General features: G+C 40.1%; 5 protein-coding genes across 9 annotated transcripts in view; 1 reads left to right on the top strand and 4 right to left on the bottom strand.

Moving 5' to 3' along the window:
- Positions 1-5449, bottom strand: part of dnajc3a (DnaJ (Hsp40) homolog, subfamily C, member 3a) — a 9099-nt gene extending 3650 nt beyond the window's left edge. The window contains exons 1-9 of the mRNA XM_079253909.1: positions 5297-5449; positions 4743-4853; positions 4541-4665; positions 4278-4352; positions 1670-1822; positions 1406-1587; positions 809-928; positions 407-512; positions 206-326 (exon numbers count right to left, since the gene is read on the bottom strand). Coding sequence (XP_079110035.1) covers positions 206-326; positions 407-512; positions 809-928; positions 1406-1587; positions 1670-1822; positions 4278-4352; positions 4541-4665; positions 4743-4853; positions 5297-5378 — 1075 coding nt within the window. The 5' untranslated portion in view covers positions 5379-5449. The remainder of the gene's footprint in view (positions 1-205; positions 327-406; positions 513-808; positions 929-1405; positions 1588-1669; positions 1823-4277; positions 4353-4540; positions 4666-4742; positions 4854-5296) is intronic.
- Positions 5450-7651: 2202 nt separating this feature from the next.
- On the bottom strand, positions 7652-8802 carry LOC306766839 (claudin-10-like; the record flags this gene model as incomplete). Its single annotated transcript, XM_079254689.1, has 5 exons — positions 7652-7841; positions 7955-8062; positions 8153-8234; positions 8312-8473; positions 8571-8802. The coding sequence occupies 5 exons, from the start codon at positions 8800-8802 to the stop codon at positions 7652-7654; spliced, it is 774 nt and encodes a 257-aa protein (XP_079110815.1).
- A 2672-nt stretch (positions 8803-11474) lies between these two features.
- On the bottom strand, positions 11475-13121 carry LOC306766706 (claudin-10-like; the record flags this gene model as incomplete). The annotated part of the gene is made up of 5 exons (XM_079254524.1): positions 11475-11667; positions 11748-11855; positions 11979-12066; positions 12153-12314; positions 12890-13121. The coding sequence occupies 5 exons, from the start codon at positions 13119-13121 to the stop codon at positions 11475-11477; spliced, it is 783 nt and encodes a 260-aa protein (XP_079110650.1).
- A 1280-nt stretch (positions 13122-14401) lies between these two features.
- LOC306766436 (claudin-10-like) lies at positions 14402-16116 on the bottom strand (the record flags this gene model as incomplete). Its single annotated transcript, XM_079254203.1, has 5 exons — positions 14402-14558; positions 14693-14797; positions 14877-14958; positions 15046-15207; positions 15897-16116. The coding sequence occupies 5 exons, from the start codon at positions 16114-16116 to the stop codon at positions 14402-14404; spliced, it is 726 nt and encodes a 241-aa protein (XP_079110329.1).
- A 5161-nt stretch (positions 16117-21277) lies between these two features.
- LOC306766769 (ATP-binding cassette sub-family C member 4-like) lies at positions 21278-66249 on the top strand. 5 transcript variants are annotated; one of them, XM_079254598.1, is made up of 31 exons: positions 21278-21452; positions 22210-22320; positions 26693-26813; positions 26907-27131; positions 27207-27296; positions 27660-27823; positions 27914-28039; positions 28261-28510; positions 29693-29800; positions 29993-30082; positions 30351-30542; positions 30667-30761; positions 30845-30931; positions 31027-31123; positions 35706-35928; positions 36112-36239; positions 36427-36464; positions 36757-36851; positions 37251-37397; positions 43946-44025; positions 50962-51112; positions 51711-51830; positions 52345-52455; positions 52551-52651; positions 54569-54760; positions 56450-56605; positions 60362-60451; positions 60911-61083; positions 62323-62428; positions 63754-63888; positions 65288-66249. In XM_079254598.1, the coding sequence occupies exons 1-31, from the start codon at positions 21379-21381 to the stop codon at positions 65363-65365; spliced, it is 3954 nt and encodes a 1317-aa protein (XP_079110724.1). In that variant the 5' UTR covers positions 21278-21378; the 3' UTR covers positions 65366-66249. The 5 variants fall into 5 exon arrangements, with proteins under 5 accessions (XP_079110724.1, XP_079110725.1, XP_079110726.1 ...); XM_079254602.1 differs by having other exon boundaries at positions 21364-21452; positions 27660-28039; XM_079254599.1 differs by lacking the exon at positions 27207-27296 and having other exon boundaries at positions 27660-28039.
- The last annotated feature ends 5602 nt before the right edge of the window (positions 66250-71851 follow it).

The following is a 71851-nucleotide window of genomic DNA, read 5'->3' as shown; positions in this document are numbered from 1 at the left end:
GTGGTATTTTAAAGCCCCATCAACAACATGTACATTACAGAAGCTGTCTGACTTATGACCTTATGCGTGATGTGCAAATAAAATTCTAGTGTCAACAAGCAAACCAAGCTGAACATTTGCATGCCCCAGCAGTTTGTTTTGTTCATGAATGAACAGCAACATTCGACCACTGACTCAGACATACATGCAACCGCATGCAGCTTACCTTCTTCATACTGTTCATCTTGGACATAGGCTTCAGCTCTGCTCTTCAGTGCATTAACATTTTCAGGCACCGACTGAAGGACTTCGCTACACACCGAGATGGCTCTGCTCGCCTGCTGGTCCTGTTTGTAAAACAGAGAACAGGATGATCGGCTTTTCCTTGTAATAAATAAGCATCTGTTGTCATATTTAAGGGTCTTACGTGCGCTAGTGCATGGCAGATTCGCTCTTTGGCGAGAAGTGAGAACTGGGGCACATTAGGTTCAGTCTTCATCACTGCGTCATACTTGCTGACTGCTTCTCCATACCTAAAAAAAAAAAAAAAAAAAAAGGCAAGTTGGAAGTAGGAAGGTGTATCGGTGACTAGAATGCATCTGGGATCACAACACCCACAACCATGAACACACTGTGATTCTCCCTGTTTAGTCTTATGACATATATTATGCATGTCAGACATAACATCACTCCTAGTCATATCATGATGAGACTTTGCAAGAACTTTTGTAAAAACAGAAAGGAAATCTCATGTGATATTGTTTTACTTACTGGATTATACAATTTACTGAAACCTCATACATCACAGGTCAAAATATCCCCATCTCACCTCTGCTCTTGAATGAGTTCTTCTGCAGCCTGGATCTGTTTGCTGAGTTTCTTGACTTGCTTGTAGTGGCTGTAACACTGCTTGTGGTCGGGATCCAGCTTCAGGCATTCACGCACCTCACTGCAAATCAAACGAGAGGAGAATAGAGGTGAAAACAGACTTTGTTTCATTTGATGAATATGGTGTCGTGTGTGACAACAACAGCACATTAAAGAACAAAACGACTGGGTGAAAAATCTGGTCAAGTACAAACTGTTTAGACTGTATAGTTATATTTGCATTGTTGTAAATACACTGTATGACTGGTTAAGCATTAGTGACCACTCCTCTTATTCCATTCTGTTTTATTTATTTCGCATTTCCTAAATGGTTTTGTCATCGTCTTTCTTGCTACATTTTACTCAGCAGAGCTTAGTGTTCACAATGGTTTTAACGTCACGGTCTGAATACAGATTACAAGCATGTGTCAGCTACCTAAGACTGGACATTGTTTCAATAGGAGTGGTTTTAAGGCAAAAAAAAAATTACTAAAAAGTAAAGGCAGAAATAATCATGCTCCCAATTAGTTTCACAGCAATGTCTGGTACTGTATCTTACTTGAGGGACATCTCGTGGTCTCCAAGATTATAGTAGATGGTGCTGAGCTTATAAAAAGCCTGTGTGTTGTCATTTTTTAACTTGGATGCAGCTTTTAAGTCACTGATGGCCTTGCCCATTTCTCCCATTTGAATATAACACTCCGCTCGCATCTCACGGGAGTTTGCATCCCAAATGCAGGTCTGTGATAGATGAAAACACAAGTCTTACAACAAGGACAATCTTATGGTTGCAAGGAAATGACTGTCAGGGTATGCCTTTTACCTCAATGATAGTGTCAAGCTGAGCAACAGCTGTCATATAATCCTTGCTGCTGAAGCTGCTGCGTGACTGAGCTACTAGCCGCTGAATTTCATCTGACTTTGCCAGCTGACTTTGGGCTTCTTTCTCTTCTTTGTCACTTGGGTTGGACTTCAGCTGGAAAATATTAAACGTATTACACCCAGGTACTTTAAACCACATTTAAAGAACTGCACCTTTAAAGCCAGATAAAAAAAAAAAAAGTATGAAAGCAGGACAGATCTACAAAGGAAGGGGACATGCAGGATCAGAGACCCAGAGAGAAATTCTCCTATTCTCACCACTGCTTTTCTGTATGAGATTCTGGAGCTAAGTTCTGCATCCTGACAGCAGTACTCCCTAAACCCATTACATTGTGATCATCCCCATCGTAAAGTTCATCATACTTATAAAGAGCAAACTCGACTAATGACACATCCTTTACAAAAAAACAGACCTGCTTGCCTTTTAAGCATTTCCTGCTAGCTCAGCTTAGGGAAGAGCATAAATGTGATGCATTAGGATGGGCTACGGTTGTAGATTGCTGAAACAGCAGCACACTGTGCACCTCTGGCCAGACTCCTTGACACTTTATCAGTAAAATGTTGTTCACTTAAAACTGCAGCAGCCAAAATGGACCTCTGGAAGGAGAATGGCTCATTGTCGCCTTGTCGCCTGGTGTTTAGTTGATTTAAATGACAAGGGCGTCTATGCCTTAAATCAGTCCTGGAAAGCGAGTTTAACTTGTGTTTAAAAACTCTAATCAGATACTTTAACAGCCTGTAGCACCTTAGCGCTCCTCCAGATTAGCCATCTGGGAGTTTCATGTTATGGCCTGCCAAACAGGAATTCAACACTAATCACTGAGCTTTGTCTAAACAGAATCAAGCCAAAGTCTCGCTGGTTTTCTGTGTGCTCCATCAATTACAATGCAAAGGCAGGGAACCCTTGACTAAAACTATGACGGTTCAGAAACAAAGCCACACTGTCATACAATTTGACATCCATCCAAACTTCAGAATTTGAAATAATACAGATTATTTTTATTGACCATAGTGATCACATGAATCTCACAGCATCAACCCACAGATGAGAACAGATCCAACTGATCAACTTTACTTGCGTGCACAACAGCAACTCGATCTAAGTCCTGCCACGCAAGGCTGACTCCCACAGTTAAGTCTTTTGGAAGTCAAGTACTTCCAAGGGAAAGTTGTCCTACACAGAAACTGAAATCCAACTCGACCTGTACACACTACTTGTAGTAGCCTACAGATATGACACATTAGGCGAAAGAGTTGTGACAGGATGCAGCTTAAGTTGTAAAGGCATTTAGTCTTTTCTTTGAATTAGTGTGTGCATAATTAAAATAAGGCAACATTCACAAAGCAGACTAATCACATTTGTTTCTCAGATATAATCTTTGGGACAGTGTTCATATAGTTAGTTGTATGTAAGCAAATTTGGATTCTTATGTCTTAAGCTTACCAACCCACCTGCATGGATTTCTAAAATAACAGCCTTATCTAAGCAGCTACTCATCAGTATCTATGCAGGTATGCTGGTGATCAAGGTTGTTTCCTAATCCTGCTGCAGACTTCCAGCATATTCTTCTCTATGGTTATGATCAGGCCAAAGATTTTTCAGCTCTAATGCAAATTACATATAAAAAAGTGTTGTGAGCTGCTATTCTCACTGATTTCTAAACATGCATCTCAGTGATAATGTTGAGGCTGTTTTAAATAGTGTTTATATTTTACAACCTACCAATAAGTGACCATGAAAATGCCCTACTTTATCTCCATGAACAGGTAGACGATGATGGGTGTGTATTAGATGTCTGGTCTGGACACTCACAACTAATGAATTACAACATGAGCAGTCTGCATGAAAATGAGCATTACGTGGCACAAAGTTGATCATTGGCCATTAGTTATTTTTAGTTGTGGCATTATGATTATTGATAAATGACACAATAAACATTGACTGTACTGACAGTCTCATGCAGTACATGAGACTGTCAGAGACTGTCAGATGCATGTTCCTAACAAGACATTTACTCCTCCCTGCTTGTTAAAAAGTCACGACCACTTGGACCAACATTTAGGAAAACGAATACATCCACTCTGAAGCTTGATTTCAAAGAAGACGGTAGAAATCGAACTGGATTCTACAGCCAACCCCAAATCTGACATGGGTCTGATTTACAAGACCTAACAATTATTTCATCTTGCTGTCCAGACTAACAGTATCGACAAGGAATGCAATGTTAGAGCTGTGAAACTTTCTCTCTTTTTCTAAAAATTTAAAATCTACTCTTTGCAAAGGAAAATACAGGCCCACCTCTCACGTCAGATCTCTCACTACATGCTTCTATATCGATTTATTCACATCCTCCCACAGAAAACCTTTCTAAACAATTCATATGTTTCATGAAATTTTTGGTTTTAGTCATATTCGACAATTTCTATTTGTTACATCTCATCAAATTTCCAGTCCAACCAGACCACAGATCAACACTGACATCTCCTGGTGAGCTTTTGTTTCTCATAGTTTGCTTCTGAATCTTTCTGGATACTCTTATTATACTCACCACCGTCTTGAAGTCACTCTCTGCTTCATCCAGCTTTCCCCACTTCAGAAGGAGGTGTCCCCTCTGAAGCCGTGCCTGTTGAGAAACAGTGAGAATTTAGCTTTCATATACCTATAATCAATGAACGTAGACATATCAAAACAGATGACAAAAGTTTAAAAAATAAAAAAAAAATCTCATCGCAGCCAAGATAAATTGGAAACCATGTGAAGCAAACCCACTATGTAAGTGTGTGCTGTAAGATAAATAAAACCAAAACTCACAGATGTGAAGTCTGGCTTGAGGTCAACAACTCTGCTTAAATCTGGCAGTGCAGATTTTGATTTCCCCATTGCTAGAAACACCGTAGCTCTCCTGTAGTATGCCATGTAGTTCTTTGGATCTCCATCTAACAAAAAGCAGTAAAAGATATGACTACAGGTATATATCTTGCTGTTAAATAAAGATAAACTTTCTGTGACTCACCAACAGCGGCGTGGAAATGAGACAGAGCATCAGCTAACTGGCCAGCAGCGAGCAGTTTCTTTCCCATTTCCATGTGACTGTCCACACTCCCATCTTTCCCACATTTTACTCCTATAAAACACACACACGTGCAAACGTATATGTGACATATCCTTGCACAAATCTGTGCAACTTATTGCAAACAACTACAGCACACCACTCATATTAACATTTACAGTACTGTTAATGGGCAATGTGACATGTAGAATTTAAATATGTTTTCTCAGTTAACTACAAGCTAGCTTATAGATGCTAAGTCCCCAAAGAGGCACTTTGTGTCTTCAATACTTCTACTCTACAACAATATAGTTAGCTAGCTTAACGTCAACGTCAGCAAACACAGCTAGCAGTTTAGCAAGCTAACGCTGTCACTTCTATGACATGTCAGAATGACCAAAAAAAAAAAAAAAAAAAGTCGTCTGACTGACCAAAGTTCAGGCTAATGACGACATGAAGCAGCCAGTTGGTGGTTAGGAGAAACTCGGATAGTAAAATGCAGCGTGTTAGCTTCCTACCTTCATATCGCATGTCAATCAAAACAAGAACATATGGTACGTAAGTCAGTAACTTGTGAGATATATGGTCAATGGAAACCATGGCTGAATTTGGTTGTCACAAGTCGTTCCTCCTTCAGATGACAGCTGACGTTGTTTTAACTACTGCTTAGCCTAACTCTCTGCAGTCCCATGTGTTGGCCGACGTAGTGCAACGCTTCCCTTCGCTCAGCCACAGCGGCGGAGCGCTGACCGGTCGTGGGTGACGTTGATTGGCTGGGTTGATTGGAAAACCCCGCCCATTTCTGTTGGCTCAACACAGAGCAGCCACGGCAGCACAAGACGGAGACTGTGTGCGCGTGAGTGAGTGCGCGCACTTACAGTTTGATAAGGACATACAGCAGCCGGTCATCTTACCTTTGAAGGCTTAATGGCGCATGAACAGTGAAACTACTAAATATTACTATTCCAGAAATTTGGAACAGAGCCCTTGAACAATTGTTTAAAAACATCCTTTAAAGCTTCTTATTTGGTCAATAACTGTTTGGTAAATTCCACTGAATAAACTGTAAATGGCAAAAGAGTTCTAAATTTATACAAAAACTCACTCTGGTCTGGCCAGTATGGTGACAATCATAAGAGACTGTTTTTATACTTTAATATCCCTGAATATAAAAACAAACAAAAGTGTTTCAACAAATCAGTTTTTTTAAGTTTGTCAGCTGCCACTCTAGCACTTAACTTGCATTTGAAATTAAGGATGACGCTGATGTCTAGAATGGTGTCTGTAGCTCAGTTCCAGGCTTCCCTTGTCTAAGTGTCCTTGGGCAAGACCCTGAACTCTGAGTTGCTTATTGGGGTATGTGTGTGAATGTGTTGTGTAGTGTAAAGTGCTTTGAGTGGTTGACATGACTGAATGTGCTATATAAGTACAAGTCCATTCAATGAAAGTAGTCAAAGCACAAGTGTAAGTCTACAAGGATTTTACAGCTCAGAGTCATAGAGTCGTAGACATAATAACAAAGCAGCTGTGTATGAATGTAGCATGAAATTAAATGAAATGAAAAATACTTCATTAATCCCCAAAGGGAAATTCAATATTTGTAGTATATAATAATTAATCTGAGGAGATCTTGTTCCGGAGGCTGATGGCTGCTGGCAGGAATGATCTTCTGTATCTTTCAGTCTTGCATCGGACCTGAAGAAGCCTCTCGCTGAACACACTTTGTTGTTTCATCACTGTGTTGTGGAGGGGGTGTGAAGAATCCTCCATCATCTTCATCACCTTGTGCAGCATTCTTCTTTGGACAATCAGCTCCAGCGGCTCCAGAGTGACTACAAGCACAGAACCAGCTTTCTTGATCAGTTTGTTGATTCTCTTCAAGTCTCTGGTTCTGATGCTACTACCCCAGCAGATGGCTGCAAAGCTGATTTCACTCTCCATTAAATTAACAGAATCTGTTATCTCAAAAAGTTTATGAAAGGCAATAGGCCTAATCAGAATGGTTTTACCAAAGGAAGATGAATTTAGGCAGTATAGGTAAATGGTAAATATGATCAGAAAATCTGGTGCTGAGTGATAAAGTTGAGGAGAAAAAGTGGAGTGCTTCTCATTTTCAGACAGTTTTTATTTGGTTACAATTAGTCTGTAATGTAACAGCAGTTGGAAGACCATATAGCTTATTATCTGTGTATGAAATTCAGTGGTGAATGAAAGGATGGACAGACTTAATTAAATTCAAATGTTTTTCCAAGATTTGATACTAAGTTTTCACATTTTCTTTTAACATGTTTATATGCAACATATTAATTAAATATTTACATTAACAAACATGCATACATTTGAAATAAAAAAAAAATGTTTACCCCTCTAAAGACATGTTGGGAAGCATTACATCAAAATACATTTTTTATTAATCAATTAAAAAATTTACATTCATTGCAAATTTCAAACATCTTACAATACATTCTATCAATAAACTTATCAAGTCCATGAAGCAATGTGGTATTAGTAATTCTGCTTCAAGGCATGCACAGCTTTATGCATACACAGTGTTGAACATCGAAACAAAATATAATACCGTAAAATTTATCATTATATCACCTTACCAGTCCATGTATGGTTATGTTTATCTGTTCTGCAAAGCAATATGAGAGAAATTTGTGAGCGTGCCTCATTTCACATGTTGTTAAAAGTAAAGGCATTTCATAATTGAATCATAATAGGATTTAACCACCACTAAACTTCTAAGCAGCTGGACACACGCTGTGTCAAGTAAAAAATCTGCAGTGAAGCAAATACTTACACTAAACGACATTACTCTAAAGGGGGAAATAAGCCTTCCAGAAGATATGTATTCCTCCACTGAAGATAAGTCATACATAAGCATTAGTGGCTGTTGTCTTAGTGGTGCCAGAGATCACAGATATGCTGCTGAGTTCACTGTCAGTGGTGGTCCTTGATTTTCTGCTCCTGCTGATCTCTGTGCGAGCCACAGACATTTCACTCTTGTTTCTCGGAACAAATGTGTAGCTAGGGAACTGGTAGGGAGGGTATCTTTCTGGGCTGCAAAGGTTTGATTCAAGAAATGTACAATTAGTCAATTTTGTTATTGTGTTTTAACAGATGATACAAGAGGACAAACACTGGAAAAAAAAGGTTAAGGAGCAGCATTTTACCTTGAACTGCATGCTTCCCTCCCAGTTAAGATACTGTAAATAAGGCCTCCAGAAACAAGTAAGGTTGAGCCACCCCATCCAATGAAGACACCAACACCTATTTCAAACCTGACAGTAAATATGAGAACAATTCAAACATAGTTCCTCCTTCACAGAACGACAAAACTTGATGCGTTAAATATACAGTTTGTACATTACTTCTGTTCTACATAGTTGGGATCGTGAAAGTTTGCTATAATTCTGTTTCCATAATAAGAGAAAGAAACCATGGCGCATATCCCTGAAATGACACATACATTTGAGGATTAATTGCTGAGTGCAAAAAAAATGGGTAATTTTCACAATTCTCAGTTTTACCTCCAATAAGGTAGTTCATTCCTCCAGCAAAGGTTATTTTGGCTTTAGTAATCTGTGACCCTCCGATCTTAGTGCACTTCATTCCCACTAAGACCAGAATGGATCCAAAGAAAGCCAGGATAATACAGATGATGATAAGAGCACGACACATGTGAATATCCCCTGTTCAAGAGCAGGAAAATCAAATTCGTGAAACACACTTAAAGAGTCAGATTCTGTATTCATTTGGTTTGATCAAGCTCTTACATAGTTAACTTACAGTTCAGAGCAAGCATTGATGGGATTCCCTTGCAGTCAGATACTCCTGTTGAGTCAGATACACAGTCCTTCCACAAGTTGGAGAAGTAGTTGGAGGTTGTTAGGACTATGCTGCTAACCTCAGACCAGGTCCAAATCTCAGTTGGTATGGTGGAGCAGACGAGGATCCATCCACTCACACAGACCACAAAGCAGCCAATCTCCATGTACATCACCACAGTCCTGTAACCCATCCTGCTGCTGAGGTTTAGATGGATAAAGCAATAAGAAATCCAAACTCTACAAACTGTGAGACAACGTTTTGCCTTGTGCAGACCTGCTGTTGCCTGCTGAACTGCAGGACTCAGATGGAAAAACTGACTCACAGACACATGCACATCTCGCTTTGTGTACATCATCACATGTTTTGCCTTCAACTGCATTTTTATGTTTTGTAAAGTTCACTTCAGTTAATGTGTTTGTTGTTGATACCCAGAAGACTCCCAGAGAAGATTCAGTTTTGAGGATTGTTTTGTTCTTATTACTGAGTGTGCCATAGTCAAGGATTACGGGGAATGTCATCAGTTTAAAGAAAGCATTCACAAAAGGACATATTTATGGTGTAAAAATAAATCTGTACACGTTGCAACATGGAATGGACAGTCTTGAATATCACAAACAATATGAATTCACTTCTACCACTGAAGTACCAGAACAGAACAGGCTCACTGAAAGGCAGAAAGTTTATTCTATCAAATATCAACTTAATCATCATTATCACAGGTGACATTTTTAGTCTGTAACACATGGTTTGGTTAAATCACACAAAAAAAAACACACACACACACAAATTGACAGGATCATGAACAAAAAGTAAACATAAGTTTGGCCTGATAGTTTAAAAAAAAAAAAAAAAAAAGAAAAAAGAAAAAGAAAAACACAAATTGACAGGACCATAAACAAAAGTAATCATTTGTTGTCTAAATTTTTAATCAGATTTAGGGACAGTATATTGTATGTTTCTGGTGTTCAAAGCTAACACGTGTACAATAAAAGGTTGTGCAAAAGACAAATAAAAAGAGTGCAATGACTTTCAAATTATACTAATCCAGGTAGCTGACAGCTGGTCTCTTTTATCATTGTTTACTATTGAATTACGGTTAGAAAAAGTGCAAACAATTCCTTGAACTTGTCTTACTGAAATTTTTTGGATAGCTGCACTGATCTGAAATACACATGCATTGTGTATGGTTAAGCATTTATAATAACTACACACTGATGCCAAGTCAGATCATCCCGTTTTTGTTTAGCCTGGTGGACATATGCACTTTCAATTAAGAAAATAAATTGAAAGGGGTTTTTTTTTCATCCAAATCTAAAGACAATTCAAAATAGTTTTTTTTGTGGATGGATTTGTCTTTTTATGGGGCAGTTTTAACTTCCATTTGCGGATACCTTAACAAAGTTTGATATCTGGTTTTAAGAGGTTCTTCTGGACAATGCGTTGAGTTCTACACAGTCATACATACACTCAAAAGAGTGCAATGAGATTGTCATGGTATAGACCATGCCTCCTAGTGAGTAGGTTAACCAGAATGGTGAGTGTCCAAATACCTTTATAGAGCAGGCAAAATGGCATGTGCCATGTGTAGAGACCTTGAAGGGTTTTTTCCTGTTCATGTAAATGTGACTGATCTTTAATAAATAATCTATTTTTTATATGTACACTCTCAAAAATCGAGGTACAAGATAAGGACGTTTCTGTACCTATAGGTACATTTTAAAGAAATGTTCTCTCAAAAGTACAATACTGGTCTTTAAGAGACCAGAAGCACACCTTCAGAGTACGAAAAAGGGTTCAAAGTGACGTAAAGTACAAATTTGTACCATTTCGACCATAAGGGTACCTGCAGCATTGAAAAATGTAATGTTAATGGCTGTAATGTTACAAACTAGAGCAGAGTTGAGTGATGACAGTAGTACTACTTAACAGTCATTTACTACACCAGACAATGAAGGTCAGATGCTGCAAACTAAGTGTATGTCTGGTCAGTATTTTGAGTTTTTGAAGATTATTTCTAGATTAAAGATAAGATAATATTGCTAAGTGGAATGGACCAGGCCTAATGCTGTGGAAAACATAAAAAACATAACATGATAAGGTGAGGTTGAACTTGATGAGGTACAAAAATAGACCAGAACTGAAGGGTACAGAAATGTCTCTCAAAAGAGTACACCCCCAGCGACAAGCATTTGTACCTTTTTAGGTACAAGCTGGTATCTCTATTTTTGAGTGTGTATATATTGAGCCATGTTGGAATGTTAATAGCCTTGGCTAAATTTCACTGGCAGGTTGACGTACATAGTATAGTTTGTATCTAGGCATTGTATTAATTGTAAAGTGAATGTCAATAAATATTAGTTTGTCTTGTAGGAGGGGCCTCCAGTATAACGCTGGAGGAGAAGCTTCAGGTGCGAGAGAGCATTTTTGTTGTGATTGAGCAGCCATTGAATATTGCTTGTCCAACTGCTAGCTGGGGCATGGCTGACTCGTGTTTTATTTTTGTAACTAATAAAGACAAGACAAAGTTGAAGAGCTGAGCTTCTGCAATTTTCTCCCACCACTATAACCAACCTTCACAGAGATTATATGATAAAATTTCTTTAAATCTTTTCAGGTGTATGCAGAGAAATATCCCTAAGATGCTCAACTGGTTGCTCTCAGATTTTTTTTTTTTACAGAGAGATGAACTCTGGCCTGCCCTCTGAAACATTTAGCTACTGGTGTGATACTCTTGTTATATTCATGTACATTCCTGACTTTTTGCTGGTAAACCTAATTAGTTGTGAGATTGCTGTACTAAAGTCAGAAAATATACATGCCTTTTCTTTGAAACTTTATCCTGGGAAACAAGAGGTTTGCATGCTACACAAATGCATCTCTTTCTGAAAGTCGTGTTGGTGTTGTCTGAGAGAGCCTTGAGATCTTGCTGCTGGATCTTCCCGAGCCTCCATAAGTTCTGTACATCCTGGAGGGGTTGTAGTAGCCGCTGTACAGCGTTTTTCCTCTGGAAGCTGGCTCCATGTATGTGCCTCCTCCATAGATTTGTACTACTTTCCTGAAAGATCACAGCAGTAACCACATCAGTGTGAATTCAGCATGTACAAGAGAAAGGTTGATGATGAGAGATGTAGATACCTTTCAGGGCAGATTATTCTGAAGACTGTTACAGCATACAGTACAGCCCCAAAATAGATTAAAAAGCATCCCACCAACCCGAGAAATATGGGAGGTCCCAAATCGTATCTGGAATAAGAGCAAAGAAAAAAGAAGATGTTTATTTTAAATTGTCCAAAAGGTACAGCCGTGAGATTAACAGCAAATGTTTTTTACAAAATGAATTAAAAGTCCAAATTAAAGTCACTGTACCGTAATGTTCCTGGTGCTAAATTGACAGCAAATGCTGTTCTGGCAATCCTATTGATGTATAAGCAGTAGGCAGCCAGATTTGACACCCCTGTGAGCAGAGGTTTTGTTGAAACCATGAAATAAATGAGGGCAAAACATTTCTTTCATTTACAGAGAAACACGCTCAGAACTCACCACCACAAACATGAAACACTGCTCCGGCAAAAACCACTTTGTCTTTGGTTTTATCAGCACCACCAATATACGTACACTCCATCCCAACAAAGCAGCATACCACTGCGAAGAATCCGAGAGTAAGCCCAGACATGAGCAGCCCCCTTACGGCCTGGACGTAGTCTGGGACAAACAGATTTCAGAGTTTAGGAATGAAAAAGACCTGAATTAATTTGACAGAGAAGTTTTTGTTGACAAGTCAATTTTTTCATGGTGGTGTAAAGTATAATATAAAATTGACAAAAGCATACAAATGATATCATTTAGAAGTAATGGCAGTGTTAAAGCATCACCATTTTGATCACTTTGTACATAATCAAATTTTTTTATTTTTCACTTAATGAATAAACACCTTTTGAATATATTTTGAGGTATGTCTAATCTTTTCTAAACAACAGTCTCTGTGGCCTCAAATGACACTAACAAAATATCAGTATATATAAGGGAGACTACTATAAGCAGAGAAGACTCATAAAGTCTGCTAAATTTAGGTACAATCCTCTTACATATACAAATAGATATTCAGTTTTCCAACTTTTTGCAACCATAAATTGCTGGTTATATAAACTCTGGGCAAAAAAACTTTGTTTTTTTGTTACACTAGAGCTCAGTGTCTCTTCCACCGGTGAACTTTTCTCTGATTGTAACATAACTAAATTACAAAACTATCTGCATCCAAACAATGGTTTACAACTTACAGCTGACACTCCAGAGAACTGGATAATCTCTGCAGTTGGTGACGGCCGCGGAGTCAGTGTAACAGTCCTTCCACAGGTTGGACCAGTACCAGGCCACCTTGATGATGAAAGATCCACCTTGTCCTCCTATTTGTGAAATCCTCCAGTAGTCCATTGCCATGGTGCAAAGCACAAACAGCCAACCCAGCGATGAGATTAAAAAGCCAAATATTTGAATCAAACGTTTTCTCATAACTGAAATCAATGAGTCTGCTAACACAGTCTGAAGACAAAAAATTCTAAGAGCTCACACTTCAATGGGAAAGTAATCAGGAGGTTTGACTCCACAAGGGGTCCTGGCTCACGTTAGAGGGTGTAGATGGTGACATCGTGCTTGTGCTCATGTGTTGATGAGGGTTTTGTAATATTGTGTAAGATGTTTATAGTAAACTAAAGCATGTCTCCTTGTTTTGATATTTCACACCCCCTCAGCTACCCTTTTCAGGTACCAACATCCCCACACTACATTATTGATCAATAAATTGTGCATGCAGCATGAGACTCCATGTTTAGATCGATATAAAAATATTTGTAGCTTTGAAAAACTGAGGTCCCGTACTGGACTTTCAGAACAGACAGTGCCAGTTTGTTTTAGAATGGTCATCTTAGATATCTCAACTGAATTGTCTGTACTAACAACCTCTCTAATGTTGTTCTTCTTCACCTGATAAATCATAACCTTTGCAGAGATAATGTCCACTTACTGTAGAAGGATTTGATAGAAGTTTGGAGTTTAAAAAAGACAAAAAATTTGCAGTTCCAGCTAAATCTTTTCAAAGTTATTTTCATGTTTTTAAACAAAGCCCCAGTAATGTAAAAAAAAATAAAAAAAAGACTTCTGAAAATGATCTTATTAGCCATCTGCTTATTGGCATGTAAAACCTTTACTTTGTACAAAACAGGCAAAACACAAAACTACTGTGCTTCAGTTTTATTCACCTGAATATGACCATTTACACAAAAAAGTAAGGCTGTGTTTTGTTGACTTCATATTTCACAGTCTTTTACCTTCTCAAAGTTTGCAGATTACAAAAAAGTTAATGGATATGTCATCCTAAGGAAGATAAAATGGGTCCCTGACACATTAACAACAAGAAGAGGTTACAAACTGTTAAAGATACAACCAACAAAATCAATGTTTTACATCATATAACACATTCTATCGAAATACACAGCAACATAATATAGAAAAAAGTGTCAGAACCAAATGTTTTTCTATTTTATTTAATTAACTGAATGAACAATCCACAGTGAAATCAGAGCATACATCTCTGAGGTTCAGACTGTAAACTGCTTTAAATTCATACCCCTGTGGGAAGTATAAATATTTTAAACCTTATACATGGTAAGCCACAAATCAGTGCCTTAAATCCCGCTGTTTAAAAAAAATCTACAAATATGCAGTATCTTTTTAGCATAGCATAAAACTTTTAAGACCCACCAGTGGCTTAAATGGATTTGCAATCACACTCCTTACACATATGCATTCTTATCAAAGTGCTGGGTCCTGGTGGAGCTGCTGAATTCTGCAGGTGGCCTCTGGTTTACAGACTTAGCCTGCCCTCTAGTGTTGGAGGAGATATGAGAATGTAAGGCAGCACCATTGTAGATATATTTTCCTTGACTGTGGCTGTAAAGAGAAAGCACACAGCTTTATTTTCCACAAGTAAAACACCTGTGAGACTCACAAACATGAATCAGTCGACTTGCCTGTGAAATGAGATGAGGCATAATAAAAATGGAGAATGTGTTGTGTATACCAACCTATTGGAAAAGGAATCGGCTATTGAGAAGCAGAGCATGCATCCTCCCAGAATACAGAGGACAGAACCTGCCCAGCCAATAAAGAGAGCAGCTCCAAGCTCATACCTGGAAACATGCAGTAGGTTGGACTAATATGTCTAAAATGGTCAGTATGGAATATTCCACATTAAACAATTGCCCTTACTTTTGTGCCACAAACATTGGATCAAAAAACTCAGATGTTATCCGATGTGCATAGAGAGAGCATGCAGAAAGCGAGCAAAGACCTGACGAAAACAAGAAAATGTCATTTTCATAAATAAATAAATAAATGAATAAAAATAAATGCAAACAAGCATGCCACCTTTACCTACCACTAAGAATGAAGTCTACACCAGCAAAGCAAGCGATCTTTGCTTTGTTTTTGTCACTTCCTCCAATTTTGGTACATTTCATTCCCACAAGTGCAAACACAGAACCAAAGAAACCCAAGCAGACTGCTGCAATCATTAGTCCTCTGCAAGCTTGAATATAACCTGAAACATAAAAAAAGAGGTAGACTTGTTTACAATCAAGAGAGATTTCTGCCTCTGTTAGGTGGCTTTGCATGCTTCCCCACATCTGCACACAGCAAGGTCAATAAGTTATTGACCTTCCAACCAATTGACATGTAAAGCAAGCAATGCAATTTGTCACAAGCAACCACAATTGCTTTCAAGCATTTTGTTTCACTGTGGGAGCTGTGTGGGAATAAAATGTGCCACTCAGATGAGATTTTGAGGCAAATATTACCTTGAAAGTTAACCCCTGAAACTAGTCATCCATAGTCAAAACTGCCTGAGGCTCCCAGTAAATCTCCTTTCTCGTTTTCAAGCTCCAAGAACAAGGGCTAAACATTGACGTATTGGAAAGTAAATGAGTCTTGCCTTTGGAGCATTAGACTTCAGGATTTCTGGTAGTTTTGGGTTGTCATGAACTCAAACTTGAATTTTTCAGCAAAACACGGAAAAATTCAAGAGTGACAGTTTAATAAATATGGAGCACAAAACCATTAAAGATGAGTCAGTGGTAGATTGGAAAAAAAAAAAACATCTGTACCCTCTTCAAATAGTTTATCATTATGGACTGAAAATTATACACACACATGCAAATTAAGAGAACGTAATTAAAAATGATTATTAAAAGACAAATACGGATCGTTTGATGAGAATGAAAAAGGGCTGACCATCCAGGGCCAACATTGAGGGGAAGTCTTTGCAGTTGGAGACTCCTGTTGAATCAGTGACACAGGTTTTCCACAAATTGGACCAATAGGTAGCTGTCGTAATGACTGTTCCATCAAGGGACGACACCTTCCAGTAATCCGTTGGCAATGTAGAAGACACCAACACCCACCCCGACGTAGTTAAAGCAAAGGCCAAAATCTCCTGAAACATGCCGCTCATGCTGTACAGACAACTCCTCCACACCACAAAGGCTGGTAATTAAACTGGTAAGAGCTGAAATTGGTTAACGGTGCGCTAGCTGGTGTGACTTGTTAAAAATGCTGCTTGGCTCTGCACAAGTAGGTTCAATGGATAAGCTGTGATTGATAGTTAATGTGTTGTGGACAGTTATATTCTGCAGGGTGGAGTTTGGCCCTAAACATCAACAAGTGACCAATGGTCTATAATGGCATTTTCTACCCCCCCACCCCCACCCACAGTGTACACGTCACACGTCACTGTGATTTATAGCTGACCTAATGAGGTGTGGAAGTTCTGAATTTGGAAGATGATGTCATGAAAGAGCTTAAATGATCAAGCCCTGCATCGATCTAGATGAGAATCTATTTCTGCTTAATGAAAATTTTATGTAAACGTTATGTTTAATACGGTAGGAAATTCAATTGTACTTAGTCTTTAATAGGATTCTATGATAATCCAGCTGAAGTATAAGTAAAATGTGGTGCTAATACTGAAGTGTTTTATTAGAGGGAACAATTCATCTCACCCTCTTTGTGGGCCTGTGGGACAACAACAAAGAAAAAATACTTTAAAAAAAACAAAAAAAAAAAAAAAAACTTTTACAACAGCAAATTTAAAATGTATGCATTTTTGCAGCAAATTTTCTCACTTTCCTCAGTTTTTTTCTCTCAGCATACCTTAACGGCATTATGCTTTATAAAATATGGCTCATATGCAGCAGATTGGACTGAGTGATGAAGTGTTTTTAACTGGCTTGGAAAATAAAATGACGTAGGATAAACACCAGTTTTGTTTGCCACCTTCCAGTGACACCGATATTTAATACACCACAGAAGTCATTTAGTTTCCTTGTGAGCTAAAAATAGCAGGATTTAGATGATTTATTAACAGCTTGGACCTGTGATGCCTGAATCCGAAGAAATGTACTCTCGGTTGAAGGATATGTGAATATTGAAAGACATGATAAGAATATTAGTGAAAGGTAAACAAAAGGTTTTAAAAACAATATTTTACATTAAATGATTGCTTCATCCTACTTTTGTGATGTGAATCAGATCTCCTTCTGGTGGCTGAATGTAATACATAAACTCTCTGCCACCATCAGGTGGGGCTAAGGGTCAAAATTCAGCAGTTACTCCAGCTGTCACAGAACACACTGTACTTTTTATTGATTTTGAAATGGAAATATATAAACAAAGCTATAAGGGTTAACGATAAAAGTTAAATTTAATGTCATTCTCTTGTGAAAAGGGAAATAGGGCGCTCACAGAGAGCAGTTTGTCCTTACAGTATAAAAACTATCATTTTTCTGTGTTTAGCTTCCAATTCTGCTATTTTCCTGATTTGGCTTGGCAATATTTTTGCTGTCAACCAGTCAAAAAAGGGAAGAAAACAAGCTGTGTTATTGAGAAAAAACTGTTTGTTGCAAAAGTTTGTGTTCTATAGTTTTATTATCTTACTAATCTATAACTGGGTCATTGTGCTGGTCTAGAAAGGCCAAGAGGAACAGTCAGCTGATTGTAAGCTGATTAATTGCTCAACAAATCCAGATGCACCCCTCAAAACCTTTAGCTTTTTCTGACTGACACCTGGAAAACACCTTCAAACTAAAATCTGTGAGAAAAAAAGGAACTATAAGTGCTACACAGAATGAAAGGAGACTCACATATGATGTGTGGACTTTATACAGATACCGCTTGCAATTAATTCTTAAAAAATCACTAAATTCTTCTATTTTTTCAAAAAAAGTTTCTGTTTATTCCTCATTTTTTTTCCAAATCAATAATATAATATTTATGGATTTCCATAGCCAGGAAATAAAAAAACAAATGAATGTTTTGGAAAGAATGTTTTAGTTTTATGCCCCCCCCCCCCCCCCCCCCCCACCAGGTTTTTAATTAGCTTCACATAATTGTGATGTTGACTAAAAAGGCAGAATTGGCAAGGTTAGAGACAATTCAGGAGTTTGGAGTAGTATTTAGTGAAAAAAGCTCCCACTGTGTGGGGTAAATTTAACATTTTGGGTGCCGTGATAGTGACAGCAAGAAATACTGCACTTACTTCACTGAAGGAGAGAAAAAATTCTGTATGCAATGTCCTTACAAGTCATGTCACAAGCACATGACAAGATTCTCTGATCTTCGAAGAGATGTAACCACAAGTTAAAAATAGTGAAAGAATCTGAGGAAATACACCACCAATTCTTTGGATATACTTTATATGTATATATATATATATATATATATATGAGATTCAACAAGCTATTGAGCTGAAATGTGATGTGAACACTTCAAGTCCAAAGTCTAGACACACAACCCTACTGGAGTTACTTGGAAAGTGTGTCCAAAATTCTGGGTGTAATTTATATCAAATAAGTATGATAACATTTTAGAGAAAAGCAATACAGTTCCTTTTGTATAACATGAATTCAAACGACAAGGTTGGAAGTTTCAAACTCTACCATAATTTGGTGTAGAGACTCAACTTATATAACTCATTGCACTCCCTTTGCATTCGACTGTTACAGTTTTTATGACAAATTTTGAGTAAATGCAGTCCAACTAAGAAGTTTTGTAACCAAGCTGACACAACTGTTTATGTATTGAAGCATGTTATATGGTGAATTTACACTTTTATGAATATTTACAGTTAGCAGTTTATTCATTGTCAACTCTGTAGAAATATGTCAAAACATTTTTCACATTATTTAATGGTGAAGGTGATAGAGACAAACACACCATCTAGAAAACTGACATTACGGAGATTTTACATAGTAGTGATGATACAATGACGCTCTGATCTTACTTTCCAGCTGAAAGACAGTATGATGTGGTCTGCAGTGCAGAGCTCCAATGGCATTCCCAGCACAGTTGTTCCACAAACCCTGGAGCACCCAGGTCGCTGTGATGACTGATGATGCCCGGCTGGTGGCCCTCCATTCATTTGAGACTGTGGCACCAATAGTGGCCCCCAAGCCAACCAGCCCGCTGAGAAAAGCCAGAATCTGTAAGCTTGACATTTGATGGTTTAAGATATGGCTTCAGTCTTTTGACAAATATAAAAAATAGGAAGAAATAAAAATGTCCTGAGGCAACCAAATTAACACTCTGGACATGTGTTTCACTGAGATGATTAACAGACAGGACATCTTCCCAGCGTATCCAGGGGAGAGGACTGAACATAGATGTCTCAAAGTGAAATGGTAAAAGAAGCGTAAGCTAAGAGTTAGCCATTAATTTCGGAAAGGGATAGTGAGGAAACCTTCCATTTTCGCATTCACATTCTGGTTTAAAAATAATGCCAAGTATCACATTAACATCAAGAATATTAAATGAATAATCTTAATCTTAAAAACAGGTGACAAACAGGTGACAAAGTCCAGTTACTTGTTCATCTATTTCAGCAAAGAGAATTTAGAAACGGATCTAATCATTGGCAGCTCATGTGTAAACATGTGTGTTATGTTTTAATGTTTCCTGTTTTCACTGGTGTGAAGTGTCATGTGCAGAAAAGAAGACCAAATGGACATACAATGCTTCAGTGTATCGGTCTGCTGTTTAACATTAGGTGCTTTAAATATCACAGGTGAATAATGGAAAAAATTCAATCCCATGCCGGAAATAAGTTACTCTTTCAGCAAGTTATGTTCATACATGACTCAGGTAATTCTGCCTTTCACAAGTTTCCTGAAGAAGAACCAAAGCTTGGTCTTTCTCTTTCCATATCTTTCCTTTCTGGGGCCTATAAATGTATAGATCCCAATAATTAATCAGCTCAGAAAGATCAATCTGAGTGAAAATCAGAAATCAGTAAGGGGAAGTCATATTGCAATACACAATCAGGCTCCTGATCTTTTGGCTGGGGTCTTAATTAGCCCCACCTGTGTCATTTCTCTGAAGAAAAAAGTGGAAAATCTTACACCTTCTTATGCAGGCTTCAATTCAGCTCATTAGAAACCTACGGGTGACGATATGGGGGCTCTGTACATCTTTTATATTCAGTCTATGGTAGTAACACTGGTCGTCAATGCAAGTCTGGAAACACTTTTCAAATCTACAGTGACCTGTCAATCATCTGTGGGGTGTCCTATCAGATTTCAGAGGTAGCCAATGCCACCCTGGCAACCCTTCTAACTCCACCCCTGGATGAACGGTAGCCTCTACACCAAGGATCTTCAATCCTGGTCCTTGAGGGCCGGCTTCCTACAGGCAGGCCAAGTGTTCCTGTTTCAACACACCTGATTCAAATCAGTGTGTATTTAGCAGACATGTCAGGTGTATTCCAACAGGGACACGACACCTGGAAAAACTGTAGGACACCAGCCCTCGAAGACCAGGATTGAATATCCCTGCTCTACAGCCTCATCACATCTCTTCATGACAGGAGAGGTGGTTACACAGTCCCGGCTTGCAAATAGTAACAGACATGATTCATTTCTTGCAGTGCAAAAACTTTGACTTTTTAAGTGGTTCTGGTGGATTATGTCCACAGTCAAGTTATGGTGCACTGCCAGGACAATTACATACTTCATACAACTCAAAGACTCTATTATGAGATAGAGACAGACAGCTGAAACAATGCAATGCCAAGTAAAAGTTTGATAAAACTAGATAAATTGAGCTCCTGCTGCATAACAAATACTAAAGCATGGATATGAGTATACCTCTTTTTTTTTAATAGGTTTGCATGATTTATAATGTAATAATACATTGTTTTAACTCTACAGACAAGCAAGAAGTCATACAAGACCGGGCTCTTTTGATGGAAATAGTCTGGAAATCACAAAATGCATTGACTAAAAATAGGACTTTTTTGTGCAGCACAAGATCGAGTATAATTAACACCGTAACAAAAACAGCTAATTAAATCATTGATTTTTTTTCACTCAAAGTTGTGAAAGCTGACAGTTTCACACTTATCGGTGCACCTACGTAATAAATATATAATTTTAACTTTTTAAACTAACATGTAATAAAGTATTGCCTTTGTGGGGTGATAGGCAACGGCGACAGCCAATCACTGTGTAGTGGGCGGGGTCACACATCGCCGCGCTCACATGGCATTCAAACCAGCTGGCTACCTCAAACTGTAATCCTGTCCTAAATGTCGGTACGTGCTTTATTGACAGAGACGAGTTCATACCAGCTGTGCTGTCAGAGTATTTCCACTTCTGAGTGTTTATCGTCATACCTCTGCCACAGCCTGCAGAGAAAGCCGGCAGGTCGCTTTAGTGTAGGGGGCATGGAACCTCTGCAGAAGGAGGCGAAGGATAATCCGTCGGCTTCAGCTAATCTTCTCTCCAAGATTTTCTTCTGGTAAGAAAACTGGCCTCATACTGACAGCTTTGTGTGACATTAACTGAATGGGGCTCTGCAGTGTGACAATTTTGTAGCCACTAAAGAAAGCAAGTCCCAGGATGTGATAGTAGGTGGCTGCTGAGCATCCCCACTGTTGGCACATCAAAGGAAAGAGCTCTAGTTTAATTCACGAGTCTTTAGTTTAAAAGTATGCAAAGTGAAATAAGCAGCAAGATGTAAACTCAGACTCTTACTTCACTTAAACAACTGAGAGAAACAGGGGATAATGGAAATAAAAGTCCTCTCTGGTACAACCTGGTTTGCTTAAAAATGTTTAGTAACTAAGCCCATACTGTTTAAATGTGAAACGAGGTCAGTGTGAGACATGTTTTGACAAACTATTAACAATAAAACAGACTGAAAGTAGATCTGCTGAAAAAGTCAGTGTTGTTGCTGTTACTCACTTACATCTATCTATCTATCTATCTATCTATCTATACTTACATGCAAATACTATAAATAAATATATAAAAATAAATAAATCACTATATATTATATATATATATATATATATATATATATATATATATATATATATATATATATATATATATAATATATATATATATATATATATATTATATATATATATATATATATATATATATATATATATATATATATATATATACTTATATATTATATAAGGGACATGTTACTTACTATTGAAATTTTCTTTTATTTTGATTTTTTTTATTATCAATTTTCTCCTCAGTTGGCTGAACCCTTTGTTTAGAATTGGGTACAAGAGAAGGCTTGAAGAAGATGACATGTACAGAGTTCTCCCAGAGGATGCATCTGATAGACTTGGAGAAGAACTACAGGAGTGAGTTGTATTTTCATTATGACAAAGCAGTTTTCTTTGAGAGTGACATATTTACAGTAATTTTACAGCAGCTAAAACTATTCGAAATATTGACTGAATAGTCTCAGATTCAAATTCAGGCAAATCATTTCTTAGCATTTTAGAGAAATGGAAAATTTCATACAAAACAAAGCAGCATAAACTAAGCTCATGGTCACAAACCCAATTTATCCATGATCATGTCACAGTTTAATCACCTCATTTTATCTGGAAAATCAGCATATATGGGTTTTACAAGCATTTTGGATTGATCTTCTCTGGTAGTTTTCCTTTATAGTTAATATATTTTTGAGTAAAAAAAACAACCTTAGTAATTAGTTTCATTATAAGCTCTCTCACTACTTTTTAGGTCTAAAAACTGTGCAAACCCTCAAATTACACTGCTTACCTTTGCAAGCTATACCCTTACTGTACACGTGTGTGTGCATGGACATGTGCATAACCAGCACAATAATTGAATTAAGGAAAGGTTTTTTAAATTAATATCGCAGATCACAAAATCATCTTGGATGTTGTGTCTCTGCCAACTTGATCCATTTAATACCCTTTCCACTTACTGAGCAGAATTCAACAGCTTGAGTTATACTCTCACAATAAACAGAAGCCTGGGACAAAATCCAAATGTGTAGTAGCCAAATAGAGACTTAGGTCCCTTCTATTGCCTGGCTCCTATGACTCTGCATAAGATAGGCTGTCCCCTGCGTGGGAGTGTGGGATCAGTTACCACTGAGCTTGGAGGTGAGCCCACCTATATATAGATAGAACTTCTCAAACGCTCAGATGAAGGCTGAATACGCTCTCACCCTAATCACATTACCTCTTAGAAGAGCGACAACTTTCAGGAGATCTTTGACTTTAAAGCTTGGCATGCAGGTAAATGTGTTCAGCTAGAATCCTGAAGACCGGCGCAAATAAACTTGCCTTGCTTTCCTTGTTGGTAGCCTATTTATTTTTATAGTTACACTTGTAGTCCAATTGGTGTCAGGAACACCATGAGTATCTCTACTTTCACCTGAAAGTAATTAATCAAAACTGCCTATATGTCCTGTAACCCAGAATAGGCTTCTTATTGTTAACTTGCCATTAGGACGTAAGGTTGTAATCATAGACTGTATATAAAGAGAGGGATGGAGCCTCCGTGACGTCACCAGTAGGTTTCTGAAGATCTGAATTGAAGCTCGGTGGGCGGTTCCTACCATCGCCATCTTGGCAGCGTCATGTGTGTCGTCTTGCCCGGAAAATACATATATGGGCAAAGAGGTGGAGCTGAGAGAGGGGCTGTGAGCATCATGGTGGATGATTGACATTGAGCGAACTCCGAGCTTTCTGTAGCTAAAAGCTAACCGAGCTAACTCAGAGCTAACAGGAGCTAACTAGCTAACAGAGGTAAGCAAGCTAAAGCTAAGTCACGTTGTTAACCATCTTAAAACCGCGGTTGTTCTACATTCTTCTGACTTGAAGCCGGAGATTGGTACCTGTCAATCAAAAGGACACGCCCCTAAATATGCCGAACTTTGAGTATAAATTACTTTAAAACGGGCGAGTTAGAAAAAAATTCACTCCCCCCACAGTTGTCATGAAGGTAAACCTGACCTATAAACTGAAAATAGATTTTTGAACCAGGCTATAAATATGTTTATTTCGGCCGTGAAGTTGGCCTTTTTAACATGGGAGTCTATGGGGATTTGCTCTGTTTTGCAGCCAGCCCCTAGCGGATGAAGGGGGAACTGCAGTTTTATGCACTTCCGTATAGGCTTCACTTTTAACTGCCGGAGGTTGCCGCTTGGCTGTAATAGACCACTACAGTCACATTCCACATCCACAACCACATACTTTTTTGCAACGGTCTACCATTTTATATGCTATACAGTACCAGTCAAAAGTTTGGACACACGGTCTCATTAAATCCAATGGGAATGACTGTCTAAACCAGGGGTCAGCAACCCGCGGCTCTGGAGCCGCATGCGGCTCTTTAGCGCTGCACTAGTGGCTCCCTGGAGCTTTTTCAAAAATGTTTAAAATATGGAAAAAGATGGGGGAGGGATATATATTTTTGATTTGATATGGTTCTGTAGGAGGACAAACATGACACAAACATTCTTAACGTTTCCAGCGCTGTAAAAATGTGTAGAATAAATATTAAATTTTAACATTTCTGTCAAGGAAGATTTGCATCATCGCCTGCGACACGCGTAGCCGATCAGCAGTGCGGGATGCCAGGCAGGTGTTTGTTGTAAACAAAACCGGCGGCTGTGTGATGGGACATGGATCCCAAAGGGAAAAAGAGAAAAATAACTGAGGAGAACAGAGGATTCAACGTTTCTTGGACTGCATTTGTATTCATTGCCAATGCGAAAGGATTACCTGAATGTTCGCTCTGTAGCGAGAAGTTGTCAAATAACAAAAAGAGTAATGTGGAAAGACATTTCCAGGGAAAGCATGTGCGATTGCATTACTTCTGGAGAAATTAGAGAAGCGCAAAAATAGATTTAAGTGGATTGCATCCCCAAACTCCACTACTGCTGCAAGTTTTGTTGTAACCTGGGAGATAATAAAGCGTGGAAAACCGTTCACAGATGGTGATACATGAAGGAGTCAGTCATCAGCATATCAACACGTATTTCCAGACTTCAAAAACAAAACTGAGATAATACAGAAAATCAAAGACATGCCCCTCTCCACTAAGACAGTGAAGGAAAGGACCATTAAAATGACAGGCAACATTACCGATCAGCAAATCAAGGACATTAATTCAGCACAAGTTACATCTTACATGTTGAGAAGCTGACCAGTGATGTCCGACAACAGAAGTCACATTAAACGGGTAAGAACATAATCCTTCATAGACACAGACTGAGTAACAAAGTGGATGATTTTTCTCAGTATATATCTGGAATGACACTTGGTAATGGTGCTCAGGTCGGAGGATAGCTGCGTTGGTTGCGTGTCTAAAGAGAAGAGGATGCTGCTGCGTTTTACCCTTGCACTGACTTGCTTGACAGAAGTCAAACTGTATTCATTTGATTTGATTAACTTTATCTTTTTTTAAAAGGCTGCTGGTTTATTTTTTATAAATGCAGGCTGCGTTTTATTGGGCTCTGTTTGTTGCCCATATAATGGGCGAGTTATGCACATTCCATTTTGTTGTTTTTTTCGAATTCTTAAAAATAAAAATGACATAAAAAAATCAGATTTCTTTATTGCATTGTTTTAATTTAATCAATGCAACGAAACATAATTCATTAATATTGTAATGAAGTTAAACATGAGGCAGCATCGTACAACAGGGTAGTCACGTGGTGCGTCATTCTCTACAGGATGCGCTGCAGGGAAAATAAACATTTTATCATTAAGGCTCATTATGTATTTGTAGCCAACTTAGTCATTTTGATAGTAGGCTAATATAGCTAATATAGATACATTAAGCATGTGTTGCCTTCATGATAAGGCTTATATAAGGCTTTTAAATTTTTGCGGCTCCGGACATATTTGTTTTTTGTTTTTTTTGGTCCGATATGGCTCTTTCAACATTTTGGATTGCCGACCCCTGGTCTAGACTTTTGACTTGTAGTGCACTTGCAAATAAATGAACAAAAATAAGTCTGGTGCTTTTGTTCAAAATGCAAAGATAATCAAATACAACTTACTGGCTACATGGAACAAAGATGTTTGATTAGAAAAAACAAAACAAAACTCCAAACGTTGAGCATGAGGAAGAATTTGATGAGTGCAATAAAGGGCTGGGAAAGTTGAGGAATACCTAAAAAAGAACTGTTTGGAAAAAGATGAGCGTCATGATTGGATATAAAAGGAGCATTCCCCAAAAAAGTTCAGTTGTTCACGAGCAAGGATGGGGAGAGGTTCACCACAGGGAAAAACTGCATGAGCAAACAGTCCATTTGAATTTAGATATCATCATATCCATAGATTCTCTGGATCTAAAGATCCAGTAATGATGGTCTTTAGATCCAGAGAATCTGGAGAAATATCTGCACATGAGCAGCCAGGTCAAAAACCAACATGGAATGCCTGTGTCCGTGCCTCCTTCCAGTTACTCCAGCTTCCATCCACCATCCAAAGACATTCATGTTAGTTTAACAGCTGAGTGGTTGTCTCTGTGTTGGTCCTGCAATAATTTCTTAGTTCTAATTGTTTGTAAAAACAAATTTTTAATATCTTTTAGACATAATCTTTCTTTTTTGTTCTTGTTATTCGTCAATATGCTTTAAAATTTAGTTTACAGAAGTCTTATAAAAGATTGAGAACTGAAAATAGATATTTTGTGAATAACACTGCTTGTTATTGCCAATCCATCTTTTCTTGGGTTTTTCAGGTACTGGAATCAAGAAGTTCAGAAGGCGGCAAAAGAGTTGCGACCTCCCAGACTTTCCACAGCTCTCATTCAGTGTTATTGGAAGTCATACTCACTGATTGGGATATACATCTTTGTAGAGGTATGTAACTGTCCTACAGTCCCACCACACATATCAACAGTTCAATTTCCATTTAACTGTGCATGTTACATTTCAGCGTTTCACTTTTCTCAGGAAGTTATTAAAGTCATACAGCCTGTGCTTCTTGGCAAGCTGATCGAATACTTTGAGAGATATGACCCAACTCAGTCAGCTTCAGTCAGAGAGGCTTACATCTATGCTGCAGGCATCTCACTGTCCACCATCACCCTGGCTCTGCTTCATCATCTGTATTTTTATCAAGTCCAGCTAGCAGGCATGAAGATTCGTATTGCCATGTGCCACATGATCTATCGGAAGGTAAGTGATGATGAACATTATCTTTTTGTCAGCATTAGTTTTGGTGACTTGACCTGATATCATTGTTCCGCAAAGGCTCTTTGTCTTAATAGCTCAGCACTGGCCAAAACGACCACAGGACAGATTGTCAACCTCTTATCCAATGACGTCAACAAATTTGATGAGGTGACCCAAAATTTCTCTGTAATACTACAGTTGTAGTTCAAAGCCTATGCCTGTTTCTTAGCTGTTAATATTTCCTATGATACTTATGATTGCAACATTTACTCCAGTAGAAATGTTTTGCTCTGTTCAGGTAAATATTTTTCTTATTTTGCCCAAACCAGCTATTTCAGATAAATTAGGAAAAGCATTGTCTATGGCATTGTTTGGACACGCTTACAGCATGTGATGTCACAGCATGTTATCCTTTCCACAGTTGAATTAATTAAAATTGAATAATTTCTTAGCTGAGTTAAATTATGACGTTTTATTGATTTTGCCAGGAAACTTATATTTTTAAAATGAACTGCCTGTGTTTGACTTCAGGTTACCTTATACCTGCACTTTTTGTGGCTTGGTCCTCTTCAAGCAATATCTGTGTTATTATTGCTGCTGTATGCGATCGGCCCATCGTGTCTGGCGGGAATGGCTGTCCTCTTCATTCTGTTGCCAATACAGACCATGTTTGGTCGTTTCTTCTCGCGTCTCAGGTCTGTGGTCTTTTGTATGGTTTTTCACATGGTTTTCTCAAATTACAGAAGTGTTTGTCTTGTTTTCCAGTCCTGCGTTTTGTGTTTCAGGGCTGAAACAGCTGTGCTCACAGATGACCGAATCCGCACAATGAATGAAGTCATCTCCGGGATTCGAGTTATAAAGATGTATGGGTGGGAGAAACCTTTTGGTACGCTGGTGGATGAGGTCAGAAGGTACAACAGATCTGATTTTTCTGCAAGTCTTTATATGTGTTATGATGATTTTGGAACGTTTTACAGTTAATTTTGTGACAATAAAACCAAAAATCCATTTGTGCATTTTTTTTCATTTATGGAAAGGTATAAAGGTGTAGAAGTTTTCCTTGTACCAAAATGAACTAAAACAGTAAACATTTGAAACAGCATTCGCTTACAACATGTTTTGTTTTGTACAGAATGGAAATCTTCAAGATCATGCAAAGCTCCTACCTGCGAGGCTTGAACATGGCCTCTTTCTTCGTGGCCAGCAAGATCGTCATCTTCTTTACTGTCTGCGTTTATGTGCTGACAGGAAACAAGCTGTCCGCCAGCAGAGTGTTTATGGCTGTTTCCCTCTATGGAGCGGTCAGACTCACCATCACACTCTTTTTTCCCTTTGCCATCGAGAAAGCCTCTGAGTCTCTCATCAGCATCCAAAGGATTAAAGTAAATACATCCTGCAATGACGCAAGTACCTCCTGCAGAAACTGCTGACTATTTCAGCTTATTTGAATAAGTATCTATTAAAGAGTGTAATACAGCACAAGGACATAAAATTTATATTTTCACCTATTTTTTTTTTTATATATATATATAAATTGGTGTCCAAGAAGACAGGAGCTTTGGTAGCCTATAGATAGAATTGTGCTTGGGTCTGGAGGACCTGGGTTCAAATCCCTAAGCTGGCAACTGAGGTGGAGCCCTGTGGGTCCCTGAGCAAGGTTCTGAATCCTCAGTTGCTCCCTGGGCACTGGAATCTGGCTTGAGAAGAAATTTCCTAGCTAGGATTAATAAACTAGAAAAGGGGTGTCAAACTTCAGTCCTTGAGGGCTGGTATCTGGCAAGTTTCTGTTGTTTCCCTCTATCAACACAGCTGATTCAAATCAAAAGGATCCAGCAACTTCTTGTCAACCTATTTATGAATTTCAGTCAGGTGTGTTGGAGCATGGAGACAACAAAAAACCTTCAGGATACTGGCCCTCAAGGACTGGAGTTTGACACCTGTGAACTAGAATATAGAAAACACACAAACTGACAAAAAAAAACAAAACTGTGAAGCACAAAACTACATTGTGACTGTGAACATCAGGGCAGTGATCAATAGATCTGATCACAGTAACAGTAACCATGTCATGGTTATCTTTTTTGTGGCTGCTCTTAGGAGCATATTAGTGGAAATGTTTAATGTAATTCCACTGCCTTAGAGCCTGGGCAGCTTGTTGTTACTGGTTGTTATGGATTAAACCTTTCAACATAGTAATGACCTTAACGCATTAACAGACATACCAAGGTTCAAAATGAAGGAATGGAGGTGTTTGTTAAATGCCAAATGTAAAGGCCAAGATTTAAATTCCCTTAGAATATCATGAAGGATTGGGAAACTTCTTGCAACTGAGGTATAAAAAGTTATTGATGCTACATGGAGCAGTTTAGAATAATATTTTATAAGTTATTATCTTATTTTCTTATATGTGTCTTTTCTAGGATTTGTGCTCAATAAGGCATCTCTGTAAGGCAAATGTTCCATGAAAATGTACTTACATTTTCACACAAATCAATATTTGTAGCCAGCACGTGTTAACTATATGAAAGATGTAACTATATTTAACTTTTTTTTTTTTTTAAAAGAAATTCCTGCTGCTGGAAGAAGTTGCTCCTCAACATCTGGGATTTCCTGTGGCAGAGAAGAAGGACCACATGGTGAAAATCCAAGACCTAGTGTGCTACTGGGATAAGGTGAGAAACCTGGCAGGAGACATTTTTCTTTTACCTTAAAATGTGTCACATGCACTTTTAAGAGCGCTTGAAGTAGAAAGTGTTTTGTTTTAAAGTAACTGATTTTTGGTTGTAAGCTGTAAATAAACTTTACGTAACCTGACAAAATGCAGGGTTACTAGAGCGTTCCAGTTCATTTACTTTTTCTTCCAGAGTCTTGATGCTCCGACTTTACAGAATGTGTGTTTCACAGTGAGACCTGAGCAGCTCCTGGCAGTTATTGGACCGGTTGGAGCTGGAAAGGTCAGGTCTGTTCTGTACTCTCAGATTCAGCTTGAAAAACTGATCTTAAACCCAGAGGCATTATAAATACCTTGAACAGAGTTTGTTTCTAAAAAGATAGATGGAGAAAAGACCTTTTTTAAATGCAGGTTGTACAACATTTCTTTCATATAGTACATCTATTTTCAACTTGAGCTTTGGATCCCATTGGCTCACCCTTAGCAAGAAAAACACTAAATGCATTTCCTAAAGTTGTCATTTAATCTTAAATCATGTTTGGATTTGTCAGTCGTCACTCCTGAGTGCCGTACTGGGAGAGCTGAGTCAGGAGAGCGGTGTGGTAAAAGTAAAAGGCGAGCTAACATACACTTCCCAGCAACCCTGGATTTTACCTGGCACAATTCGGAGCAACATCCTTTTTGGCAAGGAGCTCAACCTGAAGAAGTATGACCGAGTTCTCAGAGCCTGTGCCCTCAATAGAGTGAGAAACCCCTTGAATCGTTTTCTTCATTATTTCCTTGCTGTGATATATTCTCAATGTCTATAGCTGTATCTCTGCCCACGTTTTATCTAGTCTGGCTTGTAATATCTGGACCTTCTTTTAGGACATGGACTTGTTACCTGGTGGTGATTTGGCAATGGTTGGAGACAGAGGGGCCAATCTCAGTGGGGGACAAAAGGCTAGGATTGGCTTGGCAAGGTGCTCTAAATAACATTACAGTTATGTGTTTTTGTTTTTTAGTGCAAGTCACAGAGATGACCTCCACATCTGTGTGTTTTTAGAGCAGTTTATCAGGATGCAGACATCTACTTGCTAGATGACCCTCTCAGTGCCGTGGATGCTGAAGTGGGGCGGCATCTCTTTGAAGAGTACTTTTTTTTTTAATCATCTCAGAATCAGCAGTGAAAATGAATACTGTAAGATATAAGATAAACATTGCAGTTACACATATGTTTCTCACCAGGTGCATTTGTGGACTTTTAAGGAAGAAGCCTCGAATTCTGGTCACTCATCAACTGCAGTATCTGAAGGCTGCAGATCAGATTGTTGTCTTAAAGGAGGTTTGTGCTTCTGTCTTCTGTCTGATTTGAAGTAGCATATGTTTCCCGTAAAACTCTTATTTGCGATAATGCATCCACTCATCAAAAATGTGGTGGTTTTCCTCTGTAGTTTGTAACTTCCCAAAGAAATGTCAAATTTGGACTTTTCACACCACAAGGCATTTTTACTAATTCATTAATTCATTCATTCATTTTCCGAACCGCTTATTCCAATTTAGGGTCGCGGGGAAGCTGGAGCGACAGGCAGGGTACACCCCGGACAGCTTGCCAGTCCATCGCAGGGCCACACAGAGAGACAAACAACCACTCACGCTCACACTCATTCCTAGGGGCAATTTAGAGTGACCAATTAACCTAGCATGCATGTCCTTGGATGGTGGGAGGAAGCCAGAGAACCCGGAGAGAACCCACGCATACATGGGGAGAACATGCAAACTCCACACAGAAAGGCCACTGACCAAACCAGCCAAGGATCAAACCAGTGACCTTCTTGCTGTGAGGCCACAGTGCTAACCACTGCGCCACCGTGCAGCTAATTCATCCTTGACAATCTTGTTGTGCTCAAGTCTTTAAAATTTTTTTATTTTTTTTTATTTTTTATTATTATTATTGTTATATTGATTTCTATGCCTGGCAGTGTAGTACACTGCTAAAAAATCAAATGAAGAAAAAAATAAAAGAAATAATCATTACCATATAATTCAAAGTCAGCCACACTTCTGCGATATCACTCTGTATAGTGAGGAGGTAACACTGACTTTGAATCAGCATCGAATGCTGTTGTAGAAATGGAACACAACAGGTGGAAATGAGAGAAAGACAACCTCAATAAAGGAATGGTTTTGCAGGTGGTGGACACGGACCGTTTTTGTCCTTACTGGCTGCTTTTGGTTACATTTGCATGTTGCCAGTGCCCTCGCCATGGCGTAACATGAGTCACAAGTTGCTCAGCTAGTGCAGTTCATCCAGGGTGGCACAACAATGTTGACAAGAGCCTGGAGGAGATGCCAGAGGACAGACCAGTATACCAGGAGATGTTGAGGGGGCTTTAAGAGGACTGCTGTCTGCTCCTTTGTGCAAGGAGGAACAGAAGGAGCACTGGCACAGCTTGACAGAATGACTCCCAGCAGGCCACTAATGTGCATGTTTCTGCTCAAACTATCAGAAACAGAATCCATGAGGGTGGTAAGAGGCACCAATGTCCTCAAATGGGGCCTGTGCTGACATTGCCAGGGTACATCAGTAGTAGCAGATTGGCCAGCTGTTTTAAATCAATGTAAAAAACTTTATTTCTACTTTATTTGAATTCTTCACACCATCCATCTTCTGCCGCTTATCTGGGGTCGGGTCATGGGGCAGTCTAAGCCCAGACTTCCCTTTCCCCAGACACTTTTGCCAACTCTGCGGGGGGGATCCCGAGGCGTTCCCAGGCCAGCCGAGAGATATAATCCCTCCAGCGTGTCCTGGGTCTTTCCCGGGGTTTCCTTCCAGAGGGACGTGCCTGGAACACCTCACCAGGGAGGTGTCGAGGAGGCATCCTGACCAGATGCCCGAGCCACCTCAACTGGTTCCTCTCAATGCGGAGAAGCAGCGGCTCTACTCTGAGCCCCTCCCGGATGACCGAGCCCCTCACCCTATCTCTAAGGGAGAGCTCGGCCACCCTGTGGAGGAAACTCATTTCAGCCGCCTGTAAATGAGATCTTGTTCTTTCGGTCATGACCCACAGCTCATGACCATAGGTGAGGGTAGGAACATAGATCAACTGGTAAATTGAGAGCTTTGACTTTTGTCTCAGCTCCTTCTTCACCATGACAGACCGGTGCAGAGTCCGCATTACTGCAGACGCCGCACCGATCCATCTGTCGATATCACGCTCCATCCTTTCCTCATTTGTGAACAAGACCCCGCGATATTTAAACTCCTCCACTTGAAGCAGGACCTGACTCCTGACCTGGAGAGGGCAATCCACCCTATTCCGGCTGAGGACCATGGTCTCAGATTTGAAAGTGCTGATTCTCATCCCAGCCGCTTCACACTTGGCCGCTAATCGCTCAAGTGAAAGTTGGAGATCACAACCAGATTAAGCCAACGGGACTACGTCATCCGCAAAAAGTAGGGACCCAATTCTGAGGCCACCAAGCCGGATCCCCTCAACACCTCGGCTACGCCTAGAAATTCTGTGCATATAAGTTATGAACAGAATCGGCGATAAAGGGCAGCCTTGGCAAAGTCCAACCATCACCGGAAACGAATCCGACTTTCTACCGATAATGTGAACCAAGCTCTGACACTTGTCGTACAGGGACCGGACAGCTTGTTCAAGGGGGTCCGGTACCCCATACTCCCGGAGTACCCCCCACCAGAGCCCCTGGGGGGACACGGTCGAATGCCTTCTCCAGGTCCACAAAGCACATGTAGACTGGTTGGGCAAACTCCCATGCCCCCCTTCAGGACCCCAAAGAGGGTATAGAACCGGTCCACTGTTCTGCGACCAGGACGAAAACCACACTGCTCCTCCTCAATCTGAGATTCGACAATCCGGCGGACCCTCCTCTCCAGGACCCCTGAATAGACCTTACCAGGGAGGCTGAGGAGTGTGATTCCCCTGTAATTGGAACACAGCCTCCGGTCCTTCTCCTTAAAAAGGGGGACCACCACCCCAGTCTACCAGTCCAGCAGCACTGTCCCCGATGTCCACGTGATGCTGCAGAGCCGTGTCAGCCAGGACAGCCCCACAGCATCCAGAGCCTTAAGGAACTCCGGGCAGATCTCATCCACCCCTGGGGCCTTGCCGCCAAGGAGCTTTTTGACCACCTCAGCAACTTCAGCCGCAGAGATTGGAGAGTCCACCCCTGAGTCCACCAGCTCTGCCTCCTCATCGGAAGACGTGTTGGTAGGATTGAGGAGGTCTTCGAAGTATTCCCTCCACCGACCCACAACGTCTCGAGTTGAGGTCAGCAGCTCCCTATCTCCACTGTACACAGTGTTGACGGAGCACTGCTTCCCCCTCCTGAGCCGCTGGATGGTGGAGCAGAATCGCCTCGAAGCTGTCCGGAATTCTTTCTCCATGGCCTCGCCGAACTCCTCCCATGCCCGAGTTTTTGCCTTCGCGACAGCCGAAGCTGCCTGCCTCTTAGCCTGTCGGTACCCATCAGCTTCCTCCAGAGTCCCACAGGCCAAGAAGGCCCGATAGGACTCCTTCTTCAGCTTAACGGTATCTGTCACTGCTGGTGTCCATCAATAAGTAAGTACGACAGGCACCAACAACCTTACGGCCATAGCTCCGGCTGGTCGCCTCAACAATTGAGGCACGAAACACAGCCCATTCGGACTCAATGTCCCCCGGCTCACTCGGGACATGTTTGAAGCTCTGCTGAAGGTGGGAGTTGAAGCTCGCTGTGACGGGGGACTCAGCCAGACATTCCCAGCAGACCCTCACAACACGTTTGGGCCTGCCAGATCTGACCGGCTTCCTCCCCCACCGTCTGAGCCAACTCACCACCAGGTGGTGATCAGTTGACAGCTCCGCCCCCCTCTTCACCCGAGTCTCCAAGGCATGTGGCCGCAGGTCCGACGATACGACTACAAAATCGATCATCGAACTGCGGCCCAGGGAGTCCTGATGCCAGATGTACATATGGACACTCTTATGTTGGAACATGGTGTTCGTTATGGACAATCCATGATGAGCACAGAAGTCCAATAACAAAACACCATTTTGGTTCAGAGGGGGGGACCATGCCTCCCCATCACTCCTCTCTAGGTCTCACTGTCATTGCCCACGTGAGCATTGAAGTCCCCCAGCAGAACAATGCTGGAAAGTACCCAGAAGAAGCACCCTCCAGCACTCCCTCCAAGGACTCCAGAAAGGGTGGATACTCTGAACTGCTGTGTGGTGCATAGGCACAGACAACAGACAGAACCCGTACGCCCACCCGAAGGGGGAGGGAAACTACCCTTTCATCCACTGGGGTAAACCCCAACGTGCAGGCACCAAGCTGGGGGCTGATGAGAATGCCCACATCTGCTCGGTGCCTCTCACCATGAGCAACTCCAGAGTGGAAGAAACTCCAGCCCCTCTCAAGGGTACTGGTTCCAGAGCCCAAGCTATGCGACATGGAGGGGAAATTCTTCACACTGGAACTTTTATTTCATACATTTTATCTACTTTTAGTATTTTCTTTATTTTTATTTTATCTCCTTTTAAAGTTTGTTTGGAATTCTTTAAATATTTATAGAAAGCACTTTTAACTAACAGGGAATTATTGCAAATCATTACAGTTTCTGTTTTAATTACTGTTTTCTATAGTGCCACACCACTTCTAGAAATGGGGTCCGAATGTATATTTGTATAGTTCTTTTCCACAATACTATTTTTCTGGTAAAAAACAGAACAGTTAAGGATAAATGACTTTTTTCCCGAAAGCCTCATCGCATCATTCTGCAACTTTAAGTGCACATTAGTAGATTATAGTAACTGAAGAACCTGACTTCCTCATGTTCTAAATATTTGCAGATGTTTGTGGTTTGTTTCATGCTGAATTTGTTTCTGACTATGTACTTGACCTCTTCTGTTTGTCAGGGCCAAATGGTGGCACGGGGGACCTACAGTGAGCTACAAGGCTCTGGACTAGATTTCACCTCACTGCTTAAGGAGGATCAAGAGGAGGAGAGACAGGACAACACACCTCAACCTGGGACTGTCTCCCGCTTGCCTTATGCTCTCTCTGACAACTCTTCCATGTCTTCTTGTTCCTCCTCTCGGTATTCTTTGATTGAGGGGGCAGAGCCTCTTGCAGCGGTAGGTATTTAAAATTTGAAATGATAAAAGCATCAGAAATGATTTATAAAATTACAGTTCTTGCTTTGCATCCCAGAAGCCACCAGGGAGCAGTAGATGCTCACATTTTCATATTTTCTCTGTGCAGCCTGATTTAAAGTGTTGGCGGATGACTTCCACTGACACCATGCTTTCTATGTGTAGGTAGTGCATCCAACAGAGGAGGAAAGCCGCTTAGAAGGAAACGTTGGCCTCCGTATGTATGTGAAATATTTCCTGGCAGGTGCTAACGTCTTGGTCCTTTTCGTCCTCTTTGCGCTCAATGCCCTAGCTCATGTGAGTTCATATCCTTGTTTAGTTCAGTGCTTCTCTTCTGTCAGAATTGATTGATTGTGACAGTTTTTCTCAAATAACTAACATGAAATTAAATTCTTAACATTACATTTAAGTAAGAAATGTTATATGTTTAGTCTTTGTTTTGTTTCCACACAGTGTTGATTAATTGCTTTTGTGTCATATTTAGATTACGTTTGTCCTGCAGGATTGGTGGCTTGCGCGTTGGTGAGATTTTGCTTTCTTACACAATGTGAAAAAAAACCCCTGTTAATAACAGGCTTTGTGAGCCAAACTGAGATTTTTTTTTTCTCGACTGAAAATGGTTGATGATTTAAGAGAAGATGACTGATCCAGGCTGTTTTTCTTGACATTATCTGTTACTTATTGAAACTGACCTTGTGCTTCAGAATACAAGGAATGTTTTTTTTTGTGTAGAACCTTTATGTGGCCACGTCCTTTTCTTTGTCATGTTTATTTGTCCTTGTGGATTTTTGTCTGTTTCGTGGCTGACTCGCAGGGCCTCTGAACAGAAGCACATGAGTGTGACAGAGCACCTCAATGGCAGCTACCCTCAACAGCTGGACCTTGACCTGTACCTAGGTGTTTACGCAGGTGAAGCTCACTGAACGCACATTGCTTTTTGTATACTTTTGAGGCTGCAAATACAGAAGCTATTCAGTGAACAGATTCACAGTTCTTTGGCTGTGGCCCAAGGCCTTCAAGGCCCAATGTATTTGTACGTGGGCCTCAGCTGTACAGCGAGATAGCAGTGCCTTTCTTGTTCTGTGCTGTCGGATTGCTGTGATTGTCTACTTTTGACTCCCAGCCTCTTCACTCTTTCACGCTTTGCATTCACAGCGATAAAGCAGCATTGAAAAAGAAAAATAAATTGGAACATAACTGTTTGCTTAATAATGCCTTTTTAAATTTGTGTAGTGGCCGATCTTCTGGCAGGCACAAGGACAGAATTAGATAGTACTCTCATGAATTTTTTTTCTTTGCTTTTGTCAGGTTTGACAGCCACCTCGGTTGTGTTTGGCTTCCTTCGCACCTTGGTTTTCTTCAATGTCCTTGTGACCTCAGCCCAAACCCTTCACAACAGCATGTTTAACGCCATCCTCCGGACCTCAATCCAGTTTTTTGATATCAACCCAATTGGTAAGTTTTCACAGAGCGAGCTGTGAAGTTTTTTCCAAGGAGGGACATATGAGTTGAATTGCTGAACAAGTTACTGTTTCACGTCACCACTAGAGAGCAGACTGTCACTTTCTTTGTCATATTTTTCATCACATCCTAAAGCCTTTACTGAAACTGTGGTTTATCAAGTTCAGTGTGATATCATAATTTATATATTTTAATTTAAAATTCCCCCCTCAAAAAGATGAGAAATGTATGAAATAGTCACAATTCAGGCAAATATTAATTTTAGAGATCTAAAATATATTTTATAAAAAAAATAAAAGAGATGGAAGATTTTTGTAAAATATTTTATTTAATTGGATTAAAATCTTTATTGGAAACGGGTGACATTATGAAAGCCACTGCAGCTCTGTCCAAAACGTTGTCATAACATTTGATATTTAGCCTTATTATATTTGAAATGAGCAACAAGACAGACATCTTATTTTTTAATGTGAGAATGTAAAAAAGCACCAGCAATCAGACTGAGTAAATTCTGTTTGCACTAGATATTAGACAATGTTGTATTTGCACTACAGAACTGTGTAAATACACATGTTGTGCGCTGTATCAGCAATCTTGATTATTTCATTAGCTTTGTAGGCTGGAGCTGCTGTTCAATGGCCCTGGGAGATGGACATGATTTAGGAAAAGTGAGCAAACACTCCAGTTGTATTTGGGACTACACGAGGCGAGACAGCTCATTTTTATTTTTTATTTATTCTTATTTTCAACTATGTTTTAAAGAAATGAGCAAAACCGAAAAAAACCCAAAAAACAACAAAAAAAAAAAAACACATAACAAGAGTCTTTTAATTAGGTGAAATAGTGTCACCACAATCTGTCACTCATATCCAAAGTCAACTATCAAGTGGCCCACTTTGATAACTTCAATTTTTCTAGAGCATTGTTCACCTGTCAGGAGATAATTACTCAGCTTAATCTCTTCATACTGACATGCGTGTACAGCACAATCAACTCGGGTGGGAATTTTCAACAAGAAGGGAACTTGTATCTGTATAATGAGTCATAATAAGCTAGTAACACAAGTCTATATATGATTTGAGGGTGTTCAGGAGCTTGCGGTTTCTACTAGCATTAGAAGTGGGTGTAACGACAAAGCTCGCCATCACAATGCTGTGTTTAGAGCAAAAACCGCATGTCTTAATCTTTGACTTTTGTTTTTTTTCCGATGTGTCATGCACACAAACCACCTGGTTGCATAAAGTACCTGGGCGTGCCTTGGTTTGTAATCTATGCATGTGTAGTAGAGCAAACACTTTGAATAATATAATAATCTGATTAATAGTGTGGCAAAACGGTAGCTGAACAGCCACTGGTATCTCATTGCTGTTATGTTACTATCAGTAACTACTGTGTGATCAGTCCAGTCATTACAGCTTGGCCTCCAAGCTGGCAAACGACAGTGTGTTTGACTGGATTTGATTGAAAACTGCTCTGTAGTGTGTGCCTTTCTTTTCCTTTGTCCACTCCAGAGGAGATATGACAAAAACATTCTAAAGAAGTTACACTTTTTTTCACGCTTTGTTTTGTCTTTTTTTGTTTTTTTGCCTCTGTGTGTTCTTCAGCTCATTAATTCCCTTCAGTGAAACCTTGTAGAGAACAGCAGGACAAAGGCAGCTGTTGTCACTTTCTTTTCCTTCTCTTTTAACGTGCTGCTGCTGTCGGAACATTCTTCTTCCTCATACAATAACTGTCACTTCCATCACAGCGTCCACATTCACTACTGTCTTGCAATAAGTGTTAGCAATTTGTAAGTATGTGTCCATGTGCTGTTAAGGGTTTGACAGCTGTTTACATGTGTAAATGATAGGTGTGTCACCGCTGCTGAACAGGCCCAGTGTTTGATAGCTGTCTATGGAGTTAAAGGTTACCATTTCAAGCGCCGCTGCACAAAGGTCTTATTTGTTATTCTATGAATGTGGTTCATAACAATAGACTACAGCTGTGTTGAATTATCATTGATGGAGAAGCATTGTAGCTCTTCTGTGTCTGTCAGCGAATGCCTCTGCACCACATGAATCTGTGTTTTATCTTCTGCGCCGTAGAGAAAGACGATTTCCAAGTTGAAGCTTGTCGTGATTAAACTCCAATATACTGCTGTAAGATTGTTTGATTAATTTATTAGGGACCCAGATGAATTTGATAAAAACACAAGCAGCTTTTTTTTCTCTCTCTCTTTTATGTGACTTTACGTAACTTTAAATATTCATGTTGCTTAATTAAAGTATATGTACAGTCTTATTACAGCTGTTCATCCAAATGTGATCCACTTAAAGCAGCACAGACAGCGGTGAATGTGTCGAGCTAATGTTGATCCCTGTAATTTAGTGTCATTGAGTGGGCTAATCCCCTCAGAGACTGCAGGCCAGAGCTTCAGCTCGTCAGCATAGTTGAGGAGAGGAGTTTCAGTAGACACACACACACACACACACACACACACACACACACACAACACACACGTTTACATCTCTCACTCCCGTTTCACATCAGCATAGTGGGCCATCTCAGAGCTGGGTGTCACTCAGCTGCTGTTGATGCAGGGAACATTAGATCCTCTGTAGTCAGTGCTGTGAGATTCTAATTGTGTCTACAGAGGCAGTGTTTTTAATGTCCGTATTTCAGGTCTGGGATGCAGGAGCGTTAAGAGCCAAGTGAAGGAAGTACTGCAGAGAGGATGATGATATCGAAGTGTGTAAATTGAATGCGAAGATGGAGCCTCGTGTGTGTGTGCAGTATGGCTGATAGGGCTCCCCCTCGCTCGGCACTTCCACTATTTAATTGCATGAAAGGGAAGGAGAGGAGATTGCAGAAGCCTGGTGGTGTGAGCGAAGAGAATGGATTTAGAATGTATTAGTATTGGCAGCAAGGTGCCGGCGGTGGGAGGCTGCCCCAGGCCTCTGGGCCCTTCATGGAAGTGCAGGTGAGCTGTGCCACCTCCAGCCTTGGTAGCCCCCTCCTCAGTATTACTTCATTATCACACTTGCTTCACTGAAAGGCCCCTCCAACTGCACTAGGGCCCACACATGGAGCGGCTCTGAGTCGTCCCCTTATCTTGATGTTTACAGGGAACAGCGATTTGCTACACGCTCCGCTCTGGCTGAACCCCACTGTTCCACTTCTTTTAGTGTGATTGGGGGCCCTGCTCACCTAATATCTCCACCTAAGAGGCCACCTTAGTTGGGAGGGCTTGATATTTGCTGAGCCTGAAAAGTGGTGCAAATCACCCCTGGAGTCTTAAAGCATGAGAAATTGTTTGATACTAATGCTGCTGATATCCTGAAACGTCTATACCCCTCTGAACACAATAAGTGATATTGTTGACAACCACCCAGAGTGATTGAAGCCATTGTCCCATGCCGATCTTACCTCATAGGCATCACCATGCAGTGAATGTCTTTGTGTAACTGCATCACTGTAATGTATCCCCTCTTTAGTCTGTAGTCGGAGGAAGAGGGGTCTTTACTTCATCCCCAATGAAACTCTGTTAACTGAGCTGCTTGTCAAACAGCTGATAGCTGACTGATGTTCCCTGCTCCAACGCCCTCCAGCCATGGTATGATGTAACCTGGAGAAACCTATCCTTTTCTTATTGGCATTGTTTGCCAGATATGCATGGATTTGGGTCATTTATGGCTTAGACAGTAAAATTACACAAAATATTATTGAATATTTTGCAAACACAGTTTGACAAGTACCCCCATCCTCCATTCCCAGACTAAAAGCAGCAATATTTCCACTGGTATGGTAGATGGTAGCAGCTCTACCCCCTTGCTTGAACCCTCCCCTCGGGATGTCTGTATGCTAAAGGGGCACTCACACTGTGAATAAGATTAGTCTGCCTCTAAGTGTACAACATGCTTACGCTACTTGACTTTGAATCAGTGCTGATTTGGAGCATTGCTGGGTTGTTGCGGGGAATAATGCTCTGGCTGGGTTTATGCAATGGCTGTTATGGGGAGCCCGGCCTCGTCTGCATGCATGTTTTTAGGCAGGAGCGGCATTTTGGATAAAGCTGTAAGCAGCTTACGGCCGTGGAGAGAGGTGATTACAGGGCCCACCTCCGTAGGACTGACTAGAAGCTGACAGGCGACTTTTAGGTCAGCGGTGCCATGGCTCCACCACACCTTTAGAATGCCATACTACCACATTCTGTCAATGTGCCATCCAGCCCTTCCTTTCATTGTGCTTTACCATGACCTACCCTGCTTTGCAGCTTATTCTGTGACCTCAGATAAACTCTAGTACATGTGCATATGGCCAATCCTCTAAATGTTTATTCATAACAGTTGATAAGAAACTGACATAGCATTACACCACCTTCCCCCAAAGAAAGAGAACATTTCAAATTTCAATTTAATACTGTCCGCTTTAACAATTATGACCCACTGTAATACAGTTAAACCCAAATATATCATGCAGCTTGTAATTCATATAGTATTGATAATATAGGATATTGTTCATGAAATGCTAGTTTGTAAAAGTTGACAGACTGAAGACACCAATGTAATACATCAAGACAGTGCTGCTGTATATTTTATGCACAATTTTAATGGAGTAATGCAGAATTTTTGCAGGATTGATTACATTGCTAAAAAGATACAATGCTCTCACTAAGTTCAATGTGAAACTAAAGTCAAATCTGAACATTTAACAAATTATAAATAAGGTTTAGCTTCTTTCTAATAGTAATATAAAATCTTGCTCAGTTATTAGGAATTTAAATTACATTTTTTAATTTGCTTTTTTATTCTCAATTTTTACTTTAAGTCAAGTAAATAATCATAATTGCAAATTATTAAGATTGATCTTTCAAAAATTAGACATGAAATAACCTCTTTTTGGAAGTTTCTTGTTCTTGTTCGGTTTCTTTTTTACCAAAAAAGCTCAAACTAATTCAGGATAGTAACCCATACTTTCATCCAGCATTTATCTCCCTATAAAGTCTCTTTTTAAGTATTTCTCTGCCCAAAATTGATGCTTAAACTTATTTATCCTACTCCAAGGTGGTTCTTCTTCCTTGTACTTCTTAACACAATATGGCAGAACTGAGTTGATGAGTTTTTGGTCACTTAGTCTTCATTTTTGAGTGTCAGTTTGCTTTCTTCATGCAATCCAAACTAACCATGTGCAGCAGAATATTTGGTGTTCATGCCTCAAATTATTACTTTTTATTAATAGGAAAACTTAATTTTGTCCCATCTTTTCACTTAAGGCCAAAAGGCCTCCTAAAAGACGTACAGATATTATTACTTGCCTGTGCTTGCATGTTTTTGTAGTTTATCTTTTCATATTCAATTTACCCTCTGCCTGCCAGGGGCTACTGATAACAACTAGCCTGTATGGTTAAACATAGCACTTTTAAATCACCATCCTCATGAGAATTAATATGCATTTACTTCTTTTACATAAAACAAACATGTCGGAAAAATATAAGTCCAATCAGCATTCGATTTCAAGTAATTTGTATTTGGAAAATGTGCACCACAATAATGATATAATCAGAATTTTAACTTGCCTGGTTGTTAATGCTTACCCAACAAGCTGTCATGTTGAGAAATAACTGGTATCTTATATACAAAACAGTGATGTGATGGCATTTGGAAGCAATCTGATGAGGAGAATAGACTGTAGAATAGATAAAGCTCATTTTGAAGCTATCTTTTTTAGCTTGGGTCCAGTTCAGTTTGTCCCGTGGCTGGCGCTGCTTTAATACTCACTGTATCCCGTTTAGATACTTCAGGGACAGAAGTGGTAAAAGCCTTTCTGCCTTGTCTGTCTTTAGGAAGTGCGCTGTGGGGATTGTGCTGTCACTGACCCCGCAGTAAACAGTGTGTGAAAGCAGCTGGAGTGTAATCTTATGTGCCCTGGGATAAGAATAAGGAAGCAAAGTTACTAAAGGAGTAACAATACAGGGCTGCCAAAGCACCTGCAGAGCACCATCCAAAATAATGAACACCTGAGCAGATTGGAGGCAACTCAATTAACGTCACTGACACTGCCAGTCAGAGCATAAAGGCAGGTACGCAGCTTCTGTTGCCCTTTTGTTTCCACACAAAAGGTTCCCTCACGTATTGAGCCAAGAGTAGGGCAGTCTTTATGAAATGCTAGACAAATAATAATTGATTGTTTCATCTCGACAGGCTTGTGTTTTTCATCTGATATCACATTCAGTCTGTATTGTCTCTTCTTTTGGGTTGGAGAGGAATTTTATAACAGCTGCTGAAAAGAAATGGAAACAAACAAATATTGTTTTTATAGGTGCAGAGCTTCTAACCAATGAAGCATAACTGTATTTTACTCATATTCTGGATCCATGTTGGGGTTTAGTTTGAAGTGAAGTATCTACTTTGTGTAACTTGAATAATCATAAAATGTCTCACTTCACTCAAGTGCTTTGATTTATAAGGTACAGCATCTTTATGATATAAGAAAATGTAGTTATTGTTTAAACAAGATATTTAGTCTGGTTTTATCCGATCTTTTCATCTTATCTCATTTCCCAGGAAGAATCCTCAACAGGTTTTCTAAGGACATTGGCTACCTGGACTCTCTACTTCCATGGACGTTTGTGGACTTCACCCAGGTGAGTCTCACCTCGGAAGGTTTGGTCGCCGGCGCTGCGGCATGGGGAGGCCATTTCATGCCTGGCTAAACCTGCTTTGTGGTTCGGGTCCCCTAATCTGGAAACAATTACTGTAGGATTACCCGCCAGCGCGGGCCAGCGCCTGCACAGATTTAATAAAATTGTGCACATAGGCTGAGGGCGTGGCTCCCTCAGTGTGACACAACAGAAGTCCTCAGAGAGCGTGTACGGAGACTAAAAGTAATAAAAAGTGAAAAGAAATAAAGCCACATGATGATGGAGGAAAACAGTGGGGAGGTCCAGGAGGGCATGACAAGGACGACGTGTTGAGTGGCGAAGAAAAAAGCAGCTATATCAGCATGCATAGGATAGGTTTGTGGAGTGGGGCGCGGGGGGGGGGGGGGGCAAACAGCTAATTTAGAATAGATCTAGTGCAGGACTTCCCTCTCTCAGCAAAATTTGCCTACTCCTTTACAGTCCTATTGGCCCTGCAGCCAAGGGCCACCCTAGCGGATAACCAGGTTAGGTTACTAAATGCCACACTGCCACCATCTCCCACGAAAGCCTGCGGAGATGAGCCAGCTCATGCACCTAGTGCCACAAAGAAGGGAATGTTCGCTGCACAATTCGAGGTAGAGGAGCAGGCGTGGCTCCTTGGTTCGGGCCAAAGAATAGAACAAAGGCAAGCTGAAAATGAATCCCCCCCTCCACAATGCCTGAGTGATGTTTGTGGCAGATACCCATCTCACAGTAGACAAAAGCCATCTTAAATGCTGAAAGCACAAAAGATCATGTGAAGAAAAGCTTTTTGTCTGCAATAGTTCCTCCTTATTTTGATAATACGATGAATAATGGTTAAAGTAAGAAAATAACCTTGTAGAGGGTTAGAAAATAGTAAGAGAGAATAGTAAAAGTATTTTACTATAAGTGAAAGCAGTTTTATCCCACCTATATCCTAACTTTATATGTTTTTCACCTGTGTTACATGTAATGCAACACAGTGGTAAATGTAAAGATCTGTGACAAACTAAAAGTGGACATGTAATGTGGACATTGTTTCAGTTGGCCATTTGCAGAAGCTGAAAGTGGGTGGCGATTGTGATGGTGGACAAAGGTGGCATCCTTTGGACAAAGCACTTTTGTTTGTGCTGCTTTTTGCTCTTGTTTGCAGGTGTCTTTCATGGAGAAGCTTTTAATGCTTCCAGGAAGGAAGATTTGCACTCTTTTTATCATAGTATTAGCTGCTCAGAAAAGCTGCTGATCGTGACTATTGTTGCTCGTTCGCTGAAGGACATTTCCCCATAGTCATTGTTTAAATGGTTGTCATGGGGGAATAAAGTAAAACTTCATAAACAAAGCCCTAACTGGTTTATCTCTGTCTATGGAGAGAGGCTGCCTCTGTGTGGGGATTTGTGCCTGAGCCTCTTCCTTTATGGTGGAGTAAGCACTTCACAGCCCATCAGCACTGCCCCCATACCCGCCTAACAAGGGGATTCCCTCAAGCTGGTGGAACCTGGTTACACCCCATAGGCCTATTTTTTCACAGGTCTCATTTAGTAGTAATTTAGTATATTGGGAAAAGAGCTCTTTTCTTTCCCCTTTTTATGGCCAGGGAACAAAGACAGAAATGTCAATTAAAAACACCTCAGGCTTTGGGGACTGTCAGCTTTTGTGTGGACTTGACCTTTAAATCCTGGGTTGCCTCTATTTTCATAGAGAGGGCAAGGGAGGAAGGCAAGACAATAAGGGGTGAGTGTAAGGGTCTTTCAGTGGTTTCCATGTGAAGGCTCTTGACCAAGTCACACCACTAACTGTGGGGTCCTTCATAACCTTTATCGACCTTCTTGTCCTAAAAAATTCTTTTATCAAGATCATTTTACTAAAACACCAGCAAAGTTGCTTTCATAAAACTTTGACAGCTTTCTCTTGCTCAGTTTAATGGAAAGTTCATGTAAATTGGCTTTTATTTAATAACTTAAAGTAATAAAGTTAATATTTATGTTAGAAAAAAAAATCCAAACCGAGAACAGATGGACCACAAGATGCACACACACTCAGAGCGAGAAATGGCTATTGTGTAAAAACACTGGCGGGGGATCGTTGTGTGAGTTTGTATGTTGTGGAACTTTGTGTGTCAGGCCTCCTCAGTGGCTTTGTGGGATATGAGAACTGCTGACGTAACCGTGAGTGCTGCAGGATGGGATTTCACCAGCTTTCTCTGCTTCTTCACCACTCGGGTGACAGAAGAAGCAAAGAATGCACTGGCTCCAGGCATTACAAGGTTTGCCTGAGAAACACAAGTCTGCGCTGTTTGGAAAAATGTAGGTCTAGCTACACCGAAAGCCGCTCTGAAAGTTTCATTCACGCATTTGATCAGCTGAGTAAACACAAAGTACACATAAGTTGCTCATCGCTAGGCAATACCACACACAGTCATTTGATGGCGGGCATTGGCCAGCAAAAGTTTCCAGAGTGTATGTGTGGTCTCCTGTGATGCTGTGGTCCAACACCTCAGCTGCTCTGGCTCAGACATGCAGGCCAAGCCCCGCTCTGAGCTTGTGAACTTACATGAAGTCTCGATCTAATCTAAAATCTGGCATCATGTCACCACGAGGAAAACAATGCATTCTGCGCTTTCTGTGACTTTTTGTACACAAGAATGGTTGTTTATTGTGTGTTTGAGAATGTTTTGTGTTTTCAGGAGAATGAAGCTGAATGAATGAATTTGCCGGACACCGGTGATTTATAGGAGAGAAAGAGGGAGACGGCATTTCAAAGCCTTTCTCTTATTTCCAAAATGGGGTTGGAAATCAGCAGCTTGACTGAGCCCAAATAAGTGACTTCTTTTACCTTTTCACAGCACACAAAAGCCTAATCCTAGGACTACTTGAGCCACCAATGTAGACAGCGACTGAGACCACCACAGTATGTGTCAGACCCTCCTCACCGCACACAAAACACATTGACTGCAGCTTTATGAAGTGAAAATGGCCCAGAAAGGGAAAATGTGAAGGAGGTGTCCACAGTCATTTCTCCCAAAGAAAAGCCACGGCATCTGGGCATTTAAGGCTAAAATAAAGCCCAAACACAGAGCAGAATGGATTGGGTCACTTCTATTGTTCCAGGGCCTGAGTGGAACAGCCTGTTTTGTTTCAGTACCACTGACCCTTGCAACTTATTGTGCCGTTCTGTCACAGAAAGTGTGGAGTAAAAAAAAAGAAAAAGAAAAAGAAAAAAGTCCAGTGATGACAGAGGAATTCTTTTGAGAATTTGTCTTTACCAAGCTCTCCCCTCACTTCCTGTGTTGTGTGCACTTTATTTTTTTTCCCAGTGGTAAATATTGCACACTGTCAGTAAATAAAGGGAGGATGAAAAGGGGGTTGTAAAAAGCATAATGATTCCTTGTGTCCAGAGGGATGTTTAATTAAAGGGAAGTGTTTATTTTCAACTGTGGAACAACAGTCGCTATCATTGCTGAACACAAATATAGCAATTAACTTCAATTTTCTACATTTATTTGGACATCAAAGAGACGATAGAATCATTGAAAAAATAAAGCAATTAGGGTCAGCAGAGATCTGAATGGTCTTTGGACACGGCAACGTGCCCAGTTTGCCTGAATGATTGAATCACATGCGTGCGGTAGCTTTCTTTTCTTGCTAAAGAGCTATTAGCAGTAATTCTTTATTTAAACTGTTTGTATACAAAACCTTTCATCCCTTTATCCACTTTTATGTGCAGCGGGATGTGGCTTTGGGAGTTTTCTGTTCCTGTGTGGTTTCATAGGAGATATGGATGTGGTCTGAGGGGGTGAGATGTATGCTTGTAGGATCACTTATCGGAGTCATCTGTGTGTAGTGTGGGTGGGGGCCACGGTGTTCCTGATGCGGACATGATAAGCGCCAAACCACGCAAATGGATCACATCAAATGGGGTCCTGGCGACAGCGGGCCCTTGGGAGCAGGAGGAGGCAAGACTTCTATCTAGTGGTTCCTGTTCCCTGTGCTGTCCCCTCAGATGACCCTGCCGTCAGATAAGCCAGCCAAGCTCAGACCTTTGCGGCTGCAGCTGAAATAGGCCCAATTAGAATTCAAATTAACCCAGCAAAAAAATGTGAATGAGCAGTGTCAGTGTGTCACCAGTCATCTGCTGGGGAGTGAAAGAGAACCAGTATACACGATAAGACATTTGTTCAGTTAATATTTGATCCCCTCAAGGGAAGGCTGGATAACACGCAGTAATGGCCCATGTGCCATCATCTCACTTTGCAGTCTGGTAGCCTTCCATCAAGGCTAAGATTGAAACTTATGTACTGTGAAATTCTCAGGATCAGTTGTGCTCAGTAGCCTCGACTCACTGTTTGATTGTGTGAGCTCCACCACAGCAATGGTTAGACTAGTAATTCCCTCTTATCTGAACTGCAAATGGAATTGAGTGGCTTTTCATCATATAACTACACTGAACGTGATCATGCTTAAATGTGTGCTTAAGTGGCAGATAACATCCGTAATTAAGGTGCTAAATTAAATTTTCATCACTCTGGGCTAGTCTGAGACCACTGAAGGTAACGGTGTGATTCTAATCTTCACTTTTTAGGATTCATCTCTACATGAGGATGTATCTCATTTCAGGGTGTGAGGATTTAATTTAGTCATGTATCAATCGAATATGAAGTAACTAACGCCATCTTTTCTTAACCTTTAAGATGAGATGCTTTCATGCACATTCAGAAATGAAAGGAGTATTGAAATCCTTTGCTTCCGGTATCAATACCAGCAAATAGACAAGCTTCTTTATAACTGAAGTCTGGCATGCTATTACTCATAACAAACTCTTACTAACTGGAACTCTTTCAAGGTCACATTGGAAACATTGCTTCTTTTCTGTAATCCACAAATGAAACCTGCTGGCAAGGAATTCTAACCAGACATTTTGGCCGAGTACTGTGTGTTTTAAATGGAAATTTACCTTACAATTTAATCTGGAAAAATATAGGTGATAATAAATTTAGCCATTTAAAATATTTATGCTTACCTATTCTGCCAAATTATTATTATATTTGTGATTATATGTGATATTTCTCAAGTATTTATGTGAATACACTTCATTTAAAATTGAGAATCTACACTTTTAGCTCATAGGAAAACTGTCATATGAGGCATTTATGGTAAACTTACCAAAAAAATCTAAGAACCTTTGTGTTGGGGTTATTTTCTTTGTCATAAAACTGATTCTTTGCAGTGAAAATGCTACTGTTAGAGCTTGTATGTTGCCCTTTGAAGTGGTGCCACAATTGTAAGGGAAGTGCTTTTGTGAGATGAGCGCAGAGTTGAATATGAGAGTTGCAGCCATGAAAAACTTGCCAAATCATCTCTGACAATGCCAAACAGTTTATTCTGTTATAGTGTCTTCTTTTGTATCTTTCATTGGATTGAATAATTAAAGTCTGAAGAAGAAAGAAATTGGCAGTTGACAATTTATTTGAGTCAACAAAATAGGGGCGTCGTAAGCTTTTAAAAGAACCACACACAGTCGCAACAGTCTGGCATCTCCTCCTCATGCTGGTCACCACCTTGTTCACACACTGGTATGGGATGGCAGCCCATTCTTGCACCAGCATTTGTCACAACTCAGCCAAGTGTTGTTCACTCTGGAACAAACAGCATGTCTAAGCTGATCCCACGTGTTTAATGAGATTGAGGTCAGGACATTTCATCCTCTCCACTCCCAAGTTCTGGAGGTAGTCTGACAAACCCTGCTCTGTGTGAGCAAGTGTTATCTTGAGTGATAGCCTTTGATCCCAGAGCGTTCTCTGTGTCTTCTCCACTCTTTAACTCTACAGTCAGACAGAATCTGGATCAACAATTTATTTTACCGCAATAAATATTATTTACTACTTTTAATCTCTTAAATCATTTGTTTTTCAACAAGATTACTTGAAAACTCTGCACTCAGATATTATTTATGAAGAACTGGAATGTGTTATTGTTGATCCAAATCACTTTCATGCTGAAATACCGGTAGGTAAAGCAAGTCAATGGCCTGTCAGAAAACATTCTACTTTGATGTTATTCAGTTTTAACACCAAGTATCAATATCACTATTATCAATAATCCTATTTTTACTCTCATTAAGATAAATAAGGGTACTCACTAAACTACCTAAAGGAGCAATGTTTCATTTCTGGATTCCTTGATGACATTTCTAACTATATTTAGGCTAAGTTTGTGTACAAATATGTACAAAAATACATTGTCTTTGACATCCAGTAATGCATTTAAAATTCCTGGATGAACAAGTACTTCAGAGTTGTTCATGGTTAGATGGAGTGTAAAATTGCAGATGGGTTAATTTAAAAACATTTCTTCTTATTTGTAACTGCAGTGGCTGCTTTGATAGTCATCAGACTCTTTGCCTCCAATCCTGTTTAGACAGCTCTGGTGTCCTGGTTTAGATGTGTCACAGAGCCATTAACAAGGGTGATGAGTCACTGTGTTGTTGAGGACTGTGTGGTTTGAGTGTGATGTATCAGACACCCGCAGTGTGGTTCCCAGAGCTCTCTGCCAGTCACTGTGGTCGTGCCCGCTGGCTGTCTGCTCTGCCAGGGAGGCTTTCAGGCCAGAAGTGTTGAAGGGAAAGCCCAAGAGAGCAATGGATATGAGCTGCTGTGGCCAAGTGGTAAATTCTCACCTGCTACTAAGTGAGAATTAGCGCAGTGATCGTTTTCCTTTCACACTGTGAGTCACATAAGCTCAGTCCCACAACCTGCTGTTACCTTACTGATGTTTCACAAAAATATCACGGAAAGTTTTTTTTTTTCTTGTTTAGTTTTGAAAAACAGGCCTCATTCACCCCCAGTGGCAGATTACACAGCAGCAACACAACAGCAGCACCTTTTGACTCAGTGGCACTATGCTCACTCTTCTTCTCTTCCAGGTTTTTCTCCAGGTCATCGGAGTGATCGCGGTTGCTGGTGTCATCATTCCCTGGATTCTTATTCCTGTTATTCCACTTCTTGCTGTCTTCCTGTTTCTGCGACACTACTTCCTGCAGACATCCAGGGACATCAAGCGTCTAGAATCTACAAGTAATTTTTTTTTCTTTCTTTGGTGGTGATAGCGATGTCTATTTGTGGCAGGAGACAAAAGCCTACGACAGGAATGCTAATAGACCACCATAGAAAGCCGTGGTCATTAGCATTAAGGCTAAAGGTGGCAGAAACCTATGGCTCAGCCACAGGCAGTTTCCTCAAGAGATGAGAGTTCATGACATCACAAACAATGGGAAAAATGCCAAGTGGGCATGACTAGGCCTGCGTGTCTTTTACTCTGAGCTCAGAGCCGAAATGCGCTTTGACCAACAGCTTCCATCATCTTATAGACCAAACGTTCTCTTCATAAGCTGAAAGGAAACATTTAGGTTTTGTCAATCACTTTGTCAGGCTGATGAATGGAAACAAAAGGCAGCTGAAATGCAACCTTTCAATTAAACAAAGCAGTTTGGAATCAGGGACCTACCTAATCTTTGTGTGGTGGAGTACACACATATTTAAGGAAGAACTTGAGAATAATGAAGACTGAGTTTGGTTTGAAATGATACTTTTAAGTATTAATTTTTAGCTTATCTGCTTTTACAATTTCTTGCTTGTCCATTTGCTAAAAGTGGATTGTTTGTATTCCTCCCAGCTCGAAGTCCTGTCTTCTCCCACCTCTCTTCCTCCCTTCAAGGCCTGAGCACCATCCGTGCCTTCAAGGTTCAACAGAAGTTTCAGGAAATGTTTGATGAATATCAAGATCTTCACTCAGGTAAGGATATGAAGACTATTTTGCTGAAAAGCCAAAGAGTCAAACTTATGATTTCACCTCGGGTCGTTTGTCATGCATGTGAAATCTTTATAAAGAGAAATCTACATGTCAATATGTAGTATCTCTTACTGATGGACAAGATTTGTGACACCAGAAGCTGGTGTTTGTTTGCAGTTTCTGTATTATTTAAGACTCACACTTGATCGTGTATTACCTGCTTCCAAATGAATGGCCAGATGGGGAAGAAAAGACACTTTTGATTGAAACAGAGTGTCAAAAGCCATGAATAATTTAGCTTTTAAAAAGGCTAATGACCGGCACACAATAGTGGAGGTCTTATCCTAAATTTTCATGTACCCATTTGCAAGTATTAAACTCTGAAAACATTGCCTATTGCCTTTGGGGATTTGGTTTTTACACCTTACCCCTTTGGGGATTTATAATATTTAAAGAATTGGTTAATTTTGTGACGTATTGAATGTTTTAAATTAATGCTTTTGTTTTTGTTTAACAGAAGCTTGGTTCTTATTCCTGACCACCTCTCGCTGGTTTGCTGTGCGTCTGGATGGAATTTGTTCTGTTTTTGTCACTATCACCACTTTTGGTTGCCTCTACCTCAGGGATGGTATGGTATTGGAGACATGTTCAAACCTTTGAGACAATATTGGTGTCAAGAGAGTGATAACCGCTCAGAAGTTAAGCTTCGGTGTGGCATTTCAGGACTGGAACCAGGTGCCGTGGGTCTGGCTCTGTCTTATGCTGTTACACTAACAGGCATGTTCCAGTGGGGCGTCAGACAGAGTGCAGAGATTGAGAACATGGTGAGCACATTTACACTTCAAGCCTCTAAATGCAGTTACTGTTGCTTAGATATTTCAAAACACATTATCTATGTTTTCCCTACAATTGTCTACATGGGTTGTAGTGGCAACGTAACTTAAACATAATAGAACCTGTTCTGGCCACTCTTGCAGGACGTGAGGTTTCTGACTCGTGGCAAAAACGAAGCAAACGGATACAAAAATTATCTCCGTTTATTAAACAAACAATAAAAAAGAAAAACTTGCGTGTTGTGTCCACAAAACTACTGCAACTACTTTAACAAACAAAAATATAAAAATTATTTTCTTCTATGCGGTCAGAAAAACTGCAGCTCCTCGTCCTGCTCCATTTACAAAAAACACAGAACATGCGCACTCCGCAGCGCACTCTCTCTTCATGGTCCTAATGCAGGACGTTAAAAGGAGCCTAAAATAGTCAATTTAACTATAACATGTAAAGACAAAAATATTATTAAAACTATACAATACCTAGCTAAATTTTTCCACAGCAGGATAAATACTACATTACTTATTACAACAAAATATGGTTCCATTATAATGTTATGTACAAAAACATACAAAATAAGCATAACGTTTACATGGCTCTAACATAGGTTATGCATCTTGTTTATGTTCTACTACATTACAGATGGACTTGTGCCATTACAAATAAATAAATACATACATAACTAGAAAAGAAACTCTGAAAGCACAAACCTATACCAGATAGCTCATTTCCACCCATGCTAAGATTTCCACTCTGTTTATAGTCCTACATTCATTTTATTTGTGTACACTATTAGATCTCTGCTGTCATTGATAATGACTCAATCAATTGGCTATAATGTGCTGTTTGTTGCATATGTATATCTTGATTTGTCCTCATGTAGTGATGAGCATTCTTCAGCTCCTTTATTTTTTCCTGTTTTGGGTAGTAGAATCCAGAATTTGCCAGCTGTATCTTTGATACATATCTATCTTTGATATCTTGTAAAACATGCTGGGAATGTCACCTGTATTTTTTGGCCAAGCACCCTGACCATTTATTGTGGAGTTATATACATATAATAGATATACTGAAAATTGCTCTATTTTGTAAGAATCCTTCAAAAAATGGCTGGATCCTCTCGATCACTTGCAAAATTTAATGGAATCTAAGTTAAATCAAGACCTAGCCTCAGAAAAAAACATGAAAATGTATGCAAGAGATGGATCTGAAAATTAAATGATAAACTTCAAAACGTGTTTTCCCTCCTGTCATGCAGGACCGCCCCCTCCATAAAGTACATAATTTAAACGTGTAATAGTAATAATGATAAGTGAGCTGTAGGAAAAAGTCAACACCACCATTCATTTTAGGTTAAAAAGACGAAGTAGCGTTGACATGCCTACAAATGATTGTATTTGATGTAATCTATTGATGATATGAAAGTAAGTCAGCAGCTAATGTTAAAAGGACAGAGTTTAACTTCGCTAAAGTTCCCAGTTCCTTCAAAAGTCTGAAAAATTGCAGCTTTACATTTTTCAGAAAACCCTTAAATTGTTTTAATAGGTTAACTATCTGTCCTTTTTTGACAACAGATTTAATTCATAGGTCTGTAATTACGGGGCAGTGCTCCTTTTTATTTTCATTTTAACTGCGGCTTTATTCTCTCTAAAGCACTCCACCTGCTGAGTGGAATTCTCTTTACAATACCAGCTGACATTTATTCAGTGACAATAACTAAGCAGCTCAACATTACAGAAACTATGAAGCTACAGCTTCGTTTTCAGAATGTTTTAAAAGAATTTCCTTACATTTTTATATATATATATATATATATATATATATGTATATATATATATATATATATATACATATGTATATATATAAAAATATTTTTTTTTCTTTTTTTTTTCTTCTTCTTTTTTTTGTAGATGACATCAGTGGAGAGAGTGGTTGAGTATGCAGAGCTGGAGAGTGAAGCACCTTGGGAGACGGACAAGCAGCCCCCGGACAACTGGCCCCAGGCGGGCTCCATCATCTTTGACAGAGTCAACTTCTCTTATAGTGCAAATGATCCTTTGGTCCTAAAGAGTCTGAGTGTTGTCTTCACGTCCAGTGAAAAGGTTCTTGTCTTTATCCCCACCTGTGTGTGTTTAGTGGAGTGCACAACCTGTGACTTGATATGCAGCCAGTGTAGAAAGTGTGGATGATTCTTTTTTATATGGCATTATTACCAAATCAATTATTGAAGGGACATCGTATTGTGCTGCTGAATCTTTGGGACTATACCATTTGTGATTCATGGAATACATATCATGTAATTAAGACTGTTCAAGTGGATCCATTTGTTTCCAATTTGCATTTTGAGCTACCTGATGGTGACAACTGTTTATTCAGTATAAGAGAGAGGCCGAAAGAGAGAGAGAGAGAGAGAGAGAGATTGAGAGAGGGTGGGGGGGGGGGGGTAAGGAAGAGTGGGAGGAAGGCAGAAGATGGTTGAGGATGATTGAAATTGTGTTAAATGCAGGGGGAGTATTTTGCATGGTTATGGTTGGCCAAAGCGGCTGATTTCACAATGGATGGGTTGATAAGTGTAGAGGCCCCGGCTTCTGACAGCCCATGGGAGGGATCTCTGCCTCATGCCATGGGGGGTAAAGGCATTGTGCATCCTTTCGTTTCTCTTGAATCCATTTCACCTGCACCTACCAGCTACAATAACTGTAGCTATATACTGAAAATAATTATACAGAACTAATCTAATCACTAACTGCAACTTTTTATTGGAGAAAAAGGGCTACACAGCTTTGACTATTGCACTTTATTTTAATATATATATAAGCCGAACTACAGTTTACAGTAAGCGTTTTGGTTTCTTCTCTAAGACAAACATTAATGGTCAGGAGCTCAAAATGTTCTATGGTTACATAATCAGGTCACAGTGGATGGATCAAGTTAACTAGTAATGGAAACAGTAACAAAGACTAGAGAGATTTGTCTTGGAAGTGTTTGGTGAACCCCTTGCTGAACAAAAGGGTTTCCCACCGGCTATGTAACAGCATATAACAAGCATCAACAGTTCAGTTCAGTGGAACAAGTTGTTTTTAATCCAGTGGTACCAAAGACATTTTGTTCAGTGGATTCTACCTGCTACAGTGCAAAATTCATCTGGCTCCTCTGCACTGTCTGCTCAGCTTTGTGGGAAAAGTTTAAGTTTTCTCTTTTATTTTTTCCTTATTGAACTAATTAGACACCACTACACATGTCACATTACATATATGATGGTGTAAACAAGAGAAAAAAAAAAATTGCAATTTCAGTTTTAATACCATCCCTTCAGTCACACATAGTAGTGGCAGCATCATCCTGTGGAGATGTTTTTTTCTTTAGCGGGTGGCAAGAGACCACCTGGGATTTATACTGACTTCTGAAGGTGCCTTTGGGAGCCTGAACTCAGCTGAGCCGTTGCGGAGAGACATAAAACTGGCCAGAAATTGACTTTCCCCAAGCTAGCTTGGTTTAATTTGAACTCTCCTTGCAAGAAACGTGGGAGAATCTTCCAAACGAAAGGTGTGCCAAGGTTGTAGTATCATTCCTGAGAGTACTCGGGGCTGCAATTACCACCATAGGTGCTTTAAAATAGCAAGATTTCTGAATACATATTTATAGGGAAAGGGATATTTTACTATTTCATATTCAGTAAATTAGGAAATCAGTCAGACACTTCACCTCAATGTATTTTCAGCATTTCATTTTTGCATATAAAACTGCCTTTCAATGGTACACAAATATAACAAAAGCCCTCTTCACTCTAGGTCGGCATTGTTGGACGCACTGGTGCTGGTAAAAGCTCCCTGATCTCCGCTTTGTTCCGGCTGGCAGAACCTGAGGGAAGAATAACAATTGATGGCTTTCTGACTTCTGAGATTGGTCTGCACACGCTGCGGCAGAAAATGTCGATCATCCCACAGGTGCGGTCCTTCAGATTGAAATTGTCTTTGCTCCTAACTTGGTAAAGGAAACTAACACCAATCAGTTCATATATTTGAATAAAATTTGGATGGAATTTGTGAAAAATATGATACTTGGAGTATATCAATCAATACAAAAGAAAAACAAGCTGTCCTCTTCTGAAACTGCTTTGCTTTTTACAGTTTCTGTAAGATTCTGTGACTCCTCATGATTGAGAAATGACAGAGAAGTTAGATGAGCGATGGTAACAGCTTTATGCTTTGCCCCCCTGCTTTCTCCCTGTTTTTTTATGTATTTAAAAAAAAAAAAAGCTAAAACAAGTGAGGAGAATTACAGTCATCACTCTGGGGATTTCTGAAAGTGAGACAAACGGATGCCTTGAGACAGTTTAACTTTATTTCCGCTTGTTGAAACTGATACGGCATTAAGAAAATGCCAGCCTGCGGGTGAGTGTCAGCAGAGTGGAGGGAGGGGAAAAGACTCCCACGGCCTGCGCTGTGAAGAGAGCAGTTCCCCATCCCTGACAGAGGATTAGCCCTCTACCCCCCAAACATGGGAAAGCTGCTTAGAAGAAGTCTCCCCCATCCTCACAGTCAGAGTCCCCATGTACACCGTCACTTCGCCCAAGTCTCAAACATTTCTCTTCTGCAGCCAAGATGCCCAAAAACAGTTTAATTAATGCTTCTCAGTGGATTTGATAGGTTTCTGGCATTGCTACTTCTTCAGATAAAGTTTTACTTCCTCGTCTAAACTAGTTAGCGATGGGTGTGATGTATGTTTGATGTGATTTTGTTTACTCTTTCTGCCTCAAGAGAGTTGATAAAAGTGGCAGGTTACAAGTCAGAACTTAAACTCCACATCCATCTGCATCACATACGGGCTGCTATTTTCAATATGCAGGCAGCACTCAGTTTCTCTGAACTGATTTCTTAGTTTTTCAAACTAACATTTATTGAGAACTCTTTGAATTTGACAAAAAACATCTCAGAGCTTCTTTTTATTCTCTTGAAAGACAATATAGAAAAAAAATATCCAGTTGACCATCCAGAAAAAAAATAAATAAATAAAATAAATATATATGTATATATATATATATATATTCATTTATTTTGGCACCAACATATTTGATTATGATAAGCTTGTATTAGCATATGGCCTTAAAGAAGATCCATTTCTATTCCTATTGAATTCTCAGAAATGGCTTAGTGTAAAATGAATTTGGTGGCAAACAGAGGGCTTAGAATTGGTGGAGCACATAATCGGTCTATAGAAAGCTTGAAAGCAGTTTCTCTCACCTAACACTGAATCCTCAATTAAAGTATGTCACAGAACTAGTTTGAATCAGGACTTCTGCTGGCTTAATGACTAGGTGGTATTTTGGTGACAGAGTGAAAAGCTCATTGCAGGTGAATAAGGTGGAACATTTTGCTAAGGCCCTGGCAGAAGAGCTAATTCTCTGGAGCTTTATCATTCTGGATGGAAACTGAGACGTTAGTCCTCAGTGTTCTGACCCACTGGACGTGATTTTTATTTTTAAGTTGTTTGACTGCTATGAATGAGTGTCTCCTCGTGATCACACACTGTGTTTCTTTTTCTCTGTGGTTGTGGCCAAACTGGCTCTAAGTCTGATCTGTTGGAAAGGAGGGATAAAGGAGGAGACAGTGTAGTTTTAAATGGTAATGTCAGACACTGTCTTCTTGTTTGGGTAAAGAGAAGACACAAAGCCAAGCACACACGCTGGATAAAGAGAAAGAAATCTCTGAAGAAAATTAATCTAAACTAACAGGGCAGAAAAGAAGTGAAACAAATTGCAGGGTAGAAGGAAGATCTTGCAAAGGACTAAAGAAAAATAAATGGAAGGAAACATACTGAACAGAGTAGTAAAATTTGACAGGCAAATGTTGTTCAACAACTAGGTTTAAGGCTGTCTTTGACCTTTACTCATTTATCATAGAGAATATGAGGAATCTTACTGCTGAATATACAGATTATTAAACATGTTGTAGGTTTTTAGGTCACTATATTATTTAACACCCACCAACAGGCTGTTTGAGCAGAGATCTGATTTTAGAGGATGATCCCACTATTTGAAAAAAAACCTAATAAAGGTGCTGAGGTTGAACTTCTGGGGCTTTACATACAAAAAACTGCCTCAGAAAGTAAGAATGCATTATGGCATCCAAACAAGCCAACAAATGACTTCAACAATACAGTGAGTCAAGGCTGTTTTTAGTGCTGTTCAGACTCATATCCTCAGCTTGTCATTCACCACATAGTGCAAAGTTACGTGTGAAGGGCTGTATAGAAGCTGTGCATTGCATCACTTAGAATAACACATTAATTATTGTGGCCTGGACTCAAAAGTTGCAGAACCGCACAGCATGCTAATGCTAACACCTGCAGCCCGTTAGTCTGATTTTCTTACCTGTTAAAAAAATGTCCAAGCATCACTTCTCAGACATCTTATCCGTGAAGTGGCTGATCTCTCCAGCTTCAACCAGAGGTAAAATCATGCATTCTCGGTTAGTTGGTGTTTCTAAATTCTCTTTACAGTGAATGAGGGCTTGAATGGTTGTTTGTCTGTGTGTTGGCCTTGTGATGACCTGGCAAAGCCGGTGCACTCACCCTTCCTCCTCCACCTCAGAAGTACCACTACACCGAAGAAGTAGCTGAGTGGGTCTTGGTCTGACTTATATATCATTAAATTTTGGGAGTGATCCGGACCACCACCTGAATTCAGGAATCTTTTGCTGGATTCTTTTATCAATCCAAAATAAGGCCATTTTCAGTATCTTTATATGCATATAACTCCACAATACATGGTTCATTATCAATCTAGGAATCTAAGCGTATCCATATAAATGAATGTAGGACTACAACATGGGGTGGGAATCACAAATGGGTGGAAATAAGCTGCTTGGCATGTCATTTTGTTGTCATCATAATCCTCCAAGTGCCCTAAATCCAATATCTCACTGGAGACCTCGGCTGTCTTTGTTTAATAGTAAAACAATGCAGAAATAATACCACATGAAATCTTTATAAACAGTAGCAACGTTCCATGAACAAGAGGGTGCTGACCCGTGTTCAGCATACTACAACAGCCTGGAGCAGGCTTTATGAATACACATGTCACCTGAATTGAGGAGATGACAGATTTCTCCTGTTTATCAGGTTCACCGCAAACAGCAGCATGTTGGAACAGTGCCTGAGGACTTACATGCTCTTTGCTTTACACTGTAATAAAGAGCTATATTTACTGTCCTGGAGAAGGCGTGTGCAGTTGGACACTCATGCAGGTTAATGGCTTGCCATGATTACATGTCTTGAACATCCTGGCTGCTTGAGATCTTTTGCTGGCCTTTAAAATGATGATCTGATTACTCCTATTGACAGATAGTTCTACATTTCACTCGTCTTTTATTTTGTTTTAAATGCAGCCTCTTCCTACTGTTTTTCATCTCTGTCGGGATCACATTTTTATTCTTTATTATATACACTGATAACATTGCATGAGTTTGGTTTGACAGAGCCGGTGCACAAGCTCTGCTTGTAAAAAGATCAATATATAGAAGCATAGTTGGTGAGAGCACTGAATAGAGCTCCTGAGAGGAGCCGGTCTTTGTGAGCATCTTCCCCTCACACATTGCCTTGCGGTCTTCTATAAATCCTGTCTTAACCCTTTTATACATCGTCCCCCTTGTCATTATCTTAACTGGCCACGGCCTTCTCTTTCTATATCCATCTATCTGCAGGACCCAGTTCTCTTCACGGGCACCATTAGGAAGAATCTGGACCCTTTCAGGGAACACACAGATGAGGACCTGTGGAATGCACTCCAAGAGGTACTCCAGCGTGGCTCTGAATGATTCCCCCTCACCGGCCCAGGGGGGGATGCCTCTGTCCCCCTGTACAATGCTGCCATTCAGCCTCCCTGCTCGCCACAAGTCATGGGGGGAAATCCCATTAGGGCCATGGGGCCCAGCTCAATGTGCGGCTTGTAACGGGGAAGCATTGACAGTGCAGGGGGAGATGTGTTTGGGCAGTCAGGGCAACCAGGATGAAGGCTCCCCCCACAGTGAAGGGCTTCAGCTCCTGGTCCTGCCTCTGAATGGGTTTGGTGGCCTGGATTAAAGCTAGAGGCTGGCCACAAGAGAGCACTGGCCAAGGTCATCAGTGGACCTGGCTCTCCATTGTGCCAGCCAGTTAATGGGTGTGTTTGGATGGCTCTTTAAAGACATCTCCACAGGGTGCCTTTATGCTGGAGTAATGAAGGGTTGGGGCTGTGCTCTCCCTCTCTGCAGGTGCAGATGAAGGTTGTGGTGGAAGAGCTTCCCAATAAGCTGGAAACCGTGCTGACTGAATCAGGCTCTAACTTCAGCGTGGGCCAGAGGCAGCTGGTGTGTCTGGCCAGGGCCATCCTACGGAAAAACCGTATTCTCATTATCGATGAAGCCACAGCCAATGTAGACCCAAGGTTAGGACAGATGTTCACATTAAAGATATGTCACTGCAGTGTGGGGATAGCGTATTCTATGTGCAGCTTGTTCACCATAAAACTGGAACAACTGAAAATGTGCAAGTCATTTAAGCAGGTTTAAAAATGTAGTAACGAGTTCAGAAAAACAGTTCAGTATTGGCGTATGTACCATTAGGTACACAGGTATTTTGACACTTTGAATCAACATAATCTACCCTCTATTGTCACTACTGGATTTGAATGGAGACAATTAATATGTGATTGAAGTGTTTTATCTTTCATCTGAGAGGTTTAGGAAAAATATTGCATTAATTGTTAATTTAAGATATGCATTTTTACATTGTGTCTTTATTTTTTCCTGTCCACATGATATTGAATGTTTGACAATGTCTTGACAGGGTTTACATTGTTCTGTCTGCAAGTTTTATGCAGACATAACAAGTTTTTATATTAATACACCAGGTTGTTGGGTTTTGTCTTTTAAAAGGTTTGTTATTTTTTTATAAGTCTGCATCGCCTTGCATTGGTGCATGCTCTGGACTGGGAAGCAACATGCCTCACCTGCCGATGACACTGCTCTTCAGTCATTTGTCTGATTTTTTTGAGCATGTGACATCGGACAGACTGCAGCATGTAAAAATAGTAACTTGAATGGTTCATTTGATTTATTACTCGTAAAAACACCTTGAATTAAAGTTGAAAGTCACAACTCAACAGCTTAATTTAAAAGGTACTGTGGAGACCTAAGTTGTTATAAATTGTGTAACAATCTAAATACTTTTGGATTTGGTTTGTATTTATTGCTATAATTAAATAAAAACATTTGAAAGCTCTCTTAAAAGCCTAAAAATGACCGCATACATTTCATTGTATTGGCTCCAAGAATCAAGTATTCGGATCAGGTCAAGTCTCTGTGAGAGTCTGCTAGTAAATTATCTCAAAACGACTTTTTAGGGACTAGAATATTAAAAGATTTCCGTAGGAAGTTATGTTATTAGAAAGATGGAGTGGGATTCAACCTGAAAATAATTCTGACAAATGATAACAAAGCAATGAAGGCTCAAATTATCCCTGCAAAGCTTAGTATAGCTTAAAGTTTTTACTTTCTCTGTTCACTACTGCACATATTTTGGTGCTGATGAGGCATTGTTCTGGCCTGCGTAAAATCCCTGCCCAAGGCTCTGCAGCAAGACAGCTTCATTCTCTTCTCAGGTGTTGTGTTCCCCTCTCCTTTAGAACTGACAGCCTCATCCAGCAGACTATCCGGGACAAGTTTCAGGCGTGCACAGTCCTCACCATTGCTCACAGGCTCAACACTATCATTGACTGTGACAGAATACTGGTAAGCAAGGATGCAGTAAATTTCCATTGTCCAGCGCTGTAGTTAGTACTTTGAAAATGAGAGTGTTGTCCTCAGAAAAGTTCATGACAGAGAGAAGAAAGCTGTTCCAAAAACTCTCCTGTCTGTTTAGTGTTTTTTTTTTTTTTTGTTTTTTTGTTTTTTTTTTAACCTTTTTTAATAAGATACCCTCTTTTTTTCCTCATCAGTTTTTATAATTGGTGTTTTAATTCTGTTTAGATTTATGGTGGAATTTTAAGCCACTTGACAAAAGATGCCCCTTATGCTAGCATCCATTGTTGTTTGCCAAACACCTGAGATCCAGAGCTCTTCCTTTATAATCCGTGCCACACGGCAGAATAAATTCACTTATTTTGCAACAGCTGGGCTGATTTCTCCCTCACAGCATCCCCTTTCATTGAACCTACTCTTTTGCCACTTGATCTTTGGCCCTTTCCTGTTATTACCTGCAGAGGTGCCAATTAGTGCCATTTGTGGCAGCATTTGTTAATCCTCAGCGGAGGACAGGGCACGACCTAGTGGCTGCTTGGACACTGAGAGGGCTGCTGAGAAAAGCCAACTATCACACAGTGGGGACCGTTTCACACCTACACTTGTGTTAAATGCCCCCACTCACTCAGGGAGAACTAAATTTGGGCCCATGTGAATAGCCTTGTGCAAGCATGGAGCATTTTCTAAGATACAAATGCAGTCTCCTGCTCACTGCTGCTAAACTTGTGAAAATGACAACAGCTGCAGGAGTCTCCTTTTCACATTAAACACTCCTTGAAACTGGGATCTAGTGATAACAAACTGATGATTACTTCTGTAAGGGGATCAGGTTTGTTAAAATTTGTCTGTGATATAATTGTAGTCTTTTCCAAACTGCTTGAATTGGCACTGTTCTCTGTGTGCTTTACATGCCATGTGATGACAGAAATGATGGTAATTTTCCAGAGTGTCTTAAAGGTGTGATTGTTGGATTTGACTGAGGACCACCCCTGGGCCTCTGCAATGCCTTGGTAAATACACGGATAAATCACTGATCTCCTGTCTGTCAGAGTCAGCGTACCAGACTTTCGAACTCCTAACAGGTCACTCTCATTGTCAGCGGTACCTTTTGAGCAGAAACAGGCTCTGGTGTTAGCTGTTGTATGAGTCACATGAAATAGATGGTTCCTATGTGCACCCAACCACTGTTTCCCCCCATTCAACTCCCACTCTGCATGCATCACTCAGCAGTGAAACAGCTGAAATGTCAGTTTTTCTTAAAGTATACAGGGACTAGCACACACCCACCCACTATTGTACTGTGTGCATGATTGCAGGTTCTGGATGCTGGCATGATCCAAGAGTATGATGAGCCTTATGTGCTGCTCCAGAACCAGGATGGGCTTTTCTTTCAGATGGTCCAACAGACAGGCAGAGCCGAGGCTGCGTCACTGCTGCAAACAGCCAAACAGGTAGCTCCGTTTACCTTTGTCCTGGAACAGGTCTGTCAGTAAATAAGACAGCATCCATAGCACACTAATCCCAGGCTGCCCCGCTAACTCCAGACTTGGTTGCTCACCTTCAAAATAATAGAGCCAAGCAGCAGAGGATGTGCATAACCCTGACAATGCAAAGACACTTGATTACCATTTTAATTTAAAGCCTACTTGGAGCTTTGCGACACCATAACATTAATTTCAAGAGAGAGAAATTGTCCCCTTTGTAGATTTACATCCACTGATATTATCAACAAAACTTGCGCTGTAATCTTCTTTTTCTCCTCATAATGTAATTTCGAGATAATTTGAAGCGATGATTCTAGAAAAGCAGCTTTCTTTGCACTGTATCTGTTTTGAAATATTGGGTTTAACTTCACCGCCATTTGGGATAAACTTTGTATGGGGATTACTGTAATAGAGAATGGCCATATTTTTTTTTCCCCCTGTGAAATTCATTTGTGATGTATTTCCCCTTCAGACACTGAACAGATAAGAGCTGGCTATTCATTGTTCAATTCCATTTTATGTGCATCTGTCTGGGACCACAGATACCATATTGCAACTTCAAACAGGTCTTTGTGAAATAAGAAAAAGTAGGCATCATTTCATTTTCTCTCTGTCCCTCGCACAAATTTATCAGTGGAACTGTATCTTCCCAGCCAGAGGAGTGAAATGAGTAAAATACTGATTTCAAAGACTCAGCACACTGTGGTATTATTTGGTATCATCTTCCCCTGCACACTGGAGGATCGGTAGTGACATTGTTCAAGCCCTTACGTTTCCCTTTCTTTATTGTAGGGTTCTCTCCTCAGATCAGATTACTTCAGCATCCAAAACTGTCAAGCGCCACTTATTAAATACTGAGATGGTCCACATGTTGTGTGTCAAGTTTCTATAGTTGTCAGTCAAGGTTTAAATACATTCAATAATCTGATATCAACCTCTAGCTCCTTTGTACACGTTGAAAGCAAACCCTGGAGTAGACAGTACATCTCAAGCTTTTTGCCTCCTTTTCACAAAACTTTCTTTGCTGAGGTTGTTACTCTGTCAGAGCTTCTTTGTATGAAGAAGTCACACATTTTGTCGACATTTTCAGCAAACATGGCGATCCAGTTTGTCAGCTCAGAAGTCACCGCTAGAGAAAATTAACTGCACATGTAATTCCTGTGATTATCTCAGATATTCTCCCGCGGATTTCACAGTTGTTTATTAAGGCTAAATAAGCCACTTTTGCATGCTTCAGCAGATGATAAATCCCTTCGCCGTGCGCCGACTGGATCTGTCATAAATCACACCTTAACAGATCGTAGCTCAGATTGGACAGTGTGTTTGCATTCTGCAATGTGACACTGCTTCCTTAATCTGCTTTCAGGTTTACAAGGACAAAAAGCGGGTGACTGACACGCGCCATGCCGAGGACACTTGCGTCATCTTTGAGACGTCCCTTTGACGGTTTGGAGACTCGCTGTGGTCCTCTCATATTAGCCATCAATGACCCAATCTTCTACCATACACCTAAGATCCCTTGATGTCCACTAAAGCATCTTCTGACGTGCAGAAGGCATCATGGGTGTAGTGTGTGTTGCATCTGACTGGCAAACATGTTTGGCCTGGAACTAAGAAGACTCAAGTATCTGAAGCAGGCTGTGCCTTTCATTGGCCGCATATTACCACATGGCTGTTTATTGATTACACACTGCTGTGTTTATGAATGTGTGTTCTGGCCTCCTGGGTATCTTCAATTCTGCACTGGTGCTCAAAAGAGTTCAGATATTGGATGCATTTATTCCAGTGCAATAAATTATTAGTGGCTTGAATTATTCTTTTAAGGCAAACATTGTTTTGTTGGACAGGTCTTGTCATGATTTGGAAAGACAAGTAGACCCTGAGAGCAGACGCCAGTGTTTGCAGAAATCATTGTGCCTTCATCAGACTATTGATTCTTAGTAATTGCACTGTTTTAATTGAATGATTTTTCCTGTACTTTGACTGTGGTGGTTTTACAGGATGTCTACCTCAGCTCTTGTCAGCAAATAACTGTAATGCTTGGCACCGATACTTAGCAGCAGGGGGTGTGGGGGCAAATCTTTAAAGCCTCTGAAGAGTTTTCTCCAGTGCAATGTTCACTTTCTGTTTCCACTTTTGATTAATGTACTGCTGTTGTTTGAAGAAGTTTTCCTTCAGTATTAATGTTTTGCAGTTTAGACACAGATTTAGTCTCGTTGATGGGCGTATTTCTCTTAAGTTTGCACTTTAATTGTAATTGATTTGAAAAAAATACTTACAGGCTACAGAAGATTGCATCAAAACTTAATATTGATAAATAATAATAAAAGATTGTTGCTTGAATTTTTCTGTGCTTTCTTCATAATGCTCCATGACTCCACTGACTCATAAATGTTCACTTGTGTGAATGGTGTGTTTGCCTCCGGTCAGCGGTTACAACTGGTTTTGGACATGATGCTACAAATTGGTGAGTGGTTGCAGAAAACAACCTAGTGATTATTGTGTTGAGTCAAGTAATCTTTAAAAATGTGTCTCGGTGGGGAAAATGCTGCAGCTATCCCCTCTTATTATTTTAACGTTTTAATCCCCAGCTCCATTAGAAACGAGCCGTTTAATTTGGCTTCATACAGACACGAGCCGAGCCGATGATTACACATTCAGATTCTTGTCAGTAAACACTTAGCTTGGTTCAAAAGACGTATTTAACCAGGACTAAATTTGGGTCGTGAACTGCGGGACATCAGCCCCTTTAAAAGCTGAGTGATTTACACAATTCATTAAAGCCAATGAATCTTCAGCCAGAGTCATATTAAATGGTTACTTACTCCCAAATAGCCCCTTGGGAGCTAGATTGTTGGCTTGCGAATAGATTAAAGTTTACATTGAAAAGAAAAATTGAATTCAGAGGTAATCAATAGCATAATGGGGCAGTGAGAGGAGCCTGCTGCCTGAAATGAAATTACCATATTTTTAATCTTAATTTTCCACTCTGTTTATCTGACAGTGTGGATGTGCAATCCAAACAGATAATGAGAGAGTGGGATATTGACAGTGAGGTCCTCTAGAGTGCTTGTTTCAGTGATTAAACGCTGTGATCTGTGATTACTTTGTGTCGGGTGTCAGGCTGGCGGCCAGGTCCCGGGGAGACGTAGGCACACAGCAGCTGGAGCATCATGGGTCTCTGAGGTGCTAATGCACCTGACACAGCATTGACAGCATTCGAAACCCTATCGGGGACTTCGCCGCTCGGCAGCTGCCACAATAGAAATACTCATGGCCCCTATCTACATCAGAGTCAGCACATATATCCTCTCTGCTCTCCCTTCGATAACAACCAGCACAAGAATGGTGACAACAAAGTTTGCACAATAAGTATTATTAAGCAGATACCTTCCTACATTCCCCAATAATGGCCCCATTTTAAGATATGTTTGAATAGGTGTGCAAATAGCAAGTCTGTCAACATAGTGCTGATATAGCTTTTATAAACAAATGTGTGAGAAACCTGGCTGTCCACACAATGAAGTTTAATCCCAAAGAAATAAAAAAAAACAAAATAGGAGTCAGCACAATGTGGAGGCATGGAAAAAAAAAATGAATTCAAACTGTAGCATCCACACTTAGAGAGAGGGAGGTGATCTGCTGCTGCTGCTGATGCGAGGGTGCGATACCTGCTGTATTCAGTTAAAGATGTTTCATTGTCAGTTGAGAGAAGAATAATGTAACAAGTATCTGTAACAAGTGAAAGTGCTGTAAATTGTTTAAGGTTGTTTTGTTATTGGCCAATAAGCAGGTAGTTAGAGGGGTCATTTTGGGTTTAGGAGACAATGTTTTTTTTTGTTTTTTTTTTGCTTTTTTTTACAAACTTTCTGTTGTGCCAGCATTTTCCTTTGTGATGGATACTGCTGTTTGACAAATGGAAACAAATTGCATGGCGAAGGCGTCTGAATGGCAAGGAGCTGGGGAGTGTCAAACCCAGCGCTGAAAGACGATGAAGCGAGAGCCTCAGGTTTTTGTGGGCGACTCAGACCTGACTGATCCTAACATAAAGTGCTTGTTGAAGAGCGGGAGAAAAGGAGAACAGAATTTCGACAGGCTGCAGTGAAATTAGGAGAATTGACTATGGCGGCTTTGTTCCTGGCTGGTGACATGGGGTGGGGGAGATGGGGAGACTGAAGCGATTCCCCAGAGACTCTGAGCTCAGCCTTTCTAAAGTGACTACAGACTGAATATGTGACAAGTTCCCAAGGCCTGACGCGACTCTGTGTAGAGCGCAGAAAAACAAACAACAAATGGCACATTTTAAGATACATGCGGTGACACTGGATGTAATGTGTTAGAAAGTGGCTTTTTATCCTGTTAAAAATAGGCACTTAATTTGGAACGTGTTGATGCTATATTTTATATATCGTCGCAACAACCTAGTTAGAGCAAGTTTTCCTGACTGACTTTATGAAAGTAGAGAAACAGCATAAACAAACAGGAACTGCAAGAAGTTCCTGCCAGCATGCACAGGTGAGGCTTTCAGAAGGAATACTGTATCATGGTGCCTCAGCAGTTTAGTGACCACCCTGTCCTGCTTTTGGGACTGGCTGAGTAACACTGCTACAAACAGTAATTACAGGTCCCACATGTAATGGATGATTGTTTTGTAAATGGTCCAGGCTGTGGTGTGTTTCACACTGTCAACTAGGACTACTATTTCCAAAGATTATACAAGTGGCATTTGCACACACACACACACACACACACTATTTAAAAAAAAAAAACACCCAAAAACAGATTTAAAAGAAAAAAAAAAAAAGCTATTTTTTATTCATAAAAAAGTCACAGATATAAAATGTCATGCTTTCAAAGAACCTTGCATTTCTGTAACTTTACCTGTGCCTGCTGCTTTGAATTAAACTGGCTAATGTAGCCCATTGAAAGGCCACCAAATAGGAAATCTCTTTGCATGCTTTAGCCTTAAATCCTGGACATGCTCTGCCACCTTCCAAAAGTGCCGTTTGATTCTTCAACCTCGAGAGAAAGAAGCAAAGTGGAAGGTAGACAATAGCCGAGGGCTTATCTCATCAGTAAATAAGGCTTATTGCTTAAAGCTATAAAAGGCTATGCTTATTGGTGATGTCATTCTTTTGTTAAAGATTGATGAAGCTTGAGGCAGGAGGCATAATGTGTGTGTGTGTGTGTGTGTGTGTGTGTGTGTGTGGTGTGGTGTGGTGTGTAGAGAGAGCAGCAGTCCTTGTGCAGCAAACTTTAGAGTTTCCAACTTTCCCCCTGCAGAGTTTGATTTAATTTAAAATGTATGACATATATTTTAACTGCTGCTGCACTAAAATTGCAGTCTTTGGTGGTAAACTAACCCAAATGTACTTCAAAGTTCCTTCTTGCCAGGGGGCTTTTATCCTTGGCCATGAGAGCGGGTGATGTTCAGTGCATGTAAACGTGCAGCTTTGGGTAAAGGTGGGGACAGCTTGTGTCCCCCATTATTGTCTGGTTGCATTTACGTGGGTCCAAGGGCCTACTGTGTCTTTTCGGGTTACTTTCTCATCATTTCTCCTAATGTAGAGACCCACAGGGTTGGTGGCAAGCACACAATGTGGCTGTTGTATGGTTACTGTCAGCTCTCTCAAATAAGGCTTCCTGTTCATTAGACTTCTTTTCACCTCTGCACAATGCGCCGGCTTTGCAGCAATAGTGAGTCGACGCCCATCTCTTCAATGCCATGTGAATAGTTCTAAATAGTGTTTATGCAAGGCATTGTTGTCTATTGTGTGTCCAGTCTTAATGCACAGTGATTTGCCTGCTTTTGTAGCCTGGGATACATTATCTTTCCTATGTGGCTTCAGATACATGCCTGGCCTTTGAGCCAGTAAACAGTCTTAAAGTTAACTCCCTATGGACAATGCTAAAGATGCCTGATAAAGTGGGGCAGAGTATTCTAACTAGACCGGTTATGTCTGTATAATTGCTCAAATGGCTTCTTCCTTTCCTTTGTATCTATTTTATACTCAAGAGTTGCATCATTTTAAAAATTCACTCTGCTAAAACCCACAATAATTTACTTTTTGAGGACATAATTGTGCTGTTTTCCCAAAAGAATCAGTTGAAATAAATCAGATTTCAATTACAAGAAAGTTTGGGAAAGTGAGTTACCCTTAACCCCGAAGCTGATTTAAATTCTGCCCTTTTTTTTTTTTTATTCAATAGATACATAGTAATGTTTCTGCTGTTGCCTTCGAAGATTAAACTGACATTATCTGTTGCACATCTGATTAAGAATGTCTGTTCAGTAGGGAGATGCATTTAAACCCTGTGTCTTTATTCTTGAACCTGTCAGTGTGGAGGTGAGAGAGTAATGCAGACGGACAGCTGGGTGGATAATCTGACACACATCCCAGTCAGAGAATAAAAACTTTTACATCTTGAAGATAATGTCAAAAAATGCTGTTTGTCTCGTAATGGAATTTTTATGTCCTACCGTCTTCATGTGAATTTCTGTTATACTTTGTGTTTTATAGCACAACTTTAAGTTTATTTGTGAAAAGTTTACTTTGTGTAAAACTCAGCCATGTGTTTCTGTGTGGTTTTATATTTTGTGGTGGAAAAAAGCATCCCTGGCAACCTTGGCTAAGCTATGATAATAGATATCTATAATGTTTGGTTATATACCTGTTAAGGGTAATTGTTGCATGTTCTTGCAGTGAGTGAATTAAGTTTAATGAGAGAGAGAATGAAAAATATCTAGCACATATTGTCCTAGGAAAAGAGCAACGGTGGCAACTAAATTGTTTTCCCAAAAGCCAAATAACTGAAAAATGAGAGTTGGAATGGGCAGCGTATTATATCCTTCATCTGTTTGTAGCTTTGTTCCAGAGAGTGCATACATCACCTCCAGAGTGTAACCGATAGGCCCGACCATTCATGGCTTGGATAGATGGAACAAAAGCAGAAGATATCTGCCTCACAGATTACATTATACTCATTTCAAAAGCATTCACAGTCAAAGTATGCAGAACAGAAAAAAAGATGCTTTTAATGCTGGCCGATGATTACAGGTGAGAGATGTAACTGATAGTTGGCCTGTTATTGTTCAGAGATTTGGTGTGTTTGACCCCCTAAAGCATTTCTGCTGCCAAGGGACTTTAAAACAAGCTTTGGACTTGGGCGACAGAGATGTTATGATTGCTGTCGGTGACACTGATACAACACTGTCACGTCACCAACTCCAGACTCTGGGAGAAGCTTCACTGGGACTGATCACGAACACTTAGCAGCAGGAATTTCATTAACCTGTCAAAGAGAGCCTAGATGCTGCATTGTCTTTGATTGCCACATCCCCTTACAACCATGCTGCTACTTATACATTTGCCCTCCATTAGCCCACCAGGTGTGTTTCACATTTTCTTTAATGAACTGTAGTCATGAGGTAATTCATCCCCTGCAACAGTACTCCTTGAAGCATGATTTTTTTTTTTTTTTTTTTTTTTTACACTGAAGTAGTGATGTTGACTTGCTTTGCTCCTGGGCTGATATTTTCATTAAAGGCCTCCTTATCAAATAATGAAATAAAGAATCTGTTTCTTGCCCAATGCTATTACCGCCCACAAATCAGAAGGTTTCAAGTGTAATGTCTCGCCTTCCATGCCAGTTAATTAGGTAGTACTGTGCCACATACTAATGCTACTTTCATGAGAATGAGCTGAGACAATAAACCTGTCTCCTTTGTGTCCTTCTGCAAGCCCTCTTAATTAATATCTGCAAATACAAACCAAAGTTAATTGAAATTTGAACATCCCATCTTTACAGTATGCAATAATACAATTGCTTGTGTTTTGTTAGTGTTTCTGAAATACTATAATGGCTGGTATCATATTTCTATTTAGTGTCTCATTGATTGTTTTCGGGGATGCAGCAGAAACATAAAAGA

This window comes from Telmatherina bonti (genome assembly GCF_933228915.1).
Source record: "Telmatherina bonti genome assembly, chromosome: 15".
In the NCBI taxonomy this organism is placed as follows: Eukaryota; Metazoa; Chordata; class Actinopteri; order Atheriniformes; family Telmatherinidae; genus Telmatherina; species Telmatherina bonti.
Note: the sequence above shows the minus strand (reverse complement) of the source record. Positions and strands in the feature narration are given on the sequence as shown.

What these genes read in the sequence shown, in the direction of transcription:
- LOC306766769 (XM_079254602.1), top strand. Translation starts at nt 21,379, where the DNA reads ATGGAACCTCTGCAGAAGGAGGCGAAGGATAATCCGTCGGCTTCAGCT. An exon ending in GGGCGGCATCTCTTTGAAGA is followed by an intron (nt 30,932 to 31,026) that starts GTACTTTTTTTT and finishes GTTTCTCACCAG; the next exon opens with GTGCATTTGTGGACTTTTAA. An exon ending in TTGACTGTGACAGAATACTG is followed by an intron (nt 62,429 to 63,753) that starts GTAAGCAAGGAT and finishes GCATGATTGCAG; the next exon opens with GTTCTGGATGCTGGCATGAT.